We start from the raw sequence: 72,089 nt of genomic DNA, 5'->3' as shown, positions 1-72,089 counted from the left end.
TGTGGGTGTGAATGACCTGAGATGTACCTCCCTAAACTACATGAAAAGAGACATGGAGGAGCTGTCGGATTATGTAGCCCAGGTGGGTATGACCCTAGCCCTGAGCAGCATCCTACCATCACCCAGAACGATACTACTGTACAAGCACAAAATGATTGATTTCAACAATTGGCTAAGTTTCTGGTGTCATTCTAAGGAGATCCAGTATCTGCCTGAGATGACATGATTGACAGACCTGGATGCTTTGCCAGAGATGGCCTGCATCTGTCACCCCTGGGCTTCCCGATACTGGCCAAGGCTCTTGCCACCCCATAGTGCCTTTTTAAAGTGGTGTTTTAAACACCAAATTACCACCATAACAGCTACAAACAAATGCAATCTGAGGGTCATGCTGCTCAACACTAGATGTCTAAATCTCAAAATGCACGCACTCAAAGCAATCCTTAAAATGGAGAACATTGACATTTGTGCTGTAACAGAGACCTGGTTCAAGGCAGCAGAAAGCATCCCTGCACGACCAGGCTATAACACATTTCACACCTTTCGGCCCATGAACTTGGACCGAAGCTCCAAAGGAAGTGGTGTTTCCATATTCATAAAGGATGTGCACACCTCCAGACTGGTAACCCAACATAACGCATCAAAGATACTTCAGTTGCAGCTAACATTGGGTAAGGCAGCCATTCAGGTTGTAGACTGCTATAGGTTCCCAACCATGTCTCAAGACTCACACTCCATGTTCCTAAGTATCCTGGAGAATATTAGGGTCCAACCTAACACTCTCATACTGGGCGGCTTCAACTACCCCTCCATTAACTAGGAAATCTACTCATGTACCAATGCACTTACCCAACCTTTCCTGGAATTCATTAATTTCAGAGTCCTGGACCAGCTCATTCTTTCCCCCATTAGAGGTAGCAGCATCTTTGACCTGGTCATTACTAACATGGGTGACCGTTGCTCTACACCAGTAGTCAACTCCTTCCTGATTAGATCCGACCATAAACTAATCACTTTGGAAATCCCCCCCCTCAAAGGTAACCACCATGAAAAACTTCTCCAAAGCTAATTTTGGGATCCTAAAAAAAGAGATGGCTAACTTCATGGCACCCGTGCAAATGGAGAATAGTTGCATGAACACAGAGTCATACAACAATGCACTGTACAAACACGTACACAAATGCATGAATTTTGTCATACCCAATAGAGCCAAGACGCTCTCCTCCAAAAAAAGGAAGCCAATCTGGTGGTCCCCTGCCATAAGCAAACTCTACAACAGAAAGAGGAAACTGATGCAGAATAAGGTGAAGTCCCAAGACTGGAAAAACTCCTTTATCAGCCTCAACAAAAAGTTGAGATCCCTCATCAAATCCTCTAAAGCTAGCTATGAAAACAGAATTGTAGCAGATAGTAAAGACAACCACAAGGCCTTCTATAGCTATGTAAAGAATCTCCACAGCAATACCCAGATTTGCTCTGAGCTACTGCACAATGGTACCTCCTATTCTGAGCCAACAGATACTGCCAATATACTGGCTGACAGATTCAGTGCCAACTTTATCTGTCTCTCCTCCCCCAAAGGACCAATCACAATACCAGTAGATTGCCAGACACCAAGTATTACTGCTGCACATGTTAAAACAGCACTGTCCAAGGCCAAGAATACAGCTTCTATGGAACCTGACAATATCCCTGGCTGTGTTCTACATGAACTACAGAGTGAACTGGCACTTCACCTGTGTGCCCTGTTCAATCACAGCCTCACCTCAGGCTTTGTCCCTAATAAATGGCGCACTGCTACAGTCATCCCTCTTCACAAGGGAGGAGCGACTACATACCCTGGAAACTATCGCCCCATTAGCCTGACGAGTCTGATATGCGAAGCTATGGAACACATCATTGTGGACCTAATAAACAAGGATATAGGGACTCTCCACTCTGGATCCCACACAGTTTGGTTTTGTGAAGGGTAGATCATGCCTGCTCAACTTGGCTGACTTCTTTGAGTCAGTTACCAGAGCTGTGGATGAAGGGAAGGTGGTTCATAGAGCCTACCTTGATCTGGCCAAGGCCTTTGATACCATTCCCCACTCAGGAATCATAGAAAAACTCACTAAGCTAGGCATCCATCCCTATATCACTAGGTGAGTTGCAAACTGGCTCACAAATAGAACCCACAGTGTGAAAGTAGTTGATTCCAAGTCAGACTGTCGACCAGTCACGAGTGGAGTCCCACAGAGTTTGTTCCTGGGTCCTCTCCTGTTTGGTATCTACTTCTCTGAAGTCCAGACCAACACGAAGGGACTCTGGCTGACAAAGTTCACAGACAATTGCAAGTTGGGAACTATTATTAACTCCCCAAGTGATGCTGACATCCTACAGAAAGGCCTCACTGAGACCAACGACTGGTGTCAGAACCATGGCCTTACGCTCAATGCCAAAAAATGTGTCATCATCCCCTTAGGGAAAAACCTGGTTCCCACAAATTACAACATTGATGGTAGTCCACTGAACACAAAAGGTGTTATAAGAGATCTGGGAACACAGGTTGACAGCAACCTGTCTTTTGACCACCACATTGCCACTGTGATCAGAAAGTCCCTCTATGTGGCACATCTCATTACTTAGGGTTTTGCATCCAGGAAGAAAGAGGTCATTCTATCCCTCATCAAGCCAATTATCGAGTACAATGCCCCATTTATCATGTACCTCACTAGACACCTGCAACAGCTGGAGAGGGCACAAAAGTACCTCACAAAGAAGATCCTAGGCCTTAAACACTTGTCCTATATGGACAAACTCAGAAAACTCCAACTATTCTCTGACTCATATTGCCTACTTAGAGGTGATCTCTGCTTGACTTACGAAGCCATGTCTGACCCAGCTCTGTTAGAAATGCTACATCTAAAGAAATCCCAATCCCTCCACACCACATGCTCCAGAGACCTCAACCTCATTACCACAATCAACAGAACATGCTGGAGGAAAGTTTCATAACCCAGATACTGCCCATGCTATGGAATAGACTTTGCATATATGTGAAACAGAGCACCTCACTGGCCCTCTTCAAGAGAAATCTTGATGAGTGGATGGGAAATAGAAAATTCACCCCGGGGATCACTCCAGTGGCTCTACTCGACAGAGGTACTGGGAACTAAGTTCAGGTGACATGATGCCAGGGTAATCCTATTGGCTAGGCTTGTAAAGGCTCCAGGGCCATTAGCCTAGTGCACACCTATATACCTATGTGTGTGTTCTGCATATAGGTGTGCAAAGCAACATGCATATATTTACAAGGTTTGTCTTACTGTCCAAAGAAATGAGATGTAATGGTTGAATTACACCTATAAGTAAGTATGGCATGTGACAGCCCTAAGCCCAATATTATAACTAATTATACAATGATTGGTCATTGTTATTCAAAACGTGTACATTGATTGAGCAGATCAACCAGCATGCCCATTGTAAATCGAGCATATACCAACAGAAAAAGTCTGTCCTCTAAAGTAACATTGATTGGCCTGATTTTTTTCTATTGATATATGGTATGGAGATATACCTCTCAACTGTTTAGATATTTGTCTAATATTTTTGGTCTGTTCTTCATAAAATTTGTAGTTTTGTGACAAATTGGTGAGGAGTGAAGTCACTAAATAAAGCTCTGTGTTTGAGTTTCAGATTTCATATCCTTCAGACAATGCATATTAACACAAATGTTGTTATTCTATCAGCTTTCTAAGTTTATAAGAAAAACACAAGACACAGATTTTATAAGAACAACATTTACAATCTGTCCCTATTTTGGGACCTTTGTCATTCATTATTTAAGTATTTGTTCACATTTCTTGAGCTATGATGTTGAGAAGTATGTGCAGATTGGAGACCAAATAAAAGAAAGATCAGGTATGTTCTGCAAAACTAAAGAAATAGAAATGTACCTAATTTTCCTTGTATTTTTCCACTGACACAGTAGACTCTCATACCTCTGAATTGTCCAGTTACAAAAAACAACATGGATTCTTTTTTTCTCCATTTCTTCTATTGAACAGCACCGATGTACTGTCCGAGAGTGGGAATGTAAGTCTCATACACATGTGCGGTACTTCAACAAATGCAGAAGAACAGGAAACAACATGGAGGAACACTATGGTGCCATTATACAAAGACATTATTTAAGAAAGGTAAGCAACTTTTTTCTTAAGTAATGTCATGTATAATAGTAATAACTGACTCATGGCTGAGAGCACATGAGGAATTACCCATGGCTGGCTTTGTTTCATCTTTCAGGCTTTGGCTTTGTGATCAAACCACATCAACTGTGGGTAAATACTCATACCCACTCATCGATTATTGCTGAAATATTGTATAACTTTTCCTGTTGCATATGAAAATTGTTGCAGTGGCTAAAGGTGGGCTGGATTAGGGTTACCATATCTGGTTATATGAAAAAGAGGATGAAAAATTTAGGGTTGCCAGATTCTTGACTGGCCAGGTCAGGACAAAAGGTCTTTCACACACACACAAAAAAAAGGTCTTTAGTCTTTAATGCGGAACATCATAGTTCTGCATTAAAGACAAGTAGCTCCATGTTTGGTGTTTTTTGATTGGCCCATATGCCGGTATACGAGCCAATCAAAAGCTTGCACAGCGGACCCTGTTCTGTTCAACGTGGAACATCAAGCATTTCCACATTGAACAGAGCTTCGTTTTTTGATTGGCAGGTATATGGGCCAATCAAAAAAAAAAAAACACAAAGCAGAGGCTGTTTTGCTGGGACTGTAACCGATCCCGGGACAATCCCGCTGAAATAGGGACGTCTGTTTTTTGAAAATTCTGTGATTTGTCCACAAATCGCAGAATTTTCAAAAATGCCCAGACAGGAGCCCAAAAAGAGGATGTGTCTGGGGAAACCTGGACCTATGGTAACCCTAGGCTGGATCACTTTAAAAAAGTAATTCAAAATGTGTACAGACAACCATGCACACTTTGAAGGTGGTTATAGTTAAGTGGCAATAATATTACAGAGTACCTTGTAAAATGTCAAGAAAGCATACCCAACCTTCACCTAGACATCTACTGCATGTCCATGATCTTTGCCTGAGCTGCAAAGTAATAACACTCCTCAATCAAAGGTCCAGTAACATCACAAATAACTACAGTACAGATAAAAGGGTCCTAATAAGACTTTCATACTTACAATGCATCTCAGGGACCTTTACTCTGCCCTCTTCTTCCCACCAGAGTAGAAGGTCAGGATGGAGCCTCCACAGTTCACTGTACTGGTGTTGGCACTGCTGACTAGGGTGGGGTATGCCAATGGCATCAGACACCAACCTGTCAAGAGTGTTCCAGGCATCCACTTTACAATGCCCTCATAGGAGTCTAGTCGGGCACTCCTGGTTGTCCTTATGAAGCAGGAAAAGAAAAGAAAAGAAAAAAAAAAGTTTTACTTTCTTTAGAGAACCACTTAGAAGCCCTGCCAACATCAGCGCCATTGAAAGCCACAGCCATTCACCAGGTCACATTCCACAGGCGCATACCACTCAACTGTCCCTGATTGTCAGGGAAGTCCCCAATTTTGACTCAAATTTTAGGTCTGTCCCTCTTAATCCCTCTTAAAACTGGTGACTGTTGGAGAAAAAGTGGTGAACTGCACTTAATAAATAATAATAGTAATTAGATTTATAGACTTTTTTTAACTTCAGAAAATGCATATTAATTCACATTATCTTATTCTATCAATGTCTCAAGTTAATTGTCCCTGATTATTTCTGGATTTGTACCTGATTGGTTGCGAGCTATGCACAGACGTATAGTCGTCCTCTCATGGTCATGCACACTGATGGTACTGGCACAAGACATACAACACAGGACAACTAGTTAGCACAATGATTCACATGGAAATTGAACACATTGATATGAAAAACAGGCTTTGTGCCCACTGAATGGTGCAGAGCAACAATTATCCCACTCCACAAAGGGGGAGACACCACTGATCCCGGGAATTATCGACCTATTAGCCTGACGAGCCTGGTCTGCAAGGCCATGGAACGTATCATCATGGAACTCATAAACAAAGACATTGGTAACCTCCAAACTCTGGATCCCACCCAGTTTGGGTTTGTGAAAGGCAGATCATGCCTCCTGAACCTGATCAACTTCTTTGAGGCAGTCACCAAATCCGTGGATGAGGATAAGGTGGTTCACACAGCCTATCTTGACCTCGCCAAGGCTTTTGACACCATCCCCCATTCTGGAATTATAGCTAAACTCACTAAACTAGGTATAAATCCCTACATCACAAGATGGGTTGCCAACTGGCTCACTGACAGAACCAAATGCAAACAAGCTAGTTCAAATAGTTACTTTCCACCAATCCTTGTACTTCCGAACAGTAAAAAGTATATATCAAACAGGTAGAAAAACACTCACTTTATTTAACAACAAACTAAGCTTTTGGGAATGTTCCTTCTTCAGTGTTCACTGACAGAACCTACACTGTAAAAGTTTCAGACTCCAAATCTGACCTCAAAGTAATGACAAGTGGAGTACCACAGGGTTCTGTCCTGGGACCTCTCTTGTTTGGTATCTACTTATCTGAAGTACAGACTAACACAGAAGGCCTCTGGCTGACGAAGTTCGCAGATGACTGTAAACTAGGAGCCATAGTCAAGTCCCCAAATGATGTGGACATCATACAGAAGGGCCTCACTGAGACAGATGCCTGGTGTCAGAGCCATGGCCTCAAGCTCAGTGCCAAAAAGTGCAGTGTCATCCCCTTTGGTAAAAACTCTGTACCCATGAACTACCACATACTACTTAACACCGAATGCATGATGAGACCTTGGGACCCAGGTAGACAGTAGTCTCTCCTTTGATAGTCACATCGCCACAGTAGTCAGGAAGTCCTTCTACATTGCACACCTCATCATAAAAGGGTTCTCATCCAGGAAAAAAGAGGTCATTGTTCCCCTCTACACGTCACTCATTAGACCCATTATAGAGTGCAACTCCCCTTTTGGAATGTACCTCACAAGACATCTGCAGCAGCTGGAAAGGCCACAGAAGTACCTCACAAAGTGGATTACTGGCCTCAAACAAATGCCCTACATTGACTGCCTCAAAAAACTCCAGCTTTACTCCGTAGCATATCGCCTACTCCATGGTGATCTCTGCCTAACATATAAAGCTATGTCAAACCCAGAGCTGTTGGACATGCTTCACCTAACAAAATCCCAATCCCTCCAAGCTACATGCTCTAGGGACCGAAACCTTGTCACCACAATAAACAGGACACACTGGAGGGATAGATTCCTGTCCCAGAGACTTCCTATACTCTGGAACAAGCTACCCATCTATGTCAAGCAAAGTTCTTCATTAGCACTCCTCAAGAAAAATCTTGATGAGTGGATGGGAAATAGGAAATACACCCCAGGAATCACTTCTGTGTCTCTGCTCGACAGTGGCACAAGAAAATAACTTTCTTGGGTGGCGTAAGCTATGGAACTTTGCTGGCTAGGCTTACGTAGGCCCTTGGGCCGATAGCCTAGTACCTACCTATGAACCTATGTACATGCTTTGTGGTGCCTAACTGATAAGAATTTTGCTCTTTAGTGTATCTATGGGTTACTGCAGTGTAATATATTCACCCCTGTCCCTGCAGGGGTCACTGACCCACTCACGCATGCTCGTTGCACTTGTAAGGTTCTCATTTGAGTTCACATAGCTGACTGAGCCTCTTTGAACAGCTGTGCAATGAGATAAAAGAGCTATTCTGAAACATTCATTTAATTACCCTCATCAGAATAAGGACCACACTAGAAGCTTTGAAACTGCATGGTATAAGCACTGGCACCTACCATGGGCCTCATCATACTACAGAAGATTGCTACAAAGGAGAAAGGCAAGCATTGTTGTTACTGGGTTTGAGGGATTTCTACAAGCAGCAAATGTTTCTGAAAAGTAAGTTAGTGTGGAAATGGTATTTACTGACTTTGTACTGTTGTACTAACTTGGTGCTTAATGATATCCTTAACGCAGTGCAATTGTATTATTTGCTTATGTTGCAAGTTTCAAGAGACAACAATTGCGCCACTGTGGTGGGGAGTATTATTTTTATTGAGAGTCTACTGCCATGGATGAATACATGGAGGGTAAATGATGTTGAAGGATACATTCCACATACGGGGGGATATGTTTTATATATATATATATATATATATATATATATATATATATATATATATATATATATATATATATATATATATATATATATATATTACTCTACAAGAGTCCTATAACTACAACTTGTAATTATGCTTGGATTTTTGTGGAAACTGCTGCGTGCACTACATTGGTTTGTGTTTTCTTGGAGGGCAAACCAGGTAACCAGGTAACACAGTGCAAAAGCATGCATACCGTTGATGTTTATGCAGCAACCATCCAGACCATGAATGCTTACAGGTTGTATCCCAGATATACTGTAGATGAAGTGGAAGCATCTGAGGTAATATGGAATATTTTGTGGGCTGTGGGCTTAAACTTGCAGGGATTTATGTCTGTGTTAGGCTTTGGATCCTATAGTTTCCTCAATGGACACACCTGAGTGGGTTCAGTGAGGAATCTGTCAAGGAGATGTGCTCTCCACAGCCTGTGTAACAATTAAGATCATCAGCTTCATAACTGTGTGCAAGGCCTCAGGAATGTGCAACTGAAATGATATTGGAGGGTGGGGTTTGGGAGTGAAAAAGCCTACACATACACTCATATAGAGGAGCATCTATGTACAGTATGAAGCAATTACATTCACATCTTGTGGAATGCTCTGTTGCAGACTCATGTCTACCTGAACGATGCCTCCACGTACCATCTGATGTCATATTTGGGTAACTGAGATGGATGCCTGGATACTGGCAACCACATAGCAGTAGTGTATGTAACAAGCAGGAAGGATTACAAACAGTGATAGTCAGATCTTTTTGAAGGCCTATGTCATGTACATTTAGTTAACCATTTGAAATGACAGGACCTGCTAGAGCAAGTCCCAAAACATAGAGACTAAATGACCAAAAACTGGACTTCCATATGCTAAGTCTGAGATTACCATTTCTCGGAATATTCTCCTTTCTCCAAGATATGGTGAACTCAGAGTTAGAATAAATAGGTTTGGGGGTCTGGGAGGCTTTCCCCCCACATCAGGGAGTGGAAGGGGCTTGCCCCATGCAAGAATAGAAGTTTAAAGAAGAGCAATCTTCCAGATTCACATTCACACTTTTCCTGAGTTTTCAGTTTTTTTTTTTTTTTGGTTTGTCAGCCCTCTGCATTTCAAGTGGCAACATTTCAATAGGGAATAATCAATATGCTCATAAATACTGTTGAAATCATCCAAAGACTGCATTTGCATTTTGTTGGACTATGTGGCCTACGCATATACAAATGACATGCCACAAATACACATCTTTACACCCAGTATTATCTTCAGTGGTACTTAGTCACCCCTGCACTTTGTAGTTTGTGGGTGTCACACACCAAGATACAACACACAAACATCACACCGCCACATAGATCCCGCATCTACATGTGGCAGCATCCCTTACATATTTCAGGGACACATGGATCTTACCATCTCTGCCTTGTTTATTGTGCAGCTGTGTAGGAATATGTAAGGTACAACCTCACCACATCTCACATGACTATTTCTTTCCTCTTATCGTGACAATTTATTTATTTTTATTTATTTATACACAATACTAGATATTATTTATAATCTTCTTCTTCTTCTTGATCCCTGTCCTTACACATTGATTGCAGTGGAGTTTTACAGTGTAATCCACCTGCAGCATGTCTATAATACAAGATATAAAAACAATATGAAGAAGTGATTTGTATAAAACTAATGAAAAGACTACATTGTATCAATACAATCATCAGATATATCACATTCTTTAGGACAAAACATGAGAAGCACAGAAAAGCAAATTCTCCCATGGAGAGAATAAAATATTGCTTTACATTCTTCATCTCCATGGTCATTGGATGCTCCATCATTAAAGACCTGACACTGGCCAAAATCAACTTTATGATCAAGTCAGAAGATGGGCCACTGAAATGAACAGTGCTACAATAACCAGGGCAGCCCACCTGGCTGTAGAGAAGAAGGCCACTGGAAGGAGTCCACCACCGGAAACACCTGTGACAGAGATGGAGGTGCTCCTGACTTCTCTGCATGGGGGTACAGACTATTCAAACATCCACTATGGAGTGATAGACATTAGTGCCAAGTTAAATGTTATGCATATTGGTTATGCCCCAGGTGGGTATATCTGAACAAGAATTAGTATCTGCTATAATACTTTACTGTGGGTTGATGTAAAGTACAACCATGACTTCTAACTTTTACAGTAATATCAGTGGTTCAGTTGCAGAAGTCACTGGCCCAAGGTATGTAAGACATTTCTTGTAGCATATTCACTGGACTGCAGGTACTGGTGAAGGGTTCATATATAGTTTAGGTAATTTCTTGTTGTTTTCACAGGTGCTTTGTTATTATGGTCATCCACCATGGATATATGCCTACCTGATATCAGAGACTGACTGACTCTGATGATGAATGCAAGCTACATCCTGGCATGGTCAGGGATCACAGCGTCAGTGTTAGACTCAGGCAATGTGATGGCATCTTCACCCATTACAAAAACACAGCTTTTGTGTTTGTGTAACCCAAACCACAAACCCAGGATAACACCCGTAGACAGGAAAGCACAGACACCTCTGCCCAGGAAATGGTGTCATCCTCTGATTATCTGCTACATGCTCCACAAAGTATGAAAATTACATCAAGAGATGGCATGCCAGTGGGTGGGCATGCCATGGGTACTAACCACCTCCTGAGTTTAGTATGTCCATGGGCACTCCCCAACATTTGTGTAGTGCAATAATACAGGGATGGGCAGATATCAAAACAAGCATAGCTGAGCTGATGGGGTAGTACTTGGTCTGAGTGAAGACCTCTGGGAGTGTATGCATTACATGTGCAATATCATGGACATGTAGTTTAGGGAGTTTAAATGCAGTAGGTGACTCTGTATGGCTACGCATCTTAGTCAACACACTTCTCATGGCTATCCCTTCTCTTCCTTTGGGAGGGAGGTGTGTTGTGTAAGGGGAGGGATGGTCTCAATACCAGACCACTACAACCTCCATATTAACATTCAATATTGAGGGAATTATGGGTTGACACTGACATACATGTTGAAGGCTTTTCCTGTAGTGTTGACCTGAAGAATGAGCTGTTGTTCACACTCATGAAACATTCCTTCCTCTCATCATGATAAGGATCATGATTGCAGCCTTTCCAGAAGAGGCACCCAAATGGATGGGGGATGTATATAGTCAGCACATAGAGCTTTCTGTGGATTTCCTGGACCTGTCCCCCAGATCCCAGCAAAGTGCTACATCATCTGCTGAAGCTGTGTTACATCACACATGTGTATGTGTCTGCAGTGCCCACCACCACATATTTTCACAACACTGGAAACACCATTCCACAGCCAGTCCACTCAGCTTTTCCCCACTCTCCTTCCCATGCCACACACACACACACACACACACACACACACACACACACACACACACACACACACACACACACACACACACACACACACACACACACACAGCAGTAATGCTCAACTCCACCCCACACCACCAATACCCATTGTTAACACTTATCACTGTGGTCCTCCCCACCTGTGCTTATAATATAAACTGTGCCCAGACCTCAGTATGCTGTTACTTTGCTAGTCTATGTTTGATGCATGGTGTGTCCAGTCTATGCATGGTACAGCACAGCCTGGGTGTAGGGTTGCCTGCATGAATCTAACTTTATATGTATTGCTTTTATATGGTTCTGGGCTATGAATCAGATGTTGCCTTTTCGCCAGTGCTGCAGCACACCTGCACCTCCCTCCAACAGCCACTGTCATCCCCTGCAACTGATACCTCCACAGGGTCCTCATCAAGCACTTCTTCCACTACTGAGTCTGGGACTACTTCCCCCTGAATTTCTCTGCCCTAGTTTAAATGTTTGGTTACCAGGATGCTGTGGAATACTGCATAGACAACAAAGATTTTACTGCATGCTGACAGGTTGTACTGCAATGTACCACCAGATACATCCACACAGCAGAAGCAGACCTTAAGCAGGCCAAACACACATTCGACAGTGATCTGGATTCTGTGACAGGACAGAGTTAGAGCCATTCTCTGCCATGGTCTAAGAGTTTCTAATTGGTGTTATTAGCCATGGTTCCTGGGCATGTATGGCATCACTAATAAGATATCCCTGGGGAAATCACCCCACATAAACCACTGATCTAGGTCACATCTGTGCCATATGTGGGAGTCATGTGCACTGCCTGAGTGGACTGAAGGCACATTGTATGTTATACCCTGTGCATTACAGACCACCTGGCAATTGATAAACTGGTACACCTTACAGTTGATGTACCTGTGTCCCTGTTCCCCAGGTGGAACCTTTATTGTAATGTAAGTGCAGTATATGGCTGCAGGTCCCTCAGAGAAATGGGCTTTGTCATAAGAAGTCTTTGTGGTGTTTGCTCCTGTCCTATGTAGTACATGAATACTACATATGTTCAGCCATGTGCTGTAGCATGCCATCGAGGAACTGTTGAATATTCTTGAAGTAGATGCCTGGGATACACACACCATGTCCCCTTTTGGTCAATGAAAGGTCCTTGTAGCTAGAGTTCTCAAAGCAATCCACAGGGATAGGTACTGCATACATATTACATGCTGTGTATGAAGGTAACACAATGTGACCAACTCTGCATGGTGATTCTATCCACACAATAGTGGTCCTTATTTCTGTAGTGTGGGGGTATGGTATGTTAGATGGATGACTCAGTTCTTCTGAGAGTGACAACACACAAAGTCATTACTACCAGTATCAATAGCCTCTTGCATATACATATTTACTATAGCGATAACCATCCAGTACATGCTTTTATGGTCAGTTTACTGTAATTCAGACATTTTGCTGTGGTCAGCAACCCCTAGTGATAGCATCTCTCTGCACAGAATACATATGTTTCTGAGTCACTCTGCCATGTTGTTCACTCTCATTTACATCTGTGATTGCCATCATTTTAATACTGTTGTTCATTTCCACATAAGTATACCACCATTTTTTGATTATGCAAGTGGCAGGATTTCTTGGCTTTCTGCATTCGAGTTCAGCTTGTCTCTGTATCATCTTACCTTGCTCACCACCTCTCTTCACAAAAAATCGCCTGCCTCATTGTGAAAACTGTTTCTGAATCCCATGAAATGTAGTTAGAGAAATACAAACTAATGAAGCAAACAACGTTTGGTCAGTAATGTTTCAGACTGAATTACATGCAGAAATTTGCAAACAAAAAGATAGTGATACATTAGACACCAGCATTTTGTAAAAAGAAGGGGCAAAAGCTATTAAGATACACAGGCATGATAACAAAGAGAAAGTGCTACAAATACATTTAATCTTCTGGAGTTTAATAAGACTGATAAATAAGGATATCTGTATGGATGCCGAGCAGGTCTGCTTAAAAAGATGAAGGGATGAGTCAGATGTTCATGATGGGTAGATGAGAAATCGTCATCATCATCAATCCCTTTTTTCCTCATTTTTACATGGGGTGAGGGTGTCATTTTAACTGTCACCTTCTCTCTCGACTCAATGCCACACTCGCGCCTTCTTCAACACTCATGCCTGACTGTCGAGATCTTCTCTCACATAATCCATCCACCTCTTTGCTGGACACCCTTGTTTCCTCTTACCTTCTTCTTGTCTGTCCCAAATGTTCTCCACCAGATTGTCTTCTGCTTTTCTGCATGTGTCCAATTCACCGTAATCCTTTCTCTTTGATCTTTTCTGCAGTTGGAGCTACTTTAGTTTTTGTTTTTATGCCATTACTTCATCTGTCCCACAGTGTGCATCCTGCCACCCATCTCATTCACTTCATTTCCATCACCTCTATCTTCTTCATCTGCTCTGCCTTTACTGCCCAGGTTTCTGTAATATACAGCAGTACCGATCGCACCACTGTTTTGTACACCTTACTTTTCAACTTCTTTGGCATTCTTCTCTCATACACTATACTTGACACTCAGTACCAGTTGGCTGCAGCCCTTCTGATTCTAGCTTTGACCTCTTCATTCAGACTTCCCTTCACCTCAATCACTCATCCCAGATATCTGAAGCTATTAACCTGTTCCACTATACTCCCTTCTATCTCAGTTCTCAGCTTCTTCTGATTTGCCCAATTTGCTACCAGTTACCACTGTCTTATCTGTGCTACATTTCATCACATGTGCCTTCAGTTTTGCATTCCATTCCCCTATTGTTTGTTGAAGTTCTTGCTCAAAGTCTGCCTGTAATGCCACATTGTCTGCATATACCAACTTTATCTGTCCCCTCCAACCTGTTTGTTAATCTACTCCATCACCAGTATGAGCAGCAGTGGGCTCAGAGATGAACCCTGGTGCACACCCACTCCCACTGGGAATCCCTCTGTGAGACCAAACACTGTTCGTACTTGAGTGACTGGGTCCTTGTACATAGCCTACACTAATTCTACTAATGTTTCTGGGACTTTGAACCATCACACTACTACCCAAATCAGCTTTCTTGGTACCTTGTCCTATGTTTTCTCCAAGACAAGGAATGCCCAGTTGGACACTTTCCTCATCTCTAGCTTCTTCTCAGCTAACTGTCTAACTGCAAAACAGATGAGATAGGGGAGAAACAATTTAGGAAAATGAGAAAAAAAGAAGAGCATTACAAGGAAGGAGAAAAGTCACACAATAGAGATAAAAAAGCAACTAAAGAAAACATAACACACATAAATAACACAGAAACATTACTTTTGAAAGAGCCCCAGAAGTCCAATGCGAGGCAGTCACACAGGACCATGCTTGCAGTGGCAGATGGAGGAACTGACCATGTGCAAATTATTGGTGATGTTGAGAGGCATATGATATGTACTTTCATGAGGAGACACATTTAAAATGATGGCAACTTGCATGAGGGGATGTTAAATGAAAGATGTGAAAGTTGGGATATTATGTTGTTTGAAAATAGCAAAATGTAAGAAAAAGTAATAATTGCAGCAAGAATTAATGACATTAATATGAGGATGTTAGAGTTTGATAAGGATGCTTAAGAAATCTTAGTTAAGTAAAAAGATTAATTTCTCAGTTACTTTCAAAGACATTTTTTCTGCCCTTTGAAGGCTATTAGACAAAAGAAAACAAGCTGTTTCTCAGATTTCTAAGGAAATGTTTGACAAATGTAATAGGCTATAATAAAACATGGGAAAAAACTGTTGCCCAGTAACAAAATGTTTGGGCAAAACAGTACTCATCTAAGTTAAAAGAGAACAAATCAGTAGGTCATTTCCTACTGAAGAAAATGTAGTATTTTTAGGGGGTAGAATATAACAGACAGTCAACTGCACTTCCATATGTGCAACATACATAGTTTGAACAACAAACTCATATTTCATTGCAGTTGTCTCAGAGGAAGACTTTGATGTAGTCTTTATTACAGAAATGTGATTTAGTCACTCCAAACCTTCATTTGTATTGTTGAACTAGACTGGTTTTCATTAATTTTAGAACTGGTAAACTGTGTGGTGGAACATCAGTTTATGTTAAAAAAAAATACATGCATTGGAAGGTTCATCATTAGAAGGTAGTGAAATGATTAATATCAAGGTTCATTGAACACAGAAAAATGTATAGACATGGTAATTTATTACAGATCCCCATCATGTGACAAGAACGATGTGCCGAACATTTGAGATGACTTAGCAGTCTTTAACAAAAAGCTTGATTTAATCATAGGCATCTATAACCTTCCTGGAATTTTCTGGAAAAAAATTTAAGGACAGGTAATAAGTCTGTGTAATGATTGACTCCGTCTACTGAGAAATTTGCTTTCAAATTTTTAATGATTGAAGAAAAGCCGAAACAATACTGGATTGGGTATTGGTCACAGAAGGACTAAGAAATAATGAGAGAAAGATATTGCTAGGATTGGGCAATCCAGACCACAGTAGCGCAGAATAGGAAATCCTGCTTCATAAATCTTAATGACAGGTAGTACAGATCCCAAACAAAAAAGTTTTATAAAGCATATTTCAAACAAATTTCAGATATGCTGAATAACTGTGAGTGGAAAAAACAGATGGAAAAAATCAGAACATTTCCAAAAACTGATCAACTTTTTATAAATATATTGACAATGTTATAGAAAAGGAAGTTGCACTTCAGCAAATAAATAAAAGGAAAGTAATTAACCATGCTGGTGTACTGCAAGTTTAACACCATAGCCAATAGGAAGAAACATCTATAGAAAATACTGAGGATAGCATTATAAGACATAAATCAAAGGCTATTTTAAGGAAGTTTCTAGGAAAGCATGGGGCAAATATAAATGTACACTTGTCAAGAACCCAGAACAAGAAACCCTTCTACAAACACATTCGACAAAATCCAGGAACACCTAATATATTGTCAAATAAAAGCTGAACCCAGTAGCATAGCTAAGATGGGGCGAAAGTGGCAGCTGCCTGGACTCAGAGTATTAGGGGGCATGATCATCTAATCCCAATCCCTCTCCAGTGTTTATCAATATTTAGAAATAAGTGCTGGTATTGTATTTCCAGTCAAAGCTGAGAAATGTAGTGCTCTGTATGTGTTACAAACCCTAGCAACCGCTTGCTATAAATGTACTAAGGAGTTGACTAAGAAGAAAAGAGTTTTATTTTTCTTTCAGCTGAGCACTGTAGCACTCTTATGTGTGTGGTATGAACTGTAGCAAGCAGTTTCTTCAGTTTAAAAAAAGAAAAGATTTTTTTGCTGTTCGTGTATGAGCAGAAGAGCTTTTTTTTCATTTGGTGGGGCTCCAGATTGGACAGCACTGTGTGCAAGAATAGCATACTGCACCTCTGGATGAACCTACGGATGAAGAAAGCACAGTTAGCACCATCTATAGTTTGTTTTTTAACCACCACTGGGGGCATCTAGAATATTGTAAGTTATAGTAACATTTTCCTCAAATGACTGCCTCATCATTTTTAGAGAAGGAAGTAAAAGAGACACTGTAGAAAATTGTAGCAGAATTGGCAACAGGATTAGATCATCTTTATGGGTTCTTTTTGAAAGTGGATTCTTTATTTATTTGGGGTATGTTATAACCAAGGCTTGTCACAAGTGAATGTTCCAGAGCTGTGGAAAGAAGCCACTACTGTGCCAGTCCCAGGAACTACTAAGACAACATCAGTTGGACATATCAACTGATTAGTGTGACAAGTATACTAGATAAAGTATACAAAAAAAAAAGTTCACTTGAAACTTTCAGGATGTGTCTGAACACAATGCTACATTATTGATTCACAGTTGGCAGGCTATGCAAGACAAACCGTCTGCATTTCTACCACAGTTTGATTGATGTAATAGACCAAGGTCTATATGTTAAACCCATTTACCTTTCATCCCATCCATCTCACACTACTGATAAAATGAGTATGACATTCTGCAAATGAATTGTATGATGAATATATAGTTAATATAAATTTGATTTTATAATTGTATAAAGAAAAATGGTCTTGAAGTGCTAAAACACTTCTTACCACTCTTTACTGCTTACTTAGTAGTAGGGCTATGCTGCCTTTGATTTGTTGACATCAATTGTGTACCAATCACTATTAAATATGTTGCAGATCATTGCAGAGGTGCTTGCAAGGTGCAGCTGCAGTTATAGGAAGAGAAGAAGAAAGTTATTGAGAAATATTTACAAGTGAGCCACACAAACATTAGTTAGTTATGGTAAACACACATTAACCTAAAAACCTAAAAAATTCTTCTTGGTTAGAGGGTTGAGGGTTTGACACCTACAAAATACTCTGTCCTTCCAATCAGTGATCACCAGTGTATCAAGTTTTTAGTTTGAATATTTCTTGGACACAGGACATGACAATTTATCATTTGGCTTAAACTTCTTGCACTCATTAGATATCCTATGCCTGTGAGACTACACACACCATGACATTAGATGTTAACACACATATACAGTTCATAATCCCTTAGGTTTTTTAACTTTTTTTCATATCATATAACACTTTTTTGGCATTTTTCTTCAGCTAGCGCACCCCTGAGTCTGCTTAGTGCAGTGAGTGACTACAAAATAATTAGTTTCTTATTTTTGCTGCTGAAATCTTTCATATGGATGATCATATCCTAATATGGAATTCAACAAAAGAAAACATGGAGATCTTGCTTTCTCCATTGCTTTTTTAAAAGTTAAATGGGTTTATAATAAATGGGACAGCATAAAAGTTAGATCAGGATCTCGAGATCTGTTATTTTTAACAAGCTCTGTCGCTTAAACCCATTTAACATAAGCATGAGACAGTGTTTAAATTTGAGCTTATACTAATGGAAAAAGTCCGGCAATCGGTGTGACAAATCCTGACTAAGATGACATGGAATTCAGAAGAAGAAAGCAGTAATTCAGACAGAAGCCATTATAATATTTCAAATCCATACAGAATGTTAGAAAGTAAAGTACAGTGGTGTGTAGTTGAGGGAAAAGTTTAGCCAAGAGAAGGGATAATGAAAAATAGAATAAAAAATTAAATACATATGGAAGTTATATTTAAAATGGGTTAGGACAAATAATTGATAAAAAAATAAAAATATATATACCTAATGATATGAATAGATTAATATAGAATACATATATTATATTGACTATAAATACATTTGTTTTCTGATATTCTTTAATCACAACATCACCAAATCAAATGCATTTCTATGGAAAATTTAATTCCTTATGGAAGGAAAAAAATATAAAAAAAAAAAGAAACCATCACAAACAGATCTAATCACAAAAGCCCAAAGATATATGAAAGATCATCTCATTCCAGTTCATTGGTTTCTGTCAAACCCACCCACTCTTGGTGGAAAACACTATCCAAACAACCAAACCCAGGATCCTGTTCGGGATCCTGTTCTTCCATGTCAAAAAAAAAGCAAAAAAAAAAAGAAGCTGGAATTCGCAAACTATGATGAATTAAGTGCGATTTAACACAAGTGACAGCAAACTTTGAACACTGTAATTACATATTTTAATATTTTTTGTAAGAAGAAACCTATGTGTACCCACCACACTTCCACCGTGTATATATAATAAGAACTCAGGGATCACTGGACCTCAGAGAATAAGAAACTACTTCTAGATACAGCAGTTTTGGAGTTAGTATGTGTTTCTCCATAACTGCACTTAAATTCTTGCTTCATGGTTACAGTCAGTGAACATACAATAGCAATATTAAAATGACCAACAGCCCTTGTACAGGGTAATCTTGGTACTGACAATTTGGTGTGGAGGTTTTTTAATTTTATGAAGTAATGTATATGTACTGTATACTCTATCCCATAACCACCAATCACATCATAAAGTTGCTTCTCACTCGCAAACATCACCCTTATCGTCAACTCATACCTTTCCCTTTTCAGAGGCAACCTCCATATTTTCAAACCTGGCCAAAATTTGTGAAGAACAGCAGTTGAGCAAGTTCTAGAAGTGTTATACAGCCATAGCCTCCCTTAGAAGTACTACTCCTGTCCACATAATGCTTGCAAATGCTACCCTTAACTATATGGACAGAAGTCTGCTAATTGTTATCATCTTTGTAAACTTTTCAAAGGCCATTAGTACACCTAAATAACCCAATAAATCAGAGTTCCAGCTAGACTCAGTGTTGCATGGGGGTCCTTTAAATTAGGTTATACAACCCTATCCCAGAACACACTGTACCATGCATTGTCAATAAATGGAATAAGAGTGCAAATGGTGTGTGTGGGTCCATCATAACTGTCCAATAAAATAATAAGGCGGTATCTAGAGGAGTCTGTATACAAGGGGTGGAAAAACAGCTTTGAGAGAGAGATTGAAGAAAAAAATAAGCAGAAAGAAAGAAAGAAAGAATCACTAAAGAAAAAAATAAGCAGCAAGAAAGAATCATTATGTACTGTAAAAATGGAGAAGGACAAAAGACTGAGAATGTAGGTATAAGAAAAGAGGAGAAATAATTATCTAACTGTAGATGTTCCAAAGCTGACTGTGGGTATAGGATTTAATGATTTGTGCACTTACACCTTATTTGATTTCCTCGCTGTACAAGACAGAATGCAAAGTAAATGCAATTAGAAAGAATAAAACATCTCATAAACTCTACAAACTCTAGACTCAAAGGCATTGAGTTATCAGGTAATTATGTACAAATATTCTCATGTCTCATATCAGCAAATTTATTATTCTTAGCACTGGTAATACCATATGCTCTTTCGCTAGGGAACTAAGCCATTATTTCTTAAGCACCTTATTATTACAAAAATGCCTTCTTTCTTTTGTTGTACATAAATAGCAGTCATTTTTTCAGTTCATGTGAACAGACAAAAGCCATAAATATTCCTTAATCTCCACATATTGCAAATGCCTGCAGAGGTAAAACATTCACTCTGAATTACATCAGAAGATTAAGTTTTATGTAAAAATTCAAATGCTAAAATCAGCCTCCTGAGCCTCACACTCGGGGCTTAGGCAGTCTAAAGCAGCTTGGATGTAGGTAAAATATTTGTTAAACATACCACTTAATTTGTTATTAAGTAATGAACTTTATTTACAGAAAAAGCAAACTATAAACTCTCAACATTCTTTGTTTTAGTAGCTTGCATTGTAATACAACATGAAAGCAAAAATATTTCCACACAAAGCCAAAACATGTTAACTAATCACATATCTCAGAACATAAGACACTGGATATGTGCATTTTTACAGTGTTTCTTTTCCTACTGCATGTACCTTAGGTACCTCACTACTCTAATTCAGTTTGTTTCTCCCTTCACACAAGTTATATTTTACCTATAATTGATAAAGACATATGCCTGAGTCCATGCAACAGTGTCCATGGCAGTCTGAAAATGGTCCCATATCTTGCAGAACTTCTTCCAAGAGGTCAAAAGCAATATAGATAAGTGTTTTATTTGTGCTATACACCATTGTAAAAGTATGTCAGCATTCATTCTAGTTGCTAGGTAACACCTCAGCATGGAAATGATGCAGTTCTATTTAACGTCATTCTTGGACTCCTGTTGTTAGAAAAAGCTTAATCAAGAAATGGGCACAGACTAACAGTCTGCTTCAGGTGATAAAAGCTATCCCATACAATTGTTGATAATTAGATAGCAATGTTCTTTTGGATGCTTTTTAGTTTCCATTTACATAATGAACGTATAAAATGCTAACAGAACTCATCTTTTCCTTCATTTTCTGTCTGGATTTTTAGCTCACTTTACTGCAAAAAAGAGGCATCTGAAAGAAGCCCTGTGTCTAGCCAAACAGGGTTTCAGGCCCATACTGTCCTTGTGTGGTTATTAATCTGTAATATCATGTTAATATTCACAAGATGATATCGTCACAAGTAGGATTAAAGAAGAGAAGCAGTGTGGCACAGTTTGCAATCAGGAATAAAGATGGAGGCAAATATTTTATTTTAATGTAGGTACTCAGGACTGTAAATAATAAATAGAGCTAAGAACATACTGATGAGCTCATATTATAATTCAAAGGGCAATTCCACCCTACTAACAAATCTACTTCATCCAAAAGGTTCCCTCCTCACCATAACAGATTTACATAATTAAATATTAATAAAACACTGATTGCATCTTAATTTATCTGTTTCTTTTCATAACATTAACAGACAGCTAACATAATATCATTCTTGGAGCTGGAATTTTGCATAATTCATATAGGCCTTTGTCTCAGTCTGCATGACATACATGGGTCACTAGTCAAGACTGGTTACTAGAACACTGATGGATGCCTTCCAGACTAAATTTGTGCAGTATAAACTCTTAGTCAAAAATGTTTGAGCAGCTTGGCCTGGCAGAATAGGTAATCTCACACCTAAGAACATTGTGTGGGATACTAAGATGATTAATATGAACTGTAATCAAAAGGCATGAAACAAACTTGTGCTTGACCATTTACAGAAGAGGGTGAGAAAATTATTACATTTACATTCAGAAGCTATAACTGAAACCTGTAAATTAACTGTTTGATATGAAAGAAGTCTTAAATTTACCACAAATGCATTTTAGCAGCTTTCACTTATCAAATCAGAGTGAGCCATGTCATTTTTGGGAGACATAAAGTGCACAGTTGGACTAAGAAAGGTAGAAGAACAAAATCACAACAGTATGGTTATTTTCAATTGTCTCTTTTAACTTTACAACACATTATAAAATAGAAATAACCATATAAAATGATGCCGGATGGTTAGTACTGAAAACAAATGATACAATGAATATATGTGTTTTTTTCACTTTCTGGGTGAAGCTATCCTTGAGACATACTTTCCTCATATTATTAAATTACATTTAAAATACTCTGTTATCTGAGTTTAACCTGGGGATAGTTCTTTAAAAGACAGTTATGGGTTAAAGAAAAAAAAAGTGGTTCCAGATACACCTCTGAATCCCTACATACATGTCATTGGCAAAGTCAGTGAATGAAGGTGTCACAAACTGCTTCTGTTGATCAGCCTATACAGCAAGGTGAGAATGACAATGATGGTGGCTGAAGAAATAACAGTGTTTCTCTGAGGAGTGGGATCGCACTAATGAAGTGAGAGCCCAGGTAGGCTGTTGAGTGCCTATGCACTTCCACACTTCCATACATATTGTGCTGTCCCATTTTAAGTATGGGATGCCACCACCCCAAATATATACTATGCACATCCTAAAGTCATGCTCTATTCATTCCTGCGTGCATGTTGGCATGCACAGCCTGGTATCATAGCATTAGTCTGAACTTCCACCTCTATATCTAAGCCTACCCTAGCCCTGCTGAGATTCTAAATTTGTATGTGCCTGGGATAAGTACGTGAGTTACTTGCTATGTACACTTAATTTCTTTCTTTTAGTAAGTATGAAGTTCTGCGTGGTGAGCAATATCCCTATTCACCTACACCGATGCATTGGTGGGATTATTTTGGTTGTTTTTATTTCAAAAGGTTGCCCTATAACCACAACACATCTAAAATAAATATATATGGTTGTGTGTTGCTCTTCTTTGAACTGTTAATGCTCCTGTAAAATTAAGTGGTTGCTATGTTTGTTGATCTGAGGGTACAACAATTCACTGTAATTCACTGAAAGTAATTTTGCAAGGCAGATTCACAAATACAGATGATAAAAATAGTGGGAGGACACGCTGCATGCATGGGGGTATCACATAGATGAGCTTCACTTTTCATAGGCGTATAAACAAAAACATGGTCCACAACAGTACTGCAGCCACCATAATGGGCGAGCAACACTCTAGCAATCATAAACAAAAATATACTCAAAAATCCATCTTTACATCTTTTAAGAAAGTCATCTTTCATGTAAGAATTCTGAATCCACACAGAATAGTAAAATCAGTTATGGATCATTTGGTGGTAAGTACATAATTAGTCCATGCTCGGTATATGGACAATCACTGGCTAGATTTCATTCTTGATTCATCCTTGAGAAATGACCATGTCCTGATCTCGGTCATCACTAGTCATTCACCACCTTTACATTACTATAGTGAGAATAGGCTCCCATAGCCAAGAGACTTTCCTAATTTTGATACTTCAGATGGATGTTTTGCCAGTGTATCTCTTCTTTTCAAAGCCTAGGCTATTCCTTTAGTAGCTAATGAATTTTTGAAATTAGATCACTTTTGAGGACTGGCAGAGAGCAGCAATCCACATAGGACACTATTTTATTAAGTAAAATCGAGGAGTGCACTGAAGTGACTAGGATCTAATTCCCGGACAGAGCACAGAGTGGTCAAAAATCCAATGAAAATTCAGGTGGCCAGAAAATAATAGATAACTCCAAGATCAAGTTTATTGTGAATGTTAATCACCAAGTTATGAATCCACAAAAAAATGCTCTTCTCCGATGTGCACTCAACTAGGACATCTGATCCTGATACCACAATATAAAGAAAAGATAATTGGCTTTAATAATTGCCTTAGTTTTTGGTGTCATTTGAAGGGAGTGCAATATTTGTTGGCCTGCGTGAATATGATTGACAAACCATGCTGCTTCCTATCTTCTCTAGGCTTTTGTAAAACCTTGTCCACCACCATAGTGCCTTTTTTAGTCATTGCCAGCCAAATAAATTATCTGACATAGCTGAACCAACGTAGGATAATCTAAAGGTGATACTGCGCAATGCTAGGAGTCTAAACAAAACACTTCAATTCTTGCAAGTTCTCCCCACCCTAGAGAATGTAGGTGTCTGTGTAGCTACTGAGACAAGGTTTAAAGCCATGGAGAGCAGCTTGGCAGTGTGGGTTTATAATGCTTTTCATGCTTTTAAACAAGCTAATACACAGAAAAGGACAAAAGGTGGAGGTGTCTCAATTTACATTAAAAACAAACACACCTCAAAGCTGGTCAAGTAGTATAACATGAGCTTCTTCATGAACAGCTGACTGTAAGAAAAGCCCCATACCACATCCTCCTAAGCTATCCTTACCCCTCTATGACCCAGAAAACCCATACTCAAGTCACTCTCCAGTCAATCCAACAACATATTCAGGGGTGACTTCAACTACCCCACTATAAACTGGGAATCATACACAACTTCAAACTTGCAGGCCCAAAGATTCCTAGGCTTTGTCAACATGAATGCCACAGACCAGCTAGTATGTACGCCCACTATGGGCATCGATATCCTTGAGCTAGTCCTCACTGGCATTGGGGGTACATTGCATCAATGAGTTTAATGTCCTCACTGGTCATGTTGGATGATAAGGTTGTCTCCTTCAAATTAAAAATAAAACCTGGGACACCAGGTAACCTTGGAACTTTTAGGAATTATTATACTTATAAGTGACACTATGGCAACATTTCAAGACCCCCCCCCATGAAGGAAACACAGCTACCTATTTGGAGCTGCTATTTACACTCATGTATACATAGAAACAGCAATACTTACCCCAAATAAGCACAGGACACAAACCACCCTGGTGGAATCCAAACATCAATAGATTGTATAATAAAAGGAAGAAGCTCATGGCCAAAAACAGAAGTGTAATGTTCAGCAAGCTAAGAACACTCCCTCTGCACAATAAATAAACTCAAGGATCTAATTTAGTCATACAAAGCCAGATTTCAGGTAAAAGTAGCCTCCCAGGCTAAGAACAACCAAAAGGCATTCTTCAGCTATGTCTAAAACCCGAAAGGTAATACACAGAAATGTGTTGAACTAATCATAAATGGAGCCACCTATACTGAGCAGGTGGATATAGCAGATCTACTGGTCAATAGATTCAGATATAATTTTACCCTGATTCCTCCCAGACACCTCTTGAGAAATACCCCCAGCCAAAGCTCCCCCAACTGTCACTAGGAAAAAAGGCCTCAATGCACTCTCCAAGTTCCTTAATATCCCAAGATGCCTCCTTAATAGTATGAAACATGACCTATTGCATTATTCAATCATAGCCTCCAAACAGGATTCATACCAAATTAATGGTTATCCCTCTGCATAAGACAGGGCCATTCATGGAACCAAGAAACTACCAACACATAAGCCTGATGTAAGGCCATGGAAAGAATAATCATGGACTTGGCAAATTATGACATTGGAAATCTTCAGACATTGCATTCAGTGCAGTTTGACTTCATCAAGACAGGTCATGCTAGGTAGCTTGATAGATTTCTTTGAGAAGGTCACCAAAGCAAAGAACAATGGTAAAACTGTGCATACTGCCTACCTTGACCTGGCGAAAGCATTTAACACAATATCCCACTCAGGCATTGTAGACAAGCTTACAAAATTAGGTATAAACCCCTGTGTCACCCACTGGATAGCCAGCTGGCTCACAAATAGGACACAAGAAGTCAGGATTGGGAGTCTACCTCTACAAAAAAGGCCATTCACTAGCAGAGTCCCTCAGGGCACAGTTCTGGGATTATTCTTTTTTGGAATCTACTTCTCTGAGGTCAAGGCTAGCATCAAAGGCCTCTGGTTGACCAAGTTCATTGATGATTGCAAACTAGGAGTAGTCATCAAATCCACCAAAGATGCAAACATTCTCCTAGACGGTCTCACGCTAACTAATAATTAGTGCCAGAGTCATTGTTTAAAACTCAATGCCAAACAAAACATAATAGCATCTTTCAGAAAGGTGACCACCTCGAGAAATTACTGCATTGATAAAGCACCCCTTAAGAGCTTACCCTACAGTCAGGGACTTGAGAATGTATGTAGACATTGACTTGGTCTTTGACCATCATTTGTTTAGTGAAGTAAGGAAATAATTCTATGTTATGCAACTTATAATCAAGGGTAGGGCATTTAAGTCCAAGAATGTCATTGTTCCATTGTACTCTGCCATCATTAGTCCAATCACTGACCACAATGTCCCCATTAGTACATACCTGACCAGGCACATACAACAAGTGGAGCATCCACTGAAGTTCCTGCACAAATCTCTTCCAAGTCTTATCTGTATACTCAGTCTCTCATAGGCTGTTGAGAGACAGTCTTTGTCTGACCTATAAATCATCCTCTGATCCAGCCCTTAAGGACCTGCTGCACATCCACAACATTAGAAAACCCCCTGCTACAGACTTAAACCTTGTCTGCAACATAAATAAGAAATATTAGAAGGACAGGTATGGGTCTCAGAGACTAGCCCTTCTCTGGTACAGGGTTTCCATCCACATGTAACAGAGTTCCTCCCTGCTCTTATTGAAGCACAACTTGGATCAGTGGTTGGGGAAATGTAAATTTACTCCTGGTCTGCCACCTGTATCTCTCTGTTAAGAAAGAAACATGTAAATGTTCAACTTGCCCAAGTTATATCCCCTATAACATGAATGGTATCATAACCTATGCAATACGTTTTGGAAGCACAGCTAGGCTTAAAAAGGCCCTTTAAGGTTGTTAGTAAAGGAATCAGCTATGAACATATGAATACATATCCTTCCACACCCTCAGTCCTATCAGCTTTCTCCACTGTTGATGACCAACGAGGATTGTGCTGACACACCTCCAAACCCCAATGCACCCAATCACAACTCCTGTTTACCGTGAGTGGCAGTCAACTAAGCAGTTGCTTAAATGTATTAGTACTTTCTCCAATCCCAATGTTTGTTAGATCTGATGACATCTACATGAATATTTTAGTAGACAAAAATATTCATCCTTTTGACATGGCACAATAAAGTTATCATTTATTCTATACGTATTTTTTTCTTTATGGTTTCATTATCACAATTAGCAGAATTCGCTAGTTCTAGAGTGTGTGTATCATCTTTTTATTTTTGTTATAAACAGCACACTGTTTAATAATAACAGTATTTCTGCACTGGTTTCATAGTTCAGGAAAAGGAAATATTGTTATCATTCTTTCAATAGATGACAGCTGACATTCAATGACAAGCATCTGGAGCATTTCTCCCCGGGTCTCCACTGAAAATTGGCTATGTTCCATGTTGGACTTTTCCCGGTTAACAAATTTGAACTAAATAAATAAGGTCTAGTCTCAACTTTCTGTGACCTTCTTGCATAAGGTTTGCCTGAGAAGTCATCTCTCATTTCAGTTGTCACATGCTGGCATAGTATCAAATCTAGAGTCTCGGTCATAACTTTTTCTCTCAACAACACCGACATAGTAACATGGATTCAGAAAATAACAGTGCCTCATATTATTTTTCCCATCCATCAGAATCATAGTTGGCTACTTTTTCATTTACTTGGTAGGTTCTTGTTTAATTTAAGAGCCATATTTGTGTTCTTTACTATTTCTCATTAATCTAGTTTGTCCTTTAAGAAAGGAATGGGGTTTATTGTTGCATTACTATATTGCCTGTTTGTTCTCATCCCTCTGGTCTCTTCTCCTTATTCGCGTATTAGTTACCCAAGGACTAGCAATATATGGTATAGTATTTCTGAAGTTGAGCTTAAACAGCAAACTGGGCTGGCTTAGCTCCAACAATAGGGTGAATAGATGTCCTGTAGAGTGTCTGTATACTATTTTATTGCAGTTTTTCAATCATTACTTCAGATTTGGCAATGCATAAAGCCATACCTCTCAACCTCTTAGCACAGGAAATCTGGACAAAGCCTAAATCAATAGGGGACAAAGGCCCAAAAATAGAGACAGATTTTAAATATTGCTCTTATAAACTTAAAAGAATTGCTAGAATAACAGGATTTGTGTTGGCATCTATTTTCTGAAGGATATGTCTGAAACTCAAATGTACGTTATTATTTAGTGGCTTCAATCCTCAATGATTTGCTAGAAAACCGCAAAATTTATGCTGACCAGACCAAAATATGAGGAAAAAATATGCAGATTCTGGGAAAATCTGGAAAGTTTAAAGGTATGAATAAAGTTTTACTTGTGTCTTGACTGAAGTGTTCCACTAGACCATTAGATTGTGCACAAAATAAAGTCATATTTCTGTGTATAATTCTTTGATAATCACAATTCTTTAAACTGAAGACTGTTAAAATATGAGCCATTAGCAGTCCATGACTCTGTAACCAGGCATATCTTTATAAATGTAATGAATTTATTTTTTGGAATCCTGCCTAAATGATTAGTACTGTAATCACTTAGTCATCCTCTATTTTGGTTATTTACTAATGTGATTTTTTTGACTGTCAGTCAGGTGGGTGGACTGATGCAAGACAGTTACTACATCAGCCCTTGGACCATTGGGACAATACAAATTCACAGTAACATAAATGTGTCTGTTATATGCAGTTTTTACAAACATTCTTTACATAACTGGTACAGTCATTATTTTTTGATATGATAATGTTTAAACATGAAGCATACATAGTAATGTATAAGCTATAAGAATTTGTAAAAAATACTTAGTAAAACTGTTCTGCACAGGTATATCATTACAGAAAAATAAGAAATACTGACTTACCTGTGTAAGAGACACAACGTTCATGTGTCGATATTGAAAAATCTTAGGATAGCCCAAGTCCATGCAGTTAAAAGAAAAAGAGAGAACAAGTGGCAGGTGATAAATTATTGAAAGATGGTACTTGGAGGTCAGAAGAAAAGGTTGCATTGTTTTCCTGTTGTCCCTAAAGCAGTTACATTGATAGCAGTCAAAATTGCATTGGACGAGTTTTTTATTTTTTTTTTTTTTTACAGAAGTAGGAATAGCAAAGTCATTAGATTTTCATAAATGAAAGTGCCATGGAACCACAAAAGCAATTTAGAAAAGGCACATATGACAGTGGGCAGCTCAGAAGGAGGCACTGTAAAATTATTGCCATGAGGGCAGTGTTTAAAATGCAGGAATTTATGAGTTACTAGACTGAAGATTAACGTTGCTGGAGCTGTTTTGATAAGCCATTGAGCTACTTGTAAGGAGAGGCAGTGATGTTCTGTGGGAGAGAAGAAGAAAATAAAATGGTAAATTTAACTAGCAGTAGTTTGTAAGATATGTGTGCTGCAAATAGAATTCAGAACAGCGGGTGCAGTGTATATTCCAGTTTTGACATTAAAAGGCTGATGCCTATGACTTTCTTAGTTTTGAAAGATAGGAGACTAGTTAATATGTATGACAGTTTAAGGTGTTTGAGCATCTTGTCAATAATTATCTCAGGATGGGATTTAAATATGAGTGTGGGCCCCAGAGAGATGTCAAGATACTTTTGTACTTGGAGTTGCTTGTTTAGTTTACTGGATGTGACTCTGATTGTTAATGTTAGATTGTTTTTCAGTCTCTAGATTGAACCAAACAGTATGGATGACTTTTTATGTTTATTAATCATTCCCTCTATCAACTTACAAAGAAAGTAGAAGGCATTTTAGAGCTCCATTTGAATTAAATGTGCTCTGTCACCACATCTCCAAAATAATACATCATCTGCAAATACAGTAAAATGGGAATTTTGAAGGCCAATTGCTAAATATCTATGTGGCACTCTTGCATAGCCATGTCAGACATGCTAACCCTGGTTGTTACCTGAAAAGTACAGGTAGACAGGCAATTTTAAATCCTTCATAGAGGTCTTATTTTAAAGAAAGCTAAGCTGTTTAATTGTGTAATATGAAGCTAATTATTTCAAAGTCTGTTTTGTGTCATTCTAAATGGCAATAGTAAGGTGGCTCTTCTCCGTATTAATAAGAATGGACTCAGTGCCACTGTGTATTGCATGAGGGTATTAAATCTACTCCTAAAGCCATGTTATTTATGTAAAGGTAGGCAGTGTCCAGTAGTTGCATAATTTACATTTTTAACTGCAGAGCAGTCTACCTGAATTTGCTAAATTCTGTAATTAAAAAAAATAAAGCATTTGAACTTGCAGCCATAGTGTAATACAGCAAATCAGTATTACAGCCCATCTTTTAAGTCTGAATCCATCGTAGCATGAGCTGTGCATCAGGCATATCACATGCTACCATTACATCAATGCCATTAGTGACTGAACCAATATGATGGTTGATCAAAGGCTTTGGGAATTTAGGCACAAGGGAAGCTCCTCCAAACCACAAGTATTTGTTTTTGGTTACATCATTTGCATTGTTATGGTTTTGGGGATGGGGATGTTTTCACAAAAATACAATTATGATCTAAGTTAAAAACTGATGAGGGTAGGGACATAAGGTCTGTGTGTGTAGTGAACTCAGTGCATTATTCTGGGCAAAATTTCTTTCACTTGATCATAGTTAAACATCTTCTGTGTACCAAATAAAAAGTGACAAAGACAGGGCCAACCTTTAACTTACTATCATTTGATCACAGTTAAAAAGTGGTATGTAAAGGGGGATGAAATGTTATACTTTTAGCAGCCTCCATGCATCCTTGCATTCCAGAGCATTTTCTGAAAAATCAACTTAAAAGCATAAGTTAAACAAATGTAAATATTTTGTGAACAATAAAAGCTATTAAAATGTGCAAATAGCAATGTTATCAGTAAGAAGTATTCTTTACAGTCTTAATAGTTGGGACATTCATACAATTTCCATAAATACTATAATACGTTATAATGTAAACAAACCCAGAATTATATTTTTTGCTAAACTTTTGCTAACAAATTGTCATATCTTGGAAACTGTACAACTTAGACATATATTGTTAGAATATTTTTATTAACCAGAAATAAGTATTCACATATCAGCAAAAATTCCTCTCTGCATATTATTAAGATATTTACAGAAATATGAATACATATGCTTATGAAGTAAAACAATAACTAATACTCCAGTGGCAACCCATTGGTATAAAAATAAAATCTGTAAACTCATACAACGCCACTGAATCGGTGGAGGTAGGAACTTTAATATAATAAACACAATAAATACAGTAAGTGCTTTTGTGACTCAATGTTACTTTATCAGACCATTAAAATAGCAATACTTTATTAAGCAACATAACAACACAGCAATTAAAAATTGACCAGTGATAAAGGTTAAAAAATGGCCAATAGGCCAATCATAAAACAAAACAAAAAAAAACAATTCAAATAAATTACAACACTGTCTTGAACCAATAGAGTGTTCACTCATCAATGATCAACAATCAAAAATCATGGAATAAAGGCTTGACTTATCAAAAACTCTGGCATGGCCATTGACAAAATCATGAAACACCTAGAAGGAAATCTTTACATTAAAATAAAACATTATCATAGTCCAATAAAATGTTTGCTCAACTCTGCAAGCGCCTATCAAACTAAAAGTTGTATCAACCTATCAAATCTAAAGCTCAACCAATCAAAATACTTAATTGTATAATTAGCAATATAAATAACACTGAATATCTCTCAAGATGTGCAACTTACTATGCAAATATCAATGGCAGTTTTCTTCAACATGTATGGTTTCATCTGATGGCATACAATAGTTTGTAAGTCACTTGTTTTTGAAGTATTAAGTGCATATGGAAAAATTGCTTGTTTTCATAATTACAAACAGCTAGAATTATATCCAGTATAGTGTTTTATAGATGAACATTGGCATTAAATTGTCCTGTCTCCTACAATAGCATTTCACACCACACACCTTAACAGCATGTAGGTCTCAAAGTTATGAAATATGAAAATAAATATGAACATATGAATAATAAGTAGCAAATAGTGATTAATTCCTCTAACGCAGGACACCATAGATTTAAAAATCTTAGTGCCATTTTGTTAATAAGTCCTTGTCCTTTCTAATATTGCATAGTATTAGTTGGTAAGTCACTTAGTTAAAGAAGCTAGACCCACAACAGGTTTGGATGCCATAAGAAGTTATGGGTATTAATTAGAAATATACAAAAAATGTACTATAGGCTTGAACTAGATATGTGAAGCAAGCAGAAGACATTATTATTGGAAGGATTTATATCATTCAGTTGCAGTCATGCATATGATATATATTTAGCAAATGCAGCAATGGGTGACTATCCTGTGTTTCTATAATTGATCACAGACAAGCAATAATGATGGGGAGTTTTGTGTGTTTGAAACAAGATGAATACAGTACTTTGAACACAATTTCTTTCATTTTGATCCCACTTGAGCAGCTGAGAAGTACCCAGTCAAAAAGTGGTAAATGCAGGATAGGATGTTAGACTTTGTATGCAGCAACATACTGACATTTGATCACTGTAAAACAGTTGTGTGGCAGGAGGTGTTTGTGCATATCAAACAAATTGAACATATTAATCAGGCAGAATTCTGTGAACTGATCACAGTCAGTTAATTAATATATACATGATAAAAAATAGTAACATGAATAAACAACTAAGAATAGTTAAACAGACATGCATGTGTGTGTGTGTGTGTGTGTGTGTGTGTGTGTGTGTGTGTGTGTGTGTGTGTGTGTGTGTGTGTGTGTGTGTGTGTGTGTGTGTGTGTGTGTGTGTGTGGATGTGGATGGGTGTATGCAGTGTGTGTGTGTGTGTGTGTGTGTGTGTGTGTGTGTGTGTGTGTGTGTGTGTGTGTGTGTGTGGATGTGGGTGGGTGTATGTATGAGAAACAAAATTAAATACATTTCCACAAGCACAGAGGATCTCCATTTAACTGCAATAGAATATCAGAGGTATACCCACTCAGAAAGTGTGTGTTTGGTTTGTGTATGTTTGGGAGCATGTGTGTGTTTATCCATGAGTGTTTATAAGAAATACAGAAACAGAAAGAGAAGGAGGGATGGTGAAATAGAAAGACCAAGGAAGGGACAGAAAAAAAGAGAGAGAGAGATAGAGAGAGAAACAGTGAGTTCATGCCTCTCAACTTCTTTGCACAAGCAAAACCAAGGAAATGCATGGGGGAAAAATAAAATCAGGTGAATTGTTTAAGTATAGCCCTCAATTCACTTAATAACTAAATAGAGGAATTGGTTTTCCATCAACATGCATTTTCTGAACAATAAGAAGTATGAAACTAATAATCTGGACAATACCAAGAAAGGAGGGGGGTATCCATATTCATCAAGGACACCCACACCTCAAGACTGGTGGCAGACCATCCAGGTGCAATTAACCATAGGCAAGACTGCTCTGCAAATTGTAGCATGTTACAGGCCACCCTCACAAACTCAGGAACCTCACATGGCCTTCCTGAAAACACTAGAGGGGATAAATGTATCACCAAACACCATCATACTAGGTGACTTCAATTACCCTAATATAGACTGGGAACACTACAGCCCAAAAGTTCCTGGAATTCATAAACTCAAATGCCATGGAACAACTAGTCACCATCCCCACAAGAGGAGATAACATACTTGATCTCATCATCACGAACATGGGAGCACAATGTTCAACACTCACTGGAGATCAGACCACAAAACAAATCTCGCTGGAGGTCCTCATCCCACCCCACCTGAAATAAAAAAGACCACAGAAAGAACTTCTCAAAAGCCGACTTCACACTTCTAAAGACTAGTGTGGTCAAAGACTCTTTGTACCAAAGGCAAGCATCCAGTCTGGTGGACCCCAGCCATAAACAAACTCTACAACAAAACACCCTTTGATCACTATAAGTAAAAAAACTAGAGCTCTCAAAATCATCCAAAGCAAATTTCGAGAGAAAATAGCTAAAGACTCAAAAGACAATCATAAAGTGAGAACTGCTCTCTCCAAAGCAAAAACACAGCATCCATGGGACCTGATGGTGAGGAATTAAACCCACAGCTAGGACAGCTGTTTAATCAAAGTCTTACCTCTGGATCTAGGGAGTGGCGCACACTTCAACTGGTACCACACTCCACGTGTGCTGAAATTACCCTGAAAAACCCTGCCGGCCCATTAGCTTGACAAGCCTTATCTGCAAAGCCAATGGGGACCATCATAATATAAATATAAAAGATACATAGAATTTGCAGACTTTTCCATCAAGGTTTTTGGCTTTTTCAAGGCAGATCATTGCCTTTTACTTTTTGACTTTTTTTGAACAGTCACCAAAGCCATACACCGACCCTGGACATTCGCCCACAAGCTTGTTTTATCTGCAAAGCCAAGAGAATGGGATAGGCTAATACCTCAAACAAAAGACATAGGGAATTGCAGACTTTTGGACAACCCAGTTTTTTTTTTGTAAAGCAGAGATCATGCTTTTAAACTTTGGACTTTTTTCAAACAGTCACCAAAGCCATTGATGAGCTCATCAGCTTAAATGTCAACCCATACATCACAAGATGGGTTGCAAACTGCTGGAGTGACAGAACCCACAGGGTCAGAGTGTCACAAGTGTGTCCCACCAGGGGTCAGTCCTGGCCCACTCTTGTTTGGCATCCACATCTGACACAGATATCCTTCAGAAGGGTCTCACAGAAACGGATAACTGGTGCCAGAGCACGGGCCTAAAGTTAAATGCCAAAACCACTGAGCACAGAAGAAGTTATCAGGGACCTGGGGACCCAGGTTGATAGTTATCATGAAGGGATTCTCATCTAGATCAAGGGAGGTCAGTCTCCCCTTACTCATCACTCATCAGACCAATGATTGCCTTGCAACATACAAGGCCATGTCAAACCCAGATTTGATGAATATGCTTCACCTCAAAAATCTAGATCCATCAGAAGACTTAAACCTGACACGGCTATTAATAGGGCGTGCTGGAGGGATAGATTCATCACCCAAAGACTCCTATGCTGTGGAACAAGGCCTTGTTCAAGAGAAATCTTGACCAATGGATGGAGTATGAACCTATGAACCTATGAACTATAATAGTAATACCCATTTGTTAACCAGGTAAGCCTACTGGACACACAGACAATGGCTATGCAGAGATACATGTTGTTTAGGCCATCTCAAATAGTCTGAGCAGTAAGGCACAACCACAGATATAGGAACCATGGTTCAGTCCTATCAGCATCAGCAGTGGTCTGCTCATAGATGAGCAGCAAGTTTGTCATTCCCTCTTGTCACAGCAAAAGTTATAGTGATTATAAAGAGATCAGGACAGATTAGTAAAGTGCATATGTAGGGCAGAGGGAATACACTAGGGTAGAAGGCAACATACCAAAAGAACTCAAGAATCGTTTCCTACAGTAACACATATATTGTGGTCTATTTACTTAATTCCAAAAGCAGAATTATGTGGAACAATCTATTACTGTGGTTCTAAATTTCCTAGTTAACAATCAGCTATTCCTTCTCTTCCACGAATGGCATTTTCTGCCCCATGCACTCTTGTATTTTAACATTTTGACCCAGCAAATCAAGGAAATGCAGAACAAGGACATAATGCAATGTTAAAAAAAGAAAATTAGATAAAGAGTATTAGTTAATTTAACATTTACAGCTTATGCATAAAATAGTCAGACTGGGCAGATCAAATAGTTTTTTTGCCATTAAAGTTTATTTCTCTGCATTTATAACTTATGTGTTATCCACATTAGCAATGGCTCTTTATTTGTTATTCCTAAAATAAAACTGATTAAAAGTGTAATACACTAGAAAGGTTTGTTCTTATTCTATTTATAAGAACATACTTTTCAAGTTAGTAAAATACAAGAAGCTGGGTCTTCCCAAAATAGCAAGTATACCCCTCAGTCTTCTGTTTTTTCAAAATAAATCTACATTATTTCTAAAGGACACTGCCAAAATGTATGTTTCTGACTGTATACCAGTGATGCTCATATACAGTAATATCAGACATAACACAGAGTACGCAGCTAATAGAAGACCAGAATTCAATTGCTTCTGTCTAGCTGTTGCAGTTAGAGCCTGTCACCTGGCCCACTCTTTCTATATTGCCTTCCACACTTACACCAGCATGTCATGAATTATTGTACTGTCCTGCAGTCTTAAGTGTTCATTCTAATAAGTTTTATGGGATATATTTAATAATGCCATTACACTGATGTATTGTTGCAAGGTAAACTAGAAACGGATGGGGTATCTGAAACCTGAAATCCTGTAAATTCCAGCAGCATAGCTGACTATGGCATGTAAAGGTTATTCACTGAATTATTTAAAATAGTAAAACATTGATAATTTAATACATTAATTGCCTCTTTATATACTGGAAGAGTCCCACAATTTTGAAGTTGTGAAAGTACCTGTATTTCCAGACACAAGCCAAGAGATTATGAATAAATGTCATCAGCTGTAGCACAAATCTAGTTCAGTGTTTCTTAAATGAGCCTTTGCTTAACATACCAATCTCAGTAAGAAATTGGCAAATTTAGAAAAACACATTTTGTCAGCTTCAAGGTGAAAATTGATTACCTAGTATATTATGGTGAACTACAATGTTATATCACACTGTTCTATGGGCCAACCATTTATTTCACCCATGACTGAAAGGAAAAGAAATTCATTATATACCTTAATGACAATAAAATTTGTATAATTTGAATGGGAGGGGACTATGGTTACAAGTAAAACAGGAAGTTTAAGAGAGCAGGTAAAATGACAAATGTGACTGATGTTGTAAATTATGGCACTGATAAGTTACATGTTGATAAATACCCTGAAATGTATCTGCTCATGAGTTCAGCCCAAATGACCTGAATACTGAGAACGAACTTGCAAATATGATGGAAATTAATAGGTGACTTTAGAAATAAGAATGTTGCAGACCGTTCTGTAGATGTCCTGGTATTAAAAAGAACACAGAGTAGGGGAGCAACATAGAAACCAGTGCCAAAGGAAGAATGTTCTCAGCAGAAGCTGGGGCCAAAAAAAAAAAAATTAGAAGATATAGGTAATGGGGTACAGAAAATGTGATAAATTTATCCAGCAGAACTTTTACTAAAGATGAACTCTCAGTACACAGAAAACATACAGATTTCATTCTAACTGACTTTGTAAGTGATTTTGATGTTGATTTAGATGTAAACTGCTTCTGCAGAATTTTTCATTTAAAGCTGTCTATTCCTGGTGTTCAGCACACACAAAGGAATGTTGGGTAATTTAGAAAGCCTTCTGTATTCTGCCCACAATTACATTACACCACAGCAGCATATGAAAAGGCTGTTACTGGTGTAGAAAACAGTAATACTCATCCATGTGATGTCAAAGAGTGTAACATGATATAATGAGAATGTAAGATGCTAATAACAATAAAGTAAAAAATAAAGCTAATAAATGCAGGGCAGTCATGAGACAGGACAAAATAGGTTATCTGGCCTCTTTGAAAGACTGTTCATCAGATAACAGTTTCTATAAGAAGACAGAGGAAAACAACTTATTCAAAAATAATTGTATGACTTCTTGGAATTAGAGAAGCCATTTATGCTCTCTCTCTATTTTTTACAGAGATATATAAATCTCTCAACAAACCACGAGTAAGGATGATGGGATTTAAAATTAAAATCAATGCTCCAGTATAGATGTATGTTCCAAAGTTTAAGATAATCACAGATGTTGTTAACAGCATCCAAAAATGCAGGTTGAGGAAGATTAGAAACAGTCACCATAGATGTAAAATCACCTTATACCTGCATTATCCATAGAATGGAACTATGAGCTACTATGTATTGCTTGGATAAAGTAGGATTATATGACAAAAATGAAAATGTTTGCATATTAGACAGAGTAGAACATTTTATTGATGAAGCCATATTGTCCCCCCAACTCTTGATCCCCATACTGATGGCTCTTAAATTTAGAGTAATTTCTGGTGTCTAGTGACAACTCCCACTCAGATCCCAGTAATAAGGTTGCATTCTGTAGGCAAATGTGGTCTTTTGGCCATGTTCACAACTGCAATGTGGTAGGGCCAGCTATGCTGATCTACTCGGCATGAGCAATTACTTGGTGTGTAGACACCTTCCTGGAGGCAGAGAGCACATAGCTAATTACCATATGCCTCTCACCTGAACTGCCTCATTAGCATTCTGCATGGCTGCAGGGCCAGCCATATGCAGTGCTTCATGTCTTTGTGCTAGAGTACCCATGCAACATCATGTTAGGGCCACTGCTGAATAAGAAAAGGTTATTGTAATGTTTACATGAAGGCATGCATGTTGCTATACCTTTATAAATGCCCCCATTGTCTCTTTTTCAGCTTATTAACTGACTGCCTGCACTCCTTCTGGACACCTTGCTGAGAAAAACACTTTTTGTTGCTGACTGTTGTTCTTCTTTTGGCTTTTCCCGGTTAGGGGTCACCACAGTGGAACTCCGGCCCGCTAATGATTGGCAGTACATTTTTTACGGGTGCCGAGGTGCCAGCTCGACGTCCAACCTTCAGCGAAGGCACGCCCATTCTACGCATGTCTTTCGAATGCCACTCGACTGCGGGGAGGACTTGCACTGTTTCTCCTTGTTGCTGTTGAGTTACTGTTCACTCTGATAATATGTAGATAATAATATAGTGTTGCCAGTTACTGATGCTGGGTAGATAGAAACCAAATCAACGTATTATCTCAGTTACCTGACTGCACTTTTGATAGTTAGTTTTGCATTTCTGCACTGTTACCGCAGCTAAAGTTATTGCTGTACACTCACTGCACTAGACAGTATTGGATTACATATTTGATATATGTGTATTATTTGCTTATGTGTTCTGTAGTGATACTAATTGCTTTACGGCTACTATTATTAGGAACTATTCATTTAGACTAACAGTAGCTATTGCTGTACAGTTACAGCAACCAGAAATATTGTCTCTCTTTTGCTCATTAGTGCTACTAGTTTTATTAAATCCATGTTAACCTACTGGGTAAAACTGTCTTGATTTAAATTTGCCACTTTTCTTTTTTATCATTTATGTATTTCTTTTTTGCACTTGTGAATACTACAGTAGGCACATCTCATATTCTTTCACCTTTTACTCACATTCCATATTATCACCATGTTTTATACCAAGAGTAAAGTTATAAGCCTATCCTGTTTACTTATGCCCCTTCATCTGCACTGGTCATTATGGAGTCTCAGTCAGCCTTTCCCCTTCTGTAACCAGCCTGATAGCACTAGGCATTTTCAAGTAGAGTTGCAACTGTCTCATGCTTATCAAAAACTCTTTATTGCTACCTGACAAAGATTCAATATGTGAGAGGAATAAGTATTTACTGAACCTAGAGACTACCTTCTTACCTCAGAACACATTCAGTAAGCACTGGATGCACATGTAACATAGCACAAAGCACCTCCACTAAACCAACTTACTCTGTCATTGTTAAGAGAACACTGCCAAGCCTCCCAGGCAAAGGAGTAAGAAACCACAGCCATTAAATCAGCAACACACCCACCTTCACCCTGCACACCTATAACTAGTACATATACCTCTAAGAGTCAAAAAGGTACAGACTCGAAGCCCTTAGGGCCTATTGAAACAGCATCTACACACTGTAATGTTTTAGTTATAGGTGACTCTGTTATCAGGCATATGGACACCACTCCCACCTGGCTGGAATAGGGGGTCAGTTAGTTGTCTTTTTGGTGCCAGGAGCCAAGACATAATAAGCACTCTGAAATCCTTCCATCCTGACAAATATGATTATGAGCCGAAAGTAGTCCATGTGGGGTGGGGGAGGTGAATGACCTTAGGTGCTCTGCCCAGAGGGACAGGATGGATATAACTGAGCTTGCTACGCATGTTTCCTTGGCAGGAAAGACATTGATCTTCAGTAGTATTTTTCCTCACCCAGAATAATGCAGAGATTCAAAGATAAGAGAATTGGTATTAATAAATGACTATGTAGCTGGTGTCATTCTAGAGTGATCCAGTATGTGCCAGTATAGGGTGAGATGGTTGGCAGGCCTTCCTGCTTTGGCAAGGATAGTCTACACCTCTCTTACCAAGGCTTTGTCATTTTTGCTAAAGTTTTTGTCGCTCCATAATAATTTTTTTGATCCGAGTCTATTGGCTGGATATTCCATCCTAGCAAGTTCAAAAATGCCTGAACTTAAACTCTCCTGCAACTTGAACACATTCATATACATGTAGTTACAGAGATCTGGTTTCAAAACAATTTAAGCATTCCCTCTTTTCCTAGGTTTATGTCTGTATTGCCTTCAGACCTACAGGAAGTTGTGAGAGATAGCATCACAGATTCTGTGGGGCACCACATTTGACCTACTAGATATCCAAACACCCTGAACAAGATTATCATTTCATACCTAGTTACAGAAAGTACAGTTGTGTAAGATTTTACCATAATGGTAGATGTCCTTCTCTTCACTATTGCAGTATTCTTTAGAATAGGGATCCTCTGCCAAGGGCAACCCGATGTCTGGCCAGTATACCAAAGCCTTTGGGTTGCTTTAAGGTATGCCGTACATCACACGTGTGCTCTCCACATATAACGTAGAGCATAAAGGTGACATCTGGATGTACCATCCTCAGAATTGAGAGCCCAGTAGGAACTCCAGTCCAAGGAAAAAAGAGGTAACTGGTACATCCAGAAGAGAAAAAAAAACAGGGGGAAGGAGGGAGGGGTGAGCACTGCAACAGTAAAGACAAGGACATCTACTGTTATCATAAGATCATACACAGCTATACTATGTTGTTCCATTTCTTCCATTTCACTGTTGCAGTATTTTTTACAATAGGGAGAGTGGAGAAGCTCAGCAAGAAAAGAGGGAGGAGGATGGACCAGTAGAGCCCTCAAGGAACCCATGGAGAATGGACCTAGTAAAGCCAGCTCTAATCCTGGATATCACATGCAAGTTGTAGTGCTTAGTAAATGTATGCACAGAAGACCAGGTAGCTGCCTCAAGAATAGAGTTGGCATCCAAACCCATGAAAAAAGCACCAGAAGAAGCCACAGCCCTAGTAGAATGAACCTTAACAAAAGAAGAAAGGCTCTTGCCATGAAAGGCATAACAAAAAGGAATGGCTTTTGAAATCCAAGAAAAAGTAGTTTGCTTGGAAACAGCCAAACCTAAGGATCTAGATGAAAGAAAACAAGATTTATGGAAGATCTTAGTCTTATCCAAATAAAATCTAAGTCATCTATGCATATCCAAAGTGTGCAGCACCTTCTCACTAGCATATTGCAAAGAACAGAAAAAAGTGGGCAAATGAATAGACTGCTTAAGAGACAACTCATTCACCATCTTGGGCATAAAAGAAGTATTAGTGTAAAGGGGCATCCTGTCCTTATGGAGAACTAAAAACGGAGGACAAGCTATAAGGGCTTGAAGCTCAGACACCCATCTGGAAGCAGCAAGGGCTAACAAAACTAGTCTTCCAAGAACAATGATGCAAGGAAGCTGAAGCTGCAAGATCAAAAGGAGCCTGGGTCAACTTTTCTTAAACAAAATTAAGATCCCAAGGGAGGAGAAGCAGGCTTCCTGGGAGGTTTAATATGAAGGACACCTTTAAGAAACTGTTGAGTCTCAAATCTAGAAGCTAAAGGAGGTGACAAAGGAAAACAAACAGAGATACCCAATAAGTGTGCCTTAACATAATAAGCCAACCCAGCATTCAGCAATTCACACAGATAAGATAGAACCAAAGGAACATCCATTGAAAGTAGATCCAGGTTTTGAGAAAGACACTAAACAGAAAACCTCTTCCTAATTCCTGAACCTGTCCTTGTCTCACTCCCATCTAAACTACTCCCTCTCCACTTCCCTCTCAGCTCTCACACTTTACCACAGCTACTCACTTAAGGTCTTTATGATATCCTACCAACCTTGAATTTCTCTCTGATGGTAACTGTTAGATAGAATTTAACTTTTTATATTATATTTTGTATACTTAATATGCACCATAGCTGTTTAAATCCTCAGTATTACTCTTTTTTTCTAACATGATCATTTATAAGTTGTGTTCTGTTTCTCCTGTGTATATACACTTGTCTGCTAATATTGTATGATGTTTTATTTTTGTATTTGTTTATCTGTAGAGCTTTTCTCCTCGGGTCTCCGCTGAAAAAGGGCTCTGCTGCTCAGTCAGACTAACCCGGTTAACAAATGTCAAATAAATAAATACATTTGAATACATAGGATTTTCTAGTAGTGTCCTTCCTGATACCCGCAGGACCCTAAGCACGTCCTCAGAAAAAAGGTGTCTGTATGGAATCAAAATTCTATCACCCACAGTGTCAACTGAAGAGTGGACAGGTGAGGATGGATAAGAGATCCCTTGTCTTGTGTGAGTAGATCCACTCTGTGAGGTAACTTGAGATGATTGCCCTTGGCTAAATGCAGAAGAAGAGGGAACCCATGCTGTCTGGACCAAATGGGAGTTACCAGCAAGATTTTGGGAGCATTCTGTTGTATTTTGAGCAGGACTTTTGGAATGAGGGGAAGGGGAGGAAAGGTACACAGAAACATCCCCTTCCAAGAAAATGTAAGGGCGTCCACCTTCTAAACCAGAGGACCTGGGAGTCTGACACAAAAAAGAGGGTGTTGCCTGTTCAGAGGGTTAGCAAATAGATTTATTTGAGGAATTCAGCACTGGTGAATAATGTCCAGAAACAAATCCCTGTGAAGTATCCACTAGTGAGATTGTGTTATGGACCAACTCAGAGAGTCTGCCACAGTGTTCTGACTGGAGGGAATATAAACTGCCTGAAGAGTCACACTGTACTGGATAGCTAGTTCCCACACTAGAAGAGCCAAATGGCAAAGGAGGTAAGATCTCACCCCCCTTTGCTTGCTGACATACCACATCATGGTGGTATTGCTTGTAAACACTTTGAAAGGCCCTGGGGAGAACAGAGAGTAAAAAGCTTGAACAGCCATCAGAAGAGCTCTCATCTCCTTGACATTGATGTGGTATTTCCGTTGTTGAGATGATCAAGGACCCTGCACCTTGAGAGAGCAGAAGGATGCCCCCATCCCATATCTGAAGCATCTGTGAACATCTTCTGGGAGGAAAGAGGGGGTTGAAAAGGGAGCCCTGGATTGAGAGCCAACTGCTGAATCCACCACTGAAATTCGAGATTAATTCATGGAAGAGGAGGAACTAGAAGTCCAGGGGATGAGAATACTGAAGCCAAACTGACTTAGAAACCACTGACGTTATCTTGTGTGGTGTTTGTCAAAAGGGAGGGTAGAAATGGTGGAGGCCATAAAACCTAATGATCTTAGAATCTCCCTTACTGAGATTAAGACCAGAGGAAGAAGGGACTGAAAGGAGGAAATGAGAATCAAGGCCTTGGGAGGAGCCAGGGATGTCAGCATTGGAATAGTCTGGATCCTGCACCCCAGAAATACATGATTCTGTGAAGCCGTCAGAAAGGACCTTTGGAAATTTATAGGAAAACCCAGGCTTTGTAGAAGGGAAATGACAACGTTAAGATACTGCATTAAGATCTCTGGAGAGCATGCCTGAAGCAGGAGCTTGTCTAAGTAGGGAAAGACTTGCATCTCACTTAGCCTACAAAAAGCCATCAGTGGAGTGAGGCATTTGGTGAATACACTTGGGGCAATAGAAAGGCCAAATGGCAAAGCAGAGAACTGAAATGCCAGGAAGCAACAGAAAATTGTAAAAACTTCCTGAAAAAGGGATGAATAGAAATGTGAAGATAAACATCCTTGAGGTCTAGAGACACTAGAAAAGCCTGAGGAAGCAGAAGAGGAAACAAAGTCTGAAGAGACAACATCCAGAAGGAAGCAATCTTCAGAAAGGTGTTCAAATGAGAGAGGTCTAGAATGGGTCTCCAACTGCCCTCTTTCCTTGTGATCAAAAACATTCTGGAGTAAAACACCTTCCCCATTTGAGAAACTGGAACTTCTTGAATAGCTCCCTAAGTCAAAAGATCCTGAAGCATGCCTTGAAAGAATGCCAATTGTTACTGAGAGAGCTGTGGAATGCCCTTGAAATGAGGAAGAGATTTCCAGACCATATAATACCCTAGGTGGATAATGGAAATAACCCAGGAATCCTGAGTAATCTTTAACCAAACTAGAAGAGAGAGAAAGATGAAGAGAAAGAGGAATGTGGCTGAGAAGAATACAATAGTTAGATAGCACCTGGTTTATCAGAAAATGGAGATTTCTAGGTCATAGGAGTCTGGGTAGCTTTAGCAGGAGGAGCCCTTTTACCTCTTTCTTACCCTTGTGCGGAAGGCAAGCCTGCCTACAAACAAATGCCGGCTTATTAGGGCAATTTCTTTGAAACTTAGGCACAGGAGAAATAAACATGTTTAAATTCCTGCAAAGCCTTGCCCTTATCCTGAAGAGACTTAAACAAATCATCATCAGCTGTACCAAATAAGTGTTTGTTATCCAGAATATGAGGAACACCCCTAAGCCCTTTGGTAATAGTTAGCCACCATTCCCCCTGAATGTCTGAAGTGGACATCTACAAAATTTCCAGGAACGTGTGTGAGATTGGATCCATGCTGGCCTCCAAAGGGGTCATGGCAAAGGATTCCAACGGAGGAGCTGGGCAATCCTACATGCTTTCACTAGCCTTGGAAGAGACGTCCAGCAGAGGTGGTACAGTGGAAGAATCAATCTGAGACTTCTTGGCCTTCTTCTTCTTGGATGGTTGACCCTCAGAGTGGGAAGTTCCCTCCATAGTGTCTTTTACTAAAAGCTTAAGACATTGGTTCTCTAAATACAAGACTAAAGAGGAAAGCCAACTAAGAAGTGGCTTTGGGATGAAAGCCTGACAAATACAAAAGGATGCATGGTTGTGAGAAGCACCAAGATAAAATAAGCACTGCTCATGATGGTCATTAAGGGGAATATGTCTCATGCACTGGCATTTACCCTTTCTGGTTGACACGAAACCCCACAAGCAAAAAATAAAATGAAAAAAGATAAGAGAAAAAAATGGGACACTTATCTGAAATGGCTTGGTGAACCAGAAACGACACGGGGGTTCAGACCAATGATCAAACGATGCTGTTTGGACTGGTGGCAAAAAAGTTCAGAGGACGGTATGTCCAGACGCCACCTTTATGCCCAACGCTATACACAGGGAGCATATGTGTGATATACTGTGTAATGTAAAGCAACCTAAAGGCTTTGGTATACTGGCCAGATATCAGGCTGCCCTTGGCAGGGGATCCCTATTGTAAAGAGTACTGCAGCAGTGAAAGGGAAGGACATCATCCTCTATCTCCTTCTGAGCATGATAGCTATTGGAGAGTTCAGTTGAATGTCCTCCTTTGTGGAGAGCAAGAATATGGTCTTTTTTCTACTTGGGGACTTCAACTATCCATCAATAAACTGACTGACATGCAGTATCAATGGTCGACATGCCCAACACTTGCTTGACATTATATATATGCTTATCCTAATGAAAGTGACCACTTCTTGCACACCTCCATATGTATCATCTTACCTTGTTAAATCAGACCAGAAATCAGTGATGTTTTCCTTTAAAACTAGGAGGGCCAGCACTCCTAGCATATGGCTATCTAAGTTTGCAGATGACTATAAATTAAGAGTGGTCATTAAATCTGCTACTACCTCACAATTGCCCCAGCATTGGACAGAATAAGTTAGCAATTTGTGAAAAGATAGTAGTCTCAAATTAAATTTAAAAAAATGCAGTATTGTTAATTTTGGTAAAGAAAATATTTTCCAATACCATATTGGTAACTCACTCCTCTAATCAGACACGATAGTAAGAGATCTAAGTACTCTTGTTGATAATTTCTTATCTTTTGACTATCATGTCACCACAGTAATTAGGAAAGCCTTCCATTTGGCTCATTCGTTCATTCATTTATTCATTTATTTATTGCTTTTCCTTACCGGGAAAGTCAGATTGGGTACAAGTCTCACTTTCAGTGGGGGCCCAGGGAAAAATGCTCCATTTTACAGAATGGGTTGAAGGCAGTTATACAAGATTTACATAATAAATGTACATACATACATACACGCATATATAGACTAGTAATAGTATGGCAGTTAACCAAAAAATAATAAATGAGCATACATAAAATAGTAAATGTACATACATAGAACTGTAATGATATGACAGTTAATGAAAATATGAGTTAAATGACAAATACATTAAAATATTAGTTAATATCAAACGTATAATAGTCTAGTTAAACTGAATCTGCTGAAAACAGATATTGAGTAGAAGCCAGTGAAGTAATTATAGGATGAACATGGTTGCAAATTATGAAGGACTATTGAGGAGGTCCAGGTAAAAGGAAGGCAGAGACAGTAGTGGAGAGGGAAAGATGATAGTCAGACAGCCTTCCATTTGGTTGCTTATTTATTTAAAGTCTGCCTGGGCACAAGTCCCATTTTCAGTGGGGCCCAGGGAGAAATGCTCCATTTTACAGAATTAATAGAAGGCAAACCAAGTAAGAGGGAGATTGTGAAGAAGTAGATATTATGGTCAGTTACATAAAAGCGTGATAACAGTAAGGGTTTGGATATTATCCAAGGATATCATAGATAAAAAGCTGGCAACTGAGTAGGTAGGACTTTACCTGAGATTTAAATGATTTTAGGGAATGTTCTTGTCATATTGCTAGTGGGATGGAGTTTCAGGATTTAGTGAGGTGATGGGAGAGTAGTGATTTGCCAGGTGATTTATTGAGTTTGAATACATGTAATAGTATTTATCCGATGAATATAGTGGGCTGGAAGGGTTATATATTTGTATGAGGTTTGGAAATGGATGGGCAGTTGTTAGGTTTATACACACAGTTATGGATTTGTGGAAGTTGTGAGTAAATTAGATAATGTGGGAATTCCAGCCATTGTAATTCCCTTAGGGCGGTACACTGATGGGTTCTATATGGAAGGTCGACAACGAATTGTGCTATTTTGTAGTAACATTGCTCAAGTTTGTTTAGCAGGGCTACTTTGATGTTGTTAACAATGGGAGCAGAATATGTTAGAATAGGCAAAAGGAGAGAAGAGGCAATGTGTTTTCTTAGAGTGTCTGAGAGGAAGGGTTTGGTTCTAATGGTTCTATATAGAGAATGTAGTTTTTGATTCATAGGTTCATAGGCTAGCAGTAGACTAATGACCACGGGGCATTTTTAAGCCTAGCCACACATCCCAGGTGAGAATTAAACCCTGTACCTTTTCTCTGTAAGGTTAAAACTTCAACCATTATGCCAACCCTCCCAATTTTGTCACTGTATTTTGGATGTGTGTGTCAAGCTTTAGGTTTTCATCTACATAGATTTCTAGCACTTTAGTATGCGTGACAAGTTCAATTTTTGTTTTCTTGGATGAGGTAACTGAGAAGGAGGTTTTGCAGCTTGTAAGCTGTTTGGGAGTAAATAGGATTAGTTTGGATTTATTTGGTTTAGGAATAGCTGGGAAGATGTCAGCCAGGTTTCTATAGAGGAGAAGGGCCCTGGGTAAGTTCTTGCAGTTGTTGATGTTTTTTTTTTTTTTTTTTGCTGTTCAGAAAACTATGGCATCATCTGCGTACTGTATCAGGAATGCAGTTTTCCAGGCTTCATGTAGGTCATTGATGAACATTTTAAAGGGAGAGGGTCCCAAGATTGATCCTTGTGGTACACCGACTGGTGTGGGGAGGAAGGATGAGGTGTCTTTTTAATGCTTGACAGCTTGAGCTCTGTTTTGGAGGTAGCATGAAAATCATGGTATAGCAGCGGTGTTGTCCTAGGTTATGACGTTTGTGTAGAAGAATAGAATGAGAGACCATGTCAAAGGCCTTGGATAAATCAAGGAAGGGGGCAGACACTAGGTTTCCGTCATTTCTATTTGTGTTTACTATATCGCTGAAACTAAATAAATCAGTAGAGGTACTGTGCTGGGGATAGAATCCATGCCGAAATGAAAAGAGGAAGTTATTTTGTGTGAGGTAATGTAAGAGTTTGTGAGTGGATGTAGTTTTTGAGTATTTTTGATAGATGGGAAGAAGATGGCAATGGACTTGTAGATGGAGAGTTCAGTTGAAAGCCCTCCTTTGTATAGAGAAAGAATGTGGCTTTTTTCTGCAGAGTAAGGTTATATGCTTCACTGATGGAGCGATAGATTAGAATTGACATGGGGTAGCCGATTGCTTCTGCAGCCATCTTAACGTATTTTCTCAGCAAAGTTGTTGGGGACAAAAGCAATGGATTTCAATTTAGGTAATATTTTTTATGTAAGTAGTGTGGACTGGTTAGAAGGAGAGGTTATGAAGAGGAATGGTTGTTGGTTTTGTTCTGTAGTTGTTGGTATTGGGGGAAGTTTTTAGTAGTGATGAGACTGACTCAATAAAATAAAAGTTGAAAGCATCAGCACAGTTGCCGTTAGTGTTAAGTGTGGGAGATGGTTGAGTGGTGGGGCTGGGATTGAGCAGATGGTTTACAGAGGACCTGAATTTTTTGAGACTTTTGTAGTTTTTTTTATGTCTCAGGTCAGGGTAGTATTTTTTTTTTATTTAACTTAATTTGAATTTTAGTTTGGTTTTGAAGTTATCTGAATTTTTGGAGATTTGTTACTGTTTTATTGGATAGCCATGTAATCCAGGCTCCAAGTCTCACAAGGTAGTTTGCATTTTGACACAACCAGGGGGCAGGTTTGGTCCTAATTCTCTTTTTTCTGAGTGAAGCAATTTCATTTATGATGTTCAAGAAAGTAGAATTAAAAACAGCTATTGCGTCATCTAGTGGAATGTATTTAGGAACATTCCAGTTATGTAGTTTTAAATTGGAGATAAAGGAATCTTTGTTGAAATGTATGAGGTTATGTGCTATACAGAAATGTGGCTGCTTTTGAATATTAGTTTGCTTTCTTATTACGCAGGTAGGGAGAGGGTCACATAGGGTATCTGGAAGGGACCTGAGGTAAAGATTTTATGAGGCATAGAGGTAAGAATCCAGTCAATTAATGTTCCATTAGTGTTGTTTTCATTACAATGGGTGGGAGTGGGGATTAGCTGCGAGAGATTAAAGAGATTTATTGATTGGTTAAGTGAGTCAGGGGAGAGAGAGAGAGAGAGAGACAGTCAATTTTAAAATTACCCAATATGTATTTTTCTTGTGAGATTTTGCATGAAAGCCAGCAGAAGTATTCTGCAATAGAGATATTATTACCGGGTGGCAATGGTAATGTCTTGTTTTGGTTGAGTTTAAGTGTAGATATGAGAATTTCTGCCTGCACAAATTGTAGAGGATTTAGTGATGAAGGGGTAAGCTGCAGAGAATTTTGTATAGTATTGCAACTCCACTGGCTGTTTTATTTTGTCTGTCTGCTTTTAGTTTATTATAGTTTGGGGTAGATTTTTGTTGTTTTTTGTTTCTTCTTTTCAGCTAAGTTTCAGTTAGTACTATTATATCTGGAGCATGTAGGTTAAGCCAGGCATGGAACTGTAGTATTTTGGTGTAGATGCTTCTAATGTTTATATGTGTGATGTTAAGGGAAGAACAAGTAGTGTTATGTTGCACTGGAGGGGTATTGTTTGTGGGGGTTGTATAGGTAAAGGTTTGCAGGGATGTTGCCACTGAGTTTGTTTGGGGGAGATATGTTGGTTGTAGGATAAACATTTAATTTTAATTTTTAATTTTAGCTTATGTATTATGGGGGTGTGCAAGTGTAGGTTGTGTTTGAAAAAGTCTGTTGTATTGAGAGAGTATAAGGCGGATGCTATTTTGGTTGAATTAAGGGTTGAGTATGCTGCAGCATGTTGGATAATGCAACTAGGATGATGATGATGGGTTGTGTGGAAGTGTGAAGGCAAAGATGTTAACTGGGTGAGTTGTGAGTAACTAGAGAAGAGAGCAAGGCAGCATAGAGATTGGTATTATGTTGGTTAGTTTTAGGATGATATTTTGACATGTTTAGGGATAGAGGAATGAGTAAAAAAGAGGTTGATGTGCTGTATTGTGAAAAAATATTCTGTTGAAGTGTTGGTAAGTAAGACTGCAGGGAGTATGTTCTGATATACATGACAGAAGGGAGAGTTGGACAGTGAAGAGAGTATTGAATAAAATATGAGAGGGACTGCAAATAGTTAATATGTACAGGCATTATAGACTGGGATTTGTTGAGGTTTGAGGAGGGTGGAGATAAGGGGGTTTAAATTTAGAGTAAGTGGAGGTGGGTGGGAATAAGGGGTAGGATAGGGGAGTGGAACTAGGGAGAACAGAGTCAGAAAAAAATCAACTAGTGTGCCAAAAGAAGGTAAGTGTGTATAACTGTTACTGTTTCCACATTACTATATAAAGCAAATGATATAAAGCAGGGAATTAATGAGAACATTTACACACTTGCTATATAAGGTACTGGTAGCAAGAATAGTTTAGTACATAAAAAAATAAGAAAAGTGAGATTAGGGATGCTTTGACAAAATCTAGTGCATATTTAGGTGAAGTTAAATAATAAAAAAGATAACTAATTACTTGATATTGAAAGGGGGCAATAAGTGTACCTAATGTGGGCCTATAAAGACTGTTATTAAAAGTAAAGTAAGTATCAATGGATGGAGGTTTGCATAAAATAACCAAATACATAAGAGTTGTATATTCTTCTCTATCGGCTGTTCCCATTAGGGGTCACCACAGCAGATCATCTGTTTCCATTTCTTCCTGTCCTCTGCACATTGCTCTGTCACACCAACCACCCACATGTCCTCTCTCACCACATCCATAAACCTTATCTTAGGCCTTCCTCTTTTTCTCTTACCTGGCAGCTCCATCCTTAGCATCCTTTTCCCAATATACCCAGCATCCCTCCTCAGCACATGTCCAAACTAGTGCAATCTTGCCTCTCTGACTTTGTCTCCAAACCGTCCAACCTGAGCTGACCCTCTAATATACTGATTTCTAATCCTGAGCATCCTTGTCAGACCCAGTACAAATCTTAACATCTTTAACTCTGCCACTTCCAGCTCTGACTCCTGCCTTTTTGTCAATGCCACCGCCTCCAACACATACAACATAGCTGGTCTCACTACCCTCTTGTAGACCTTTCCTTTCACTCTTACTGGTACCTATCTGTCACAAATCACTCCTGACACTCTTCTCCATCCATTCCACTCTGTCTGTACTCTCTTCTTCACCTCTCTTCCACACTCACCATTACTCTGAACTGTTGATCCCAAGTACTTAAACGTATCCACCTTCACTAATTCTACTCCCTGCATCCTCACCATTCATCTATCCTCCCTCTCATTCACACACACATATTCTGTCTTAGTCCTGCTGGCTTTCATTACTCTCCTCTGTAGAACATATCACCACCTCTCCAGGGTCTCCTCAACCTGGTCCCTACTCTCACTACAGATCACGTCATCTGCAAACATCATAGTCCATGGGGCCTCCTGTCTGATCTTGTTTGTCAACCTGTCCATCACCATTGCAAATAAGAAAGGGCTCAGAGCTGATCCTTAATGTAATCCCACCTCCACCTTAAATGCATCTGTCACTCCCACTGCAGACTTCACCACTGTCACACTAGCCTCGTACATATCCTGTACCACTCTTACATACTTCTCTGCCACTCCTGACTTCCTCATACAATACCACAACTCCTCTCTAAGCACCCTGTCATATGCTTTTTCCCAGTCCACAAAGACACAATGCAACTCCTTCTGACCTTCTCTAAATTTCTCCATCAACACTCTCTGAGCAAACATCGCATCTGTAGTGCACTTTCCCTGCATGAAACCATACTGCTGATCACTGATTATCACTTCCCTTCTTAACCTAGCTTCCAGTACTCTTTCCCATAACTTCAAGCTGTGACTGATCAGTTTTAGCCCTCTATAGTTACTACAGCTCTGCACATCACCCCTATTCTTAAAAATAGGTACTAAAGCACTTTTTCTCCACTCCTCAGGCATCCTCTGACTTTCCAAGATTTCATTAAATAATGTGGTTAGAAACTCCACTGCCATTTCTCCTAAGCACCTCCATGCTTCCACTGGTATGTCATCTGGACCAACAGCCTGTCCATTCTTCATCCTCTTCATAGCTGTCCATACTTCCTCCTTGCTAATTTGTTTCACTTCCTGATTCACTATCCCCACATCATCCAGCCTTCTCTCTCTCATTCTCTTCATTCATCAGCCCCTCAAAGTATTATTTCCATCTGCTCAACACACTCTCCTCACTTGTGAGTACGTTTCCCTCACTATCATTTATCACCCTTACCTGCTGCACATCTTTCCCAGCTCGGTCCCTCTGTCTAGCCAATAGGTACAGGTCCTTTTCTCCCTCTTTAGTGTCCAACCTTTCATACAACTCTCCATATGCCTTATCCTTAACCTTCATCACCTCTCTCTTTGCCATGCTCCTCATCTCCTTATACTCCTGTCTACTTTCTTCATCTCTCTGACAATCCCACTTCTTCTTCGCCAGCCTCTTCCTCTGTATACTCTCCTGTACTTCCTCATTCCACCACCAGGTCTCCTTGTCCTCCTTCCTCTGTCTAGATGTCACACTAAGCACCTTCCTAGCTGTTTCCCTTACCATCTCTGCTGTAGTTACCCAGCTATTTGGTAATTCTTCATTATCCCCTAGTGCCTGTTTTAACTCTTCCCTGGACTCCACCTCACAATCATCCTTTTTCAACTTCCACAATTTGATCCCTGGCACTGCTCTCACACTTGTTCTCCTCTTCTTGATCACCAACATCATCCTACAGACCACCATTCTATGCTGCCTAACTACACTTTCCCATCACCCCTTTACAGTATCCAATCTCCTTCAGACTGGCCCTCCTGCATAGGATATAATCCCCCTGTGTGGATCTTCCTCCACTCTTGTACGTGACCCTATGCTCCTCCCTCTTCTTAAAATACGTAATTCACCTCAGCCATGTCCATCCTTTTTGCAAAATCCTCTACCATATGACCTTCTGCATTCCTCTCCTTAACACCATACCTGCCCATCACTTCCTCATCCCCTCTGTTCCCTTCACCAACATGCCCATTGAAATCCACTCCAATCACCAGTCTCTCACCCTTGGATACACTCACCACCACTTCATCCAACTCACTCCAAAATTTTTCTTTCTCATCCATTGCACACCCAACTTGCGGAGTATATGCACTAACAATATTCATCATTACACCATCAAGTTCTAGCTTCATAAACATCACTCTATTCAACACTCTTTTCACCTCCAAAATACTCTTGGCTTACTGTTCCTTTAGAATAACCCCTCCCATTCACACCATGACAGAACAATTTGAACCCACCTCCTATACACCTGGCCTTACTCACAATGCCTTTGAAGATATATTAGGCTATTAAAATTTGGGTAATGCATTTTTTAATGTATGACAAGTTATACTATAACATATAATATGCAAAGCTACTGTCTATGTCCCTGATGTAGTGTGCATGCCTTATGCAAATACTACACCAAAAGTCTGACTTCTCAAAGTGAAGACATGTAAATAAGTACCTATCAAAACACCTATTTATGGAGAATATATATTCATAGTAGGATAGTAGAGAGGCTATCCTTGACTTTGTCTTGAGCAGGCTACTCTTGAGGTCTAGATGCTTGCTATTGTCTGTAGCATGCAAAACTAGATGGCAATCATGGTTGGCTGGATGACTGGGCTGGTTGATTGACGATGGGGTGTACTGGTCAAAGTCTATCAAAACACTATTTATAGGTGATATATCCACAGCAGAGTAGTCACTAGGTTGTCCTTGACTTTGTCTTCAGCAGGCTACTCCTGAGGTCCAGATGCTTGCTACTGTATGTAGCATGCAAAACTAGATGGCATTCATGGTTGGATGGGTGACTGGGCCTGACTGACTGAGGAGGGAGTGCACTGGTCAAATAAAGCATGCACACATCTCCTTTAAGTTTCAAAGGCATCTCGGTCCAATGACTCCTAGCTCATTATTTCTCCTTTTTCATTAGACTAATTACTGAATATAATGCCCCTAACATTTGTCCAGTCAAGCTCATTAAACTAGCCACAGGTGCCCTAGCAGCCTCAGTCTCTATACTCATGAATAGGTCCATAACTAAATCTCAAGCTCTTAAAATCTGGAAGCAAAGTTTTATATTACTTCTTCATAAAGGTGGCAAATCTAACAATCTTAGCAGCATCAGGCCAACTGTAATGCTACCTCCACTATCAAAGGCATCTTCATTCACAATTACTACAGTACTATTTAGACTAAACTCCTTATTTTTTGGCATGATTTGTTTTCATAATTAAGCATAGCAGCTGCATTAGTATCTTTCCTGAAAAACATCAACCTGCACTGTAATAAGCACAGTATCTCATTACACACTACACCATAAGCTCACCACTGTCATCATGTCTTCTAACACTATAAAAATGATTACATAGTTACATAAGTAAGAGAATACAATGTGTCAAGTAGCAAACAGCATGTGCTTCCTTTCTCATAATATAAGTTTAACTCATGGCTTTATACAGGACCCATTACTGTTTCATATATTTGTCAATGATCTACATACCACTTCTGGCCCCTTTTGACTTGTTCAGTATACCGACAACTGCATCCTTGTTTGTTGTCTCCCATCCATTAATAAACTGCAAGCCAAAAAACAGGAATCATACTCTTTAATTGAACTCTGGCAACAATAACATGACCTAATAGTACTAAAATGACAAAAGCCATGCTCTTCCTACTGAGATGCAATCTTGTCATGCATACTGTTTTTTTACCCCTTCCTACAATATTATCCTTCATAGTGTCCCAACTATTAAAGTCCTTGGAGTTATCAGTGACAATAAATTAAAATTTGACTTCCATATGTCAAATGTCATAAAATATCATGAAACACTAGGTGCCTTATATAGAATCAAAACCTATGTCTTAGAACAAACCCATAAGACTACAGCTAATGCTTACCTCCTACCCAGTCTACTCTATGATGCCTCATTCTACATTAACCTTCATACTACTCAACAGCAAAGACTAGGGCAATGCTAAAACAAAGATAGCAACACTTGCTTCCAGTGTCCCAAGCAGAACTCACCACTGGAAGAAAAAAATAATAAAATGGGTGGAAAGTACACGGTAACTTGGAAGATGTCCTTCTTTTCACTGTTGCAGTATTCCTCATCTCTGAGATCTCCTGACAAGGATAGCCCATTATCTGGCCAGTATACCAAAGCCTTTATTCTAGGAGCATTGTACATCATCAGGTGGATGATCCCCACGCAAGTGTAGGGTATAAAACTGAAGTATGGATGCTCCCCCAAACAAATACGAAGTGCTCCAGTAGAATCAGGACCCTGAATGGAAAGAAGAACATGTACAGCCAGAAAAAGGAAGGAAGGAAGAGAAGGAGAAGTACCTGACAGCCAGAAAGGAAATGCTACCCATAGAAAAAGAGAAAAACGAGCAGGGGATAGGAGACGAAAGGAAGGATATTTACTGCTATGGTAAGATTTTGCACAACTGTACCATGTCTTTCCATATCACCGTCACAGTATTCATTACCTCTGGGAGAGGACAAAAGCTAGTGTGAAAGAAGGGAGGAGGAAGGCAAAAAGGAGCCCCCCCAAACCCATGAAGGATGGCTTGGCAAAACCTGCCCTGGCCTGGGACATGACATCCAATTTGTAATGTTTAGAGATTGTGAGAACCAAAGACCAAATAGCAGCTTCAGGGATTGAACTGGTGTCCAAGCCCTTGAAGAAAGCCCCCAAAGATGCCAGTGCCTTAGGAGAATGAGCCCTAACAGAAGCTGGCAACTGTTTACCATGAAAGGAATAACAAAAAGAAATTACCTTAATAATCCAGGAGGAGATTGTTTGGTTAGAGACTGCCAAACCCAATGTCCTGTTATAAAAAGAAACAAAAAGCTGATCATATTTAGGAAAGGCCTTTGTTTGTTTTAATAATATATGAGTTGTCTATGCAAGTCCAAGGTATGAAGAACCTTCTCACTAGCAATCTGTGGGGAAGGGAAAAAGGAGGAAGCTGGGTAGACTGATTAAGGGACAGCTTGTTAACCACCTTGAGCATAAAAGAAGGATTTGTATGGAGAAACACTTTGAATTTATGAAAAAATAAAAGAAGAGATACTGCCATCAAGGCCTGGGCTTCAGACACCATTCTGGCAGAGATTAAAGCAACCAATAAAGCAGTCTTCCAAATGCAATATTGTAAAGAAGAAGCTGGCTCAAAAGGAGCCTGAGTCAGTTTTTCAAGGGCAAATTAAGATGTCAAGAAGTAGAAATTGTCTTTCTTGCGGGTCTGATACAAAGGATGCCTTTTAGAAATTGCTTGACCTCAACCTAGAGGCCAGAGGAGGAGTTAGTGGTAGACAGGCAGAAACTCAGCTGTCCAGATTTTTGCAGAATGTCCAGATTTTCGCCCCATATTTTTGGTCTATTCCTTATAAAATTTGTGGTTTTCTTGCAAATCAATAGGATGATCTGAGGATTGAAGTCACTAAATATTTATATTTATTTATTTATTTTACATTTGTTGACCGGCCTAGTCTAGCTGGACATAATATCCGTTTTCAGTAGAGGCCCGGGGAGAAAAGCTCCAGTACAGGCAATAAACAATGATTTATCACATAAAGCATAATATGAGTAAACAATACAAGGTAGAAAGAAAAATAAGTTTCAACACAAAACAAATACTAAAAATAGGAGATGAACTTATACTACATACTACTATTTTAGACATATAAAACAGTAACAATAACACAAAATGAAGTTACACAGATAGATAAAAAGGTTACTGGTAAAGCCTAATTCTTAGATATAACTCTCAAACTCTTGAAAGTTTTAGTGAGGAGCTCAGTAAGGGGGATGGGGGGGTAAAAATAGGTGAGTGAGGACATGATTTCAGTCGGGATTAGCACAAGGACACAGCCATTGTGTTTTGAGATGTTCTTTAATGTATTTTTTGAAAAGAGAGGTAGAGTTTTGATTAGTTATTTCTTGAGGGAGTTGATTCCAGATTTTACCTATGGAATTTGAAAGTAATGAATCCCCAGCTTTATTATATGATTTAGTTAGAGATACTAGGAGTTTATTAGCAGAACGGAGTGTGGCTAGGTTTTTATACGTTATAATCAGTTTTGTAAGGCTAGGGGTGACATCAGGGTAGTAAAGGGTCTTATGAATGATGAGTAGTTGTTGATAGAGTAAGTGGTTATTTAGCTCTAACCAATCTAGATGTTTGAGGTTAAGACAATGGTGAGTTCTTAGGGGAGTAGCAGTAATGAATCTGGCTATGCTATTGTAGCAGATAGAGAGTTTGGTAATATTATTTTTGGATAAGTTAGTATAGATAGGTGAGGCATAGAAGAGGGTGGAGATCAGGTGTGTCTGAGCAATGGTTTTTCTAGCTTCTGGGGTAAGAAAGGGTTTAATTCTGTAGAGTGTCCCAATTTTTTTGTTGACAGTTTTAATAGTGGTATTAATGTGTTCATCATAATTGAGATGGTTATCAATAGTTACACCTAGCAGTCGAGTGGTCTTATCAGGGTTTATACTGGTTGCATTATTTGAGGAGATAGTGAAGAGAGGTGTGGGAGATTTATGAGTAGGAGTAAAGAGAAGAAGCTTAGTTTTTTTGGGGTTAAGGAGGAGGCAGTGTTGCATAAACCAATTTTCGACATATTGGAAGACTGTTTGGGTGAGGGACTGGAGGGAGGGAATATTTTTAGCAGTGCAGATTAACGTTGAGTCATCAGCATATTGAATGCAGGTGGCTTGTGGTATATTCAGATGTAGGTCATTGATAAATAAGGAAAAAAGAAGGGGACCTAAGATTGATCCTTGTGGAACACCAATATTTACTGGGAGTAAGGAAGATAGGTTGTTCTCCCAAAGGACTGCTTGTTGCCTGTTATGGAGATAGCTCCTAAACCACTGTAGTGAGTGTGGGCTGAGAGAATAAAGGTTTAGTTTGTCAAGAAGTATGACACTAAACACCGAATACTAAGCAAAACCAGAGAACCAATGAACCAAATATGTGTTCGGAGTCAAGTCCACAGGTCTGATGAAGTCTTATTTGATGAAAACGTGTGGTACATTTTGTTGGCGTTAAAGCATTAAACTTCTGGTATTACTATCAGTCAGCCTGGTGCCTTATTGTGAGTTTACAGCATACCGTAACACCTATCCTGTGGACTTGACTCCGAACACATATTTGGTTCATTGTCAAGAAGTATATTGTGGTTAACCATATCAAAGGCTTTTGAAAGATCTATGAAAAGTGCTGAGGAGAAACAATTATTGTTTCTATTATTATTTATGGAGTCAGAGAAGGAAAGGAGAGCAGTTGTAGTGCTGTGGAATGGTCTAAAACCATGTTGACAGTTGGCTAGAAGTTTGTTTTGAAGAAGGTAGTTAAGAATTTGTTTGTGAACACATCTTTCCATAATCTTGGCTAATGGGGAAAGTAAGGCAATAGGGCGAAAATTTGAGAGTTCAGTTGATGAGCCTCCTTTATGTAGGGGAATTATATGAGATATTTTCTATAAGGTGGGGATTGTTCCTTCAGTGATAGTCCTATTTATCAGTATGGATACTGGATAATTGATAGCTTTAGCAGCTATTTGTAGGTATTCAGATGGGAGTTGGTCAGCAGATGGGGTGCAAGGTTTGAGTTTCTTAAGAAGCTTATAAATAAGAGATGTAGCAACGGGTTGAATTTGAAAGTTCTTAGACGAGGGTAGAGAGGTATTTGGTAAGTAAATAGTAGCATATGTTTGAGTTTCAGACTTCATATCCTTCAGAAAATATCTGTTAACACAAACACTGTTACTCTAGCAACTTTCTAAGTTTATGAGAGCAATATTTAAAATCTGTCAATATTTTTTGGGCCTTTGTCCCCCTATTTTGTCAGGCGTTGTCCAGATATCTTGCACAAAGAGGTTGAGAGGTATGGCAGAAACCACTGACATGTGAGCTGTGACTGATGAATAAACAATTCACACAGGTGGGAAAAACCAAGAGAACCCCCCACTGAAAAGGGATCCTGTTGATGTTTAAGAACCAGGAAGAAAATCTCTTCCAGATGGACATATATGATTTTCTGATATTGGATTTTCTGGTCTCCTGCAGGACCTTAAGTACGTCCTCATAAATTGGTGTTGGAAAGGAATCAAAACCCTATCATCCAAAGTGTCAGCTGAAGAGCAGAAAGATGAGTTGAAGGAGAGATCCTTCATCCTGTCTGAGAAGGTTCATACAATGAGGTAATTTGTGATGATTCATCCTGTGTGAGAAGGTTCATACAATGAGGTAACTTGTGATGACTGGCGCTGGCCAGGTGGAATAAAAGAGGAACCAGTGCTGCCTGGGCCAAAAGGGAGTCACCAGCAGGATTTCTGGAGAGTACTTCTTGATGTTGTGAAGGAGCTTGAGAAGAGGAAGGGGAGGAAAGACATACAGGAACACTGCCTTCCAAGAGAAAGACATTATCCACTTTCCAAGCCAAAGGACTTGGGACTGTGGAAGAGGACTGAGGAGTTGCCTGTTGTGAGGGGCAGCAAATAGATCTACCTGAGGAATACCCCAACAATGAACTATATCCATAAACACATCTCTCTGAAGCATTCATTCAAGAGGCTGTGTCCTGGACCTGCTCTGAGAATCTGCCACAAGATTACACTCTTAAAGTATGCCGAGTTCCTGTAGGGACACCTGCAGACTGATGGCTATTTCCCAGGCTTGAAAGGTCAATCTGCGAAAAGGATAAAACCTTGTGCCCCCTTGCTTGTTGATGTGCTACATGACTGTAGTGTTGTCTATAAAACCCCTTGCGGGACCTGGCACCCAGGGCGAGTAGAAGGATTGAAGGGCCAAAATGAAAGCCCTCATTTTCTTGAATTTGATGTGCTTTGCCCTCTGCAGAGGGTGATCAAAGGCCCTGAACATTCAGGGTGCCTAAAGCAGCACCCACCCAACTCTGAGGAGCTTATGTAGAGTTCTTGCGATGGCTGAGGAGTTAGGAGAGGAACACCTGGATTGATAGATACCTGTTGAGTACTCGAGTGAAAATCCAGTTTGAGAAAAGGGAGCAGAGGAACTAGATGCTCTAGCTGGTGGCAGTGTTGAAGCCATACTAATTTTAGGTACCATTGAAACTTCCTCATGTGAAGCCTGGTCCAGGGAAGTATGGGGCTGGTACAGGCCACAAACACCAAAGCCTTGAGAAACTCTCTAGCTGGAAAACAGGACAAGGGGAAGCAGGGGAACAAAATAGTTTATGAAAGACAAAACCTTGGAGGAAAGAAGAAAGGCTAGCATTGCAACAGTTTGGATCCTGCAGCCTAGAAGAATGTGGTCCTGAGATGGAGTCAACATTGACTTTTGAAGGTTGACAGTGAACCACAGGCTGTGTAAAAAAAGCTAGGTAAAGTGAAGTTCCTGCAATAGCTTGGCTTGGCATGAGTCCTGAAGTAAAAGGTTGTCCAGATAGGGAAATATCTGAAAGCTCTCACGCCTGCAAAAAGTATTTCTGGAGCTAGGCATTTTGTGAACAGTCTTCGGCTGTTGAAAGCCCAAAGCAGGAAACTGAAAATGAGAGAAAGAAACACAAAAGTTTCCTGAATAGAGGGTCAGTAGGAATATGAAAATAGGTGTCCTTTAGATTCAGGGAAACTAAAAAGGCCTGGAATAGCAACAGAGGGAACACAGTCTGAAGAGAAAGCATTAGAAAGGATGGCACTTTGAGAAAAGTGTTCAGAAATGAAAAATCCAGGACAAGTCTTCAATACTCCTCTTTACTGGGGACCAGAAACATCCTGGAATAAAGCCCTAAACCCCTCTCAGTCTTTGGAAGTGGTTGAATGGTACCCTGATCCTACAGACCCTGCAATACCCCTGAAAAACAAAGAAGCTGTTCTACAAGAGGTTGATGGATACTGGAGAATGAAGGATTTGTTTTCCAGGCAATAAAGATACAACTCAACCTGAAATACCCCAACTAAAAAAATCAGTGGCCTCAAAAGTCTTAGTTACCAGGATGATCTGACAGCCCTCAACCTTTACTGTTTTTATAGACTCCTCCTTGGAAATATGTATCTAATCTTTCAGACCATGAAAGACCCAACACTATTTGACTTTCTGTTATTTCACAAAACAAATGGATCCTCAAATACCAGATTAGAGAAATTAAATTTTCATTAACAAATAAATAAGACATGTTGGAGTGAAAGATTCATATCCCAATGTATCCCCACCTCTGGAACAAACTTCATCTGCATTTCAAGCAAAGTAGTACTTGCCACCATCAAGGTAAACCTAGATAATTGGATGGGCAGCCTCATTTTCTCCTAGGTCTATCTTGTACTTCTGTCCTTGAGGCTTGAAGAACTTTTCAATATTGCCTATTGGCTAGGCTTGTAATGGTCTGCAGATTGACAGGCTAGCACCTATGAACCTATACGTGCTACTAACAACAGTTCCTTTAGGTTGGCTACTGTTTTAATTTTGTAGCTAAATAAATTAAATAAACATTTATCTGGAATTTACCATTTTTGTATGTAGAACTGCAGTATAAGCAACTCTGTTTTTCATATAAAGATTTATCCAGCAATTATCCCTTTGGAAAAATAGCTTCATTATATCTATTTACAGCCTTTTTCTGACCTCAGCAATATAGTCTCATGATATTAAACGGTGGATGGCAACAAACTCTAACCACTCTGCATTCTAACAATGTGAGATTTAAATTTGGAAAATGTTGGGACCTTCATGATCTGTGGCAGGTAAATAACTGAAAAAAAAAAAGGTGCTGAGCACTGAACAGCATCTGGGTGATGCTATATGGAGAACAACATCTTAGGTGACTTTATATGGAGAGAAAACAGCTCTGGGATAAAGTTACAGAATTGGAATTTAGTGTTTACCATTAAATGCATATTTAAAATACAGTAGATAATGCTTATGTGTTGATCCCATCTTGTGGACAGATTTGCTCAAGCATGCCCATCTGTACTGAAAAGATTCAGTTACTCTTTTGATAAAATAAAGAATAGAGAAGACAGCAGTAAAACTGTTCATGAATATATTTCACAAGAAAGTTGTTTTATCCATAAAGGATATTTACATTTATATTTTTGCCTTAGTACTTCAATGAAATACACTTAAAACAACATATTTTTCCATTAGAGAGTGTTAGCAGGAGGGAAAATGGCTGCAATCTCTATGGCTCCGTAATGATTTAAAAATAACAGATGGCCAGAAAACTGTCTTTAACACATTTCATAGAAGGTAAATCAAAATATAGCTGGGTTTCTTTTAAAAATATTTACAATCAGTTGTGCTGGAAAAGAGTACTGATGAGTAAGATTCAATGATATTAAGCAGAACAGAGTAAACGTTTGTCAAACTTTCCGATACTATGAAAAATTAAATGAGCTCTCATTAGTTTACTAGTTAATGCTGAAATCATAAATAATGAAAGTAATATCACAATGAGTTAGTTTTAATGACTATATACTCAGACCCAGATTAAATGACTACACTATGAATTTTAATATGTTTCCCGTTATAGGTTGTCCTTTTTCCTTGTTGTTGTAGAGTAGGTGGATGAACTGATCTGGGACTTTTTAAATGTACTTCCTTTGACAGTTCAAATTTATTCAAATTTAGAAAAAGTTTCAAGCACATTTACGTCTCATTAGCAGATAAGTCATTTATGGACATGCACTGCAGGACTGAAGGCAGAAACTGGATCAAAGCAAGTCACTTTTATCCATGAATATTTTTTTTAGTTTGATCAGGCAAAGGATGAGGGAGTCAGTGAAGAAGCAAAAATGGAGTCAGTCAAGAAAGTAAGCATGGAATATATAATAATAAATCTTACAATAAAATGAGAATATATAATTTTCTTTGATTCATGTTGTGTACTCAGAAAGTAAATTACAAAGCCATTTGTTGACAGCCTTAGGGATAATGAAGATGTAAAACTGCATGTATGAATTAGGTGAGAAACAAAATCAGGGTCAATAGTAAGAGGCAGAAAAAGAGCCCCTTTGAGATTGTCAGTGTACAAACTATGCAAGGTAAGGTTAGTAATGCTGACTATGGAAGGTAAGGTTAGTAATGGTGACATGGTGACTATGGAAGGTAAGGTTAGTAATGGTGACTATGGAAGGTAAGGTTAGTAATGCTGACTATGGAAGGTAAGGTTAGTAATGCTGACTATGGAAGGTAAGGTTAGTAATGGTGACATGGTGACTATGGAAGGTAAGGTTAGTAATGGTGACTATGGAAGGTAAGGTTAGTAATGCTGACTATGGAAGGTAAGGTTAGTAATGGTGACATGGTGACTATGGAAGGTAAGGTTAGTAATGGTGACTATGGAAGGTAAGGTTAGTAATGGTGACTATGGAAGGTAAGGTTAGTAATGCTGACTATGGAAGGTAAGGTTAGTAATGGTGACATGGTGACTATGGAAGGTAAGGTTAGTAATGGTGACTATGGAAGGTAAGGTTATTAATGGTGACATGGTGACTATGGAAGGTAAGGTTATTAATGGTGACATGGTGACTATGGAAGGTAAGATTAGTAATGGTGACTATGGAAGGTAAGGTTAGTAATGGTGACTATGCAAGGTAAGGTTAGTAATGGTGACTTTGCAAAGTAAGGTTAGTAATGGTGACTATGGAAGGTAAGGCTAGTAATGATGACTATGGAAGGTAAGGTTAGTAATGGTGACTATGGAAGGTAAGGTTAGTAATGATGACTATGCAAGGTAAGGTTAGTAATGGTGACTATGCAAAGCAAGGTTAGTAATGGTGACTATGGAAGGTAAGGTTAGTAATGACTATGGAAGGTAAGGTTAGTAATGGTGACTATGGAAGGTAAGGTTAGTAATGATGACTATGGAAAGTAAGGTTAGTAATGGTGACTATGCAAGGTAAGGTTAGTAATGGTGACTATGCAATGTAAGATTAGTAATGGTGACCATGGAAGGTAAGGTTAGTAATGATGACTATGGAAGGTAAGGTTAGTAATGGTGACTATGGAAGGTAAGGTTAGTAATGGTGACATGGTGACTATGGAAGGTAAGGTTAGTAATGGTGACATGGTGACTATGGAAGGTAAGGTTAGTAATGGTGACTATGCTAGGTAAGGTTAGTAGTGGTGATTATGCAAAGTAAGGTTAGTAATGGTGACTATGGAAGGTAAGGTTAGTAATGATGACTATGGAAGGTAAGGTTAGTAATGGTGACTATGCAAGGTAAGGTTAGTAATGGTGACTATGCAAAGTAAGGTTGGTAATGGTGACTATGGAAGGTAAGGTTAGTAATGATGACTATGGACGGTAAGGTTAATAATGGTGACTATGGAAGGTAAGGTTAGTAATGATGACTATGGAAGGTAAGGTTAGTAATGGTGACTATGGAAGGTAAGGTTAGTAATGATGACTATGGAAGGTAAGGTTAGTAATGGTGACTATGGAAGGTAAGGTTAGTAATGATGACTATGGAAGGTAAGGTTAGTAATGGTGACTATTGAAGGTAAGGTTAGTAATGCTGACTTTGGAAGGTGACGTTAGTAATGGTGACTATGCAAGCTAAGGTTAGTAATGGTGACTATGGAAGATAAGGTTACTAATGAAGACTATGGAAGGTAAGGTTACTGATGGTTAGGAAAGCAATAAGAGTATTGATGCCTTCTCTAAATCCTGTACACCATGCTTTTTAGAACAGTAAAGGCAGTAGTTGTCGGAGGGAAGCATGCAAGTTAAAAATAAATGAAGAAATTAAATGTCTTAACTAGTACTTAAAATAGGTAATTGGGACAATAACTGCTGATACATATTGCATTCATACCTATCAACTGTACAGATCGACACAGACTGTCCAGATTTTTGCCTCATATTTTTGGTCTGTTCTTCATAAAAACAGTTTTTTTGGAAAATCACTGGGATGATCTAAGGATTAAAGTCACTAAATAATGACATGCATTTGAGTTTCAGACTTCATATTCTTCAGAAAATGCATGTAAACACAAATCCTGTTATTCTAGCAACTTTCTAAGTTTATAAGAGCAATATTTAAAATATGTCCCTATTTTTGGGCCTTTGTTCCCCATTATGTCAAGCTTTGTCCAGGTTTCTTGCGCTAAGAGGTTGAGAGGTACGGTTACATTTTCAGTCAGGGAATAGGTGTGATTATGGAAATAAGTCAAGAGAGATACAAGAAGAAAGAAAAATTACATATTAAAGATAGTAATCTAAATGTCAAGTTGCAGTCCTTCTGTTCTTGGAGACTTTTATCAATAAGTTTGTCACCTATTTAGCAGAGATTCTAAAGAGAAAATAAAAATAAAAATATGGTATATTATATAGTCTGGGAGTGCTGAAGAAGAAATGTATGAAGTGGGGGAGAAAATGCAAGTAGGACTGTATGCGCTCAAGAAAGAGGTTAATCAAATCAATGATAATGTTCCTTCACACCGACCGGTAAACATTGATTCAAGTCCATCTTCTTGATGCAGAAGTCACTGAAACACAGTTCACTGAAAATGCAGCTGACAGAAAGTCTCTTGGTGAAAATATCTTAATGAAAATAGGGATGAAAGAAAAAGTAAGGCACTCAATCAAAAACGTGTGTTGTAACAGTTGGCACACTTCTCTGTCCGTTGGGGAGGGCTTCATCCAAGCCACCCCTTTACTTATTACTGTGCCTCCAAAGTCTCTGCAATTTGGAAGAACACAACTAGCCTACACAAAGTAAAACTAGATTTTTGGAAACATTATTAGGCCTTGGTGCGAGAATTATAAGTAAGTGAGGGAGGGAGTCCCCCCCCCCCACACACACACAACCTTTAGTAATATGTGTTTGAAACAATATTGTTTTACTCAATTAGAACAATTAGCATCTCTGAAATATATGCTATTATGTCATGACCAGCAACATACCGAATCACCATAACACTGAAATGTACTGCTCACCGACCTGGCAGCACTTTGACAAATAATATATTTTGTTGAGGGCTTCATCCCCCTTTTCAGGGATCATAATACTGCATTCCCCCTGCCATTTAATATAATGATGTTCTTGGTTGCTGATTGTCAAAACACAGAGACCACATCACCAAAGACAACCAGAGCAAAACCATAAGACTGAAATGTACTGCTTGCTGACCTGGACAGCACTTTTCAGAAAGACAAATAATATATTTTGTTGAGGGCTTCTTCCCCCCTTTTCAGGGATCATAATATTGCAGCTCTCCCATTTAATATAGTGATGTTTTTGGTTGTTGGTCATCAAAACTCAGAGATAAAAAAAAACACTGTCATGGTGGTCTCCCATGGAAGTCATATTTCAATGAAAACAGTTTTAAATTACGTCACTTCAAGACACAGGTGTTTGACATCCCACTCCATAATCAGCTGCTCAGGTAAAGGTGTTTGACATCCCGCTCCGTGATCAGCTGCACAGGTATCAGAGGAATACTATGCAAGCAGTTTGTGTCAGTGGTTTTACTTATGGTATACCAAACTTCCCTGGTTTAGGAAGGTAGCCTGGGCATTTGAAGAGTGAATATTTTGTTTTGCTGTAAGTCTTCTCAGGCTCTTCCTATAACATTTCATCCCAACATAATGGTGTTTCTTTTACCTTGAGTACTCTTATCTTAACTCACAGCCCAATCTCTTAACTGACGACTTCTTCATCCACCTAGTATAGCATTCTTTACTTGTATTTTTTTTTAGGTGTTGCTTGCATTCCATCCAGCTGGCTATCAGCTCCCCTCCAATGACTCTTAGCGCATACCATCTCTGTTGATGACAATATTGCCAGTAAGTCTGGGAAGAGGGAGCCATCATAACGATAGGCACAGAGGTTGTTTGCTGCTAAGGTCATCCAGAGGACTATCAGCCTTCTGTGGCCAGGACCACTTGACAGGCAATCTGAATGAGCTCCAAAGGGCCAGTAGGAGGGGGACAATCTCTTCAACAATCTTCTCCTTGTCTCAGTCCCTGCAACTGCCATTTCCTTCAGTCTCTCTAGGACTAAGCCTAAGATCACCAGTAATTCAAACAATGATTTTTCATTCAGGCCTTATCCCAGCGCAGGTGGTTAACATAAGCACTTATCTCACTGAAGGGTTTGCTACACCTTCTCTATGAGCACGCATACTATCAGACATGCAGTAATGATGGCTACTATCATTGGTTTTACAGCACAAATTTCAAGTCTCCCATAGTGGCTATTTTCAGTGCCATGCAAGCCTCCTCTTGCATGATGCAGATGCTGCTGCAAATGCTGATTGGCCAGCTAGAAACATTCTTCCCTTCCCACAGGATTAGCTAAGCAGCATTGGTTACTCACTTCCACTTGCTCATCCAGTGCTCAAGCTGCTAATTAAATATGGGCCATTTAGGTCATAACTGGGACTTTATTCATTTATACCACAGAGGAAGGTATTCTGCTTGCATTTTCACTGTTGTTAAGGACCAGGGTCTGGTACCTCCATCTTTGTTGGTGGGGCTCTCCTCATCTGCTGAAGCCTTATCTCCAACAGTACGTCCAGTAGCTCCCTTGCTGTCCTTACTGTGGTGTTAGCTTCATTCCAGCTTAGTGCTAGGAGAATAATGTCTCCTTTTTGAATTCTCTCCTTTCACACATTTTCAGTTACGGTTACTATTGCCTCATTGTTATTCTTCTATGCACCCAGTGGCGTACATGTTGTAATCAGCCACTAAGACCTCCTGACATCCCAATATGGTTTCTAGTTCATTATCTCACTTATTTTATTACAATTATATCACATCCTACTATAATGTGGTTTGAATCCTGGTAACAACATATATTATTCTGCATCCCCTCTGATTCACTTTGAACCATAGCTCCTGGAAATAGATAATATGATAGTCCACTCCCTTCTTCTTTTTCCACTTTGATATCTCCCACCTCTTACTTCCCCTTAATTTTTTGCTTGGTCTTATATCCAGGATGAAGTCTCTGCCCTTTCCAATTTAGTTTAAAGGTTGTTTGTTTCCATTGTAATTTCCCACTCCTGCCTTCAGCAGGTATTTACCATACTTACCTAAATGCAGACACAGCCCCTGCCATACAGCTCAGATTTCAACAGTCTTCCATCATGTTGTTGTCTCATTTTATCTCTTCCTTGTATTAAATCCTTTCACATGCAGGCACTGGTAATACTTTTGTAAATGCCACCAAGTTCAGCATTTCCCCACCGTAGCACTTAGCAGTAATTTGGGGAATACCACTCACTAGTTGGCTGTTTTCAGAAAAGCCTCTTTGTTACCCTCATATCTACAGTGTTTCTACCCACACCAGCCCCTTTGCTTCTTCATCTTATCACATTTAATTCCCAGTCTTATGGAATCTCTTAGTGACGCTACCCACATCCATACCTATTCTTTTATGTCCTTCACTGTATCCAATGTTACTAGTACTTAATACGTTTCTTCAATTTTGGCCATATATCCCATATTATTCTTTGCCTTGTGGTTTATTCTAGGCCAACAGTGCTTACAGCAAAGTGCTAAGATTTTACTTTTCAGTGTGTATCTAAGGTGATGGATAACAATGGATTCAGTGGATTAACAATGAGGGGGGATGCATACAGAGCTGAAGACTCTGGAACTCCTGTACAAATCAGAGGTAGTCACACATGCTTGTATATCATTATGAGGAAAGGATTCTTTAGGTGAATCTGTTCTGTCAAGGGAAGGAAATTGTTACAATGAACTATTTCCTCCCACATATCCTTCAGATACTATGACAGAAGTATGTATAAGTTCTGCACTTAGGTAGATGATTGTGTGTTGTTTGTACATTAACAGTGCTCAGCATACGTGTACATATAAGTCTGCCATGCTATGTGCTTGGATTACAATGTGTAGTTGTGTGATACAATCACATAATGTGTGCTTACTGGGATTAACTTGTATAGGTATGTGTTTGCTATGATTGTGCACATTGTTTAATGCATCTGGTTATGTGATGTGTCTGCTTTGAGTACATGGCTTGTGTTTAATAGGTGTGTGGGTACTGTGTCTGCTTTGTATGCTGTAGCATAATCCGGCTTTGGTTAACATAGCTATAAATGTCCAACTCCAAAGTGTTGCTAATGCAGGTGTTTTTAAGTGCAACAGCTTGCTGATGACATCATCATTTCTCTCTCCTTTTATGGATTTGTTTTCCCACAGATGATACTTCATGTTCCTTCTAAGGGATTTTATTACTCACATATTCCTTACAATATGTTCATGTTTCTAGCAAGGCACTTACAAGGCAAGCTCTGTTTACTAGTAAGGCTACAAGCACAGAAATTTATAAAAAGGATTATACTTTATGAATGCTAGAAGCAGTTACAATATGTAATGTAAGTACATACTTTTTTTTAAATTTTATACCATAGTTTCAATGTACACTATATGAAATTAAGATATCTAGGTCTTAAACAAAAGGTGCTACCACTGAAAGATTGCATCATTAGCTTTTGGAAATTGAAATTAATTCTAGAAAATAATTAACATACTGCATATCTCTTAACTCTTGGCTGCAGTAAAGAAAAGGACTATTTTGAAAATTTAGGGTAAACTATTAAATGATACCAAAGTCAAATGTTATAAATTCCCCAAAATTTAGTGTATATGTTTAATTCTTTATTTTTATACATTTCTATGACCTAGACTGATAACGAAGCAGAAAAAAATGTTAAAATACTGCTTAAAGATGATTTTGTACATGCACTATGTATATCATTTCACTCACTGAAAAAACGTTTGAGTCAGTATCGGGAAAAAATATTAAAATGTTTGAGTGACTTGCTGAATTATCTGTCTTTGGTAAGCAGACAGGCCCTCCTAGAGTGCATGTTGCCTTTTTCCAGAGTTTCCCAGGAAACTGACAGCTATCACGTTGATGTAGTTCTCTAAAAATATGTCCATGTGGCAAGCTAGGGATAAAAATACTTTAATTATTGTTCAGATTATGAGTTTCCATTCATAAAAATCAGTGTAGGTTTGTTACTTACTTTAAGAGAGACACAGACACAGGCATATATGTATGATCTTATTGTTTAAACTCAACAAAGAAAAATAAATATTTATCTTTCATCCACTAGATGACTCTTTATAATGTCCAAAGCATCAACTTTTCAGACAAATGTATTTAACAACAGCATCAGTATTTTTCAAACAGGAGCTCAGAAATACATACTGGAACTGAATGCTACAAATATTTAAAAAAAATGCTGATGAGAAAGCAGTAAATTTAAATCAAAATATGTTAAATCAGGCACCCGCCTCTCCAGTCCAGGCCAGGCTTGTAGAATGAAAAGGTGAGAACTGTGTTCATTTTCTAACAGCTGAATAAAATCTTAGGATTCAGTTAATTACTTTCCCCAACAAGAAAGTCCAGTAATTATGAAGTATTCAGTAAATGATGACACTAAACACAAAAGTACTGGACGGGTTTGTATGCACTAAAGCTTAATTTTAAACTGGAGCCAGATATGTCCAATAAAGAATGGTCATTTTAATAATCTGCTAAATGCAACCAAAAGTTACATCTCTAGTGTCAATGTAAAGAAAAAAAACACCAGTTTACTTAATTACTGCTTTGTGGATAAATAGTTTATTTATTGTGTTTACTATTGATTACAGATTTAGCAACTGTAAAAAACTAATGCATTATGCACTCACAATCTACCTAGAGCATCACACTGAAGTCTAAGGAAGTACTTGTAGTGTAAAAAAGTACTGTTCTTTGTGCCTTTCTGTCAGTATACCACTTCCCAAGAGAAATCTGTTGTCAGTAATTTGTCAAAAATTAAGGAAATTATATTGAAAGACATGCAGAAACCTATTTTCACAACTGGAACTTTTGTCAATTGAGATTTATCAGCCAAACATCTATCTGCAGTTACAGAATAATCTAAAGAGTCATTGTAACTGTGGGGGTCTACCTCCTCCATATACTGTATACTGCACTGACACTCCATGGCTGACCAGAGCATGAATGTTTGATTGCCATTTGACAAGAATGAATCATAAAGAAAATTGAAGGTGTGAAATTTTGTGAATTATGCTTGATGACTATTCTGCACTGGACTATAAATATTTTTGTTGTTCTCAAACAGAATCTGCATTAAAGTTCAAAAAGATGTTACACAGTTGATTTCAGGAAGGCTTATTCAGTATATGTATTTCTGGGAGCTGAACAATTTGCTCATGCATTAAACAGAACTCTGTGTTGTTAAATCTCTCTCTCTCTCTCTCTCTCTATATATATATATATATATACCTGAATAAAGTGTATACCCACTTATCTATACAATACACCCAACGACTACAGCATAAACTCTCATAATATTTGCTATTTGAAATCTTTATATCACAAAAAATAGTGGGGTAAGAAAAAACTGTAACCTTTGTTCTTGAATTGTATATGGACACAAAATAATTTTTGCTAGTCCAAAAGAACAACTGGAACAGAAGACTAGAATCAAGAGGAAACTTAAAAATCAAGTGGCTTTTTCCAAATACTCATAAAAAGTCTATCTCTAAGAAGTTGCACACAGGAGGAAATGCATATACTATAATAAAAATGCATAGTTTGAAAACAGAAGATGAGAAAATGTCTGCAATAATTCCTAGCCTGATATTATAGTAATAACCCATGCCTGGGTGTGGGCAATGCTGGATTTACCCACGGTTGGCGTACCAAACAAAGCCAACCGTGGGTAAATTTAGCATTACCCACACCCAGGCGTGGGTTATTGCTATTATACCATGACATTA

The sequence above is a fragment of the Protopterus annectens genome, chromosome 16.part0 (assembly GCF_019279795.1).
Source record: "Protopterus annectens isolate FY-2018-M chromosome 16.part0, PAN1.0, whole genome shotgun sequence".
Classification (NCBI taxonomy): Eukaryota; Metazoa; Chordata; order Ceratodontiformes; family Protopteridae; genus Protopterus; species Protopterus annectens.
The sequence above is the reverse complement of the archived record's forward strand: the minus strand, read 5'-3'. Positions refer to the sequence as shown.